The sequence below is a fragment of the Schistocerca gregaria genome, chromosome 3 (genome assembly GCF_023897955.1).
Source record: "Schistocerca gregaria isolate iqSchGreg1 chromosome 3, iqSchGreg1.2, whole genome shotgun sequence".
NCBI lineage: Eukaryota > Metazoa > Arthropoda > Insecta > Orthoptera > Acrididae > Schistocerca > Schistocerca gregaria.
In genome coordinates, this window is record NC_064922.1 from 635,320,674 (window position 1) to 635,392,762 (window position 72,089).

The following is a 72,089-nucleotide window of genomic DNA, read 5'->3' on the forward strand; positions in this document are numbered from 1 at the left end:
GAGTGGTGGTCGACTAAAATTCACCGGAGTATGGCGAGTGAGCACCTGCCCCTGATCGTCGTGGGTTTGATCCTCAACCATGGACTAGCTTGAACACTCTTTCTAAACATTCCAATGGGGTCAGCCTCTGCGTGCTCCACTCCCACTTCTGGCCGATCGTCTCTACAGAGGGAGCCGTTTACCGTGTCCTTTATATCTGAGCGACACGTGATCGATTTACAAATATCTCACCACTTCGACTCTTAAAAACACTTGTGCTCCTTCGAAAACCCGCAGACTTCCGCATATTTTTCGACCGTGGACGGAAAAACAAAGTCTTCTACTATCGGTGACTGGGCGTTTACGAAACTGATACTTTCACGGCGCACCTCACAGAGCTCCTCAGCCACTCTGCCATCGCTGTAGCATCCACACTTCACATGAGCGTCAGTGTTGCTGTGGGACCTTTATCTTTGTCCTTTTTCATTATCTAGACGCGCTTGTCACGGCATTTCACTGTTGTCTCTCTCTCTCTCTCTCTCTCTCTGCATATTGTTATTTTCCTTTTGGAGCCTGTCTTCCGTATTCGCATGGGCGGCTTGAGGTATCTCGGGAGGCGTACACGTTAAAGGGCACTGGCCCTCTAAATTCTCTTACTCACTACCAGTTACATCATGTCCGTTAGATTCTCTTTTGTTAGCTTTGTGGATGGAATTCTCATCGCGACATTGCGACTGAAAACTGACTTCATCTGGAAGCAATGTTTCACCTTGCATCTGCTGTAGGCAATCTATAAAAATATCCTTCTCCTCCTTACTATTTACGAAATTAATTGCGCCCTTCGCACCCCCTGCACCCAATGTGACTGGACCTTCGAAAATATTGACACTGGTTTAGGTGGTCCAGTGTTTGATCCCCGCTCTGCATGAGAGTATCTAACTACCGATTATAAAATCGAGCGACCACCCACAGATTACAGTTTCATGCATCGGAAAGCCACTTCTTCCGTCGTAGGCACACCAAAACCTGCTTCCCTACATTCTTTCTTTTCACCTACAAAAGTGGCAATTAGTGAGATTCCTTTCACGTTTGTCTCAAATAATCTACTACCATTCTCTACCAATTTAGCTTAAAAAGACGTCGAAATCGCTGTCACTTCCGACTCAAAATCCAGTCATGCTCTCGTCTTCCCTTTGAAACACCCCCGATTAAATTCCTTCATTATTGGATTTTGTGTAAATTATCGTAGCCGCCAAACAGTTAATTATTATGATTATATGACAGTGTGGTTAATGGATGAAAGGCTATCGATTTTCCTGCTGTGGTTTCAGGGATATTTCAATCGAGTACGGCTATTCTGACACTGAATAGTGGAATGATTGAATGTTTGTCTATTATTAAGGACCACGAAGACTGCGATGTACAAACTGTATTGTATAGAGACAGTATGTGGAGAAAACAATCATGTAATGCAGGGAATCATTGTCGTTCCTACCAGGAAGATTGCAGTCCACAAATGTAGCGTAATGTGTGGTGGCCGCCAACGAGGGAGGCATACTCAGTAACCTGGAAGCACCGAAAAGTTGTCAGGGAAACGATACAGTCGGAATAAAATCGCGGACCGCGTCGGCATTTTTGATTCCAACTGCGATCGTGCCTAGAAAACATGGATCGACGGCTAGTTCCCTCTATGGGAGGGTGTTAAATGATCACACTGAGGCAGTAACACATCCAGGATCTACTGCGCCAATTCATGGGAAAAAATTGGCCATCAGACTTTGACATTACAGCTGGTTTCAGTCAAGCTGAGCTCAATCGAACCTGCCGAAAGTAGACTACTTCCTTATTCGAATGGTAATAGTGCATGTACAACAGATTATCACTCGGGCTTATGGATTCCGTTCGTCATTTGTAAGAGCCCTGAATGGTTCTCTCACACCAGGTATGAGGGAACTTTGTGTTGCGTACATCTACGACATAAGTATAGCATCTACAACATTGAAAGAACACATGTGACACATAGATCAGCTGCGCCACTGCTGCAGAGATAGGACATGACGCTCAGGGCTGACAAAGCAAACTCATTCGCGAACGGGGTGGTATATCTTTGGTTCAAGATCTCTCTGGAAGGTTTCAGAAAATGGTTCAAACGGCTCTAAGCACTGTAGGACTTAACATCAGAATTCATCACTCCCCTAGACTTAAAACTACTTAAACCTAACTAACCTAAGTACATCGTACACACCCATTCCCGAGGCAGGATTCGAACCTGAGACCGTAGCAGCCGCGAGGTTCCGGACTGAAGCGCCTAGAACCGCTCGACCACAGCGGCTGGCTCCCCGGAAGATTGCTGTCAGTAAAAGTGCACATAGATGGAAAATGAAACGTCCACCCCTCATACAAGATTTGAGTCAGTTCTTCGGGCTGATTTAATTTGACAGCGGTACATTGTCAGCTTCACGCAGATGTTGAGTTTTCTATACGCCCTGTTGAAGAAGGGCGAGGAGTGGACCTGGGAAAACGAAAAAGAAAACATGTTCCAGACGTTTAAGATAACGTTGTATAGAAGTTTTCGACGGTGCATTCCGACTTCTAGGCACCTTTCCAATTCTTTACAGACGCAAGTGAGCAAGACGCTGGGGGATGTCAAAATGGTTCAAATGGCTCTGAGCACTATGGGACTTAACATCTATTGTCATCAGTCCCCTAGAACATAGAACTACCTAAACCTAACTAACCTAAGGACATCACATAACACCCATTCATTACGAGGCAGAGAAAATCTCTGACCCCGCCGGGAATCGAACCCGGGAACCCGGGCGTGGGAAGCGAGAACGTGGCGAACGTCTACAACGGGAAGGGCAGAGTGGGAAGTTGCACATTGTGGCCACGTGTAGCGGGAAGCTACTGGACACAGAGACACGGTAGTTTACTTTCGCATTAGAAATTTTAATAATTGTCTATGCGAGGGGACATATCAGGAGTACCTGCTCAGCCGGAAAACTCTGACATAGGGACCACTACTTGCTAACGTGTGGAAGTTGTTTATTGCCGCGGTCATGTGACTAGGTCCTCCCTTCGGGTAGACTGTTCGCAGAATGCAAGACTTTCGATGTGACGCCACTTCGGCGCCTTGTGCGTCGATGGAGATTAAATGATGATGATTAGGACAACAAAACACCCAGTCCCTGAGAGGAGGAAATCTCCAACCTAGCTGGGAATCGAACGAGGGATCTTGGGATGGACATTCTGAGGCACTGACCACTCAGCTATCGGGATTGCCAGGGTAAACATAACACATTTGCTGACTGGCAATGCTGAAATCCTTCGAGGGAGGACACCGACGAACATGTCGAGCTAGAAAGTAACGAGATTATAATGGGAATGTTACAACAATGGTACCAGGAGTGCATAGGACAAGGAGTGCATCGGACAGTGCAGTGCGACGTAATGGGTGAGTTGTGGCGCCCTGAAAATATGAGTTGGCTTGGCAGCACGGGAGACGACCAGCGCGGGCAGCTCGGCAGGCTGACCACGTTGTGCCGGACATGGGCCGAAGCAAGAGGGGTCCAGCGGACAAGTGCCTGGGAATGCCATGCTGACGCTGTGTCTGTGAAAGAGACTTGTACGCCGAGACTGCTAAAGATGGCGGAGTTTGTGAAATCATCATGGCAGACATTTCACAGTTCGTGTAGAAATCAATAGTAGCCAGATGAATCACGATACCTCAGTGTTACCCCCCAAAAAACATGTACATTACCATTATTTGCACGACGATTCTGATGGTATAATCCGATTTCCAATAACTTTATTAGTTTAAACTTTAGTACCTGACGGTAAATTATACAAGTAACACCCAGCAACGAATTTCCAAAGTCTAAGCGCTTCATCCGATTTCGTCGATCGACGTGTCTTTAGAAATCTATTAGTGTAAACCAAAACTGGAATAAATGCCAGGCATGTAACATGAATAGTACTAGGGCAATCCCAAAAATAAAGTCTCGTATTGCTATAAGTACATAGAACTGTTAATTTTTACAATGGTTTACATCAGTTTACAGCTTGAACATTTAGCTATTTTACACACAATCACCATTTCTGTCTATGCATTTTTGTTGACGCTGTGGCAGTTTTTATATGCCAATGTCATACCAGCTCGCTGCCATGCTGTTCAGGAAGTTATCAACTTCTTCTTGCACCTTGTCATCGGAGCTGAATCACTTTACGGCCAAATGTTCTTTTAACTTTGGAAACACGTGTTAGTCACTGGGCGCCAAGTCAGAACTATGGGGTGGGAGGGTGATTATATTCCACTGAAACTGTCGCAGGAGAGCAACAGTTCACCGAGCGATGTGTGGGCGAGCGTTGTCATTGGGAATGTGTACGCCTTTGCTCAGCATTCCTCTTCTCCGGTTCTGAAATGGCCGTTTGAGTTTTTTCAGAGTCTCACAGTATCTGTCAGCGTTACTTGTAGCCCCAGTGGGCATAAAGTCGACCAGCATTACCCCTTTCCGATTCCAAAAAACGGTTGTCATGACTTTACCGGCAGACTGTGTTTGTTTTAATTTCCGATGCTTTGGTGAAGAAGGATGCCACCACTGGCGTGATTGCTGCTTTGTCTCCGGTGTAAAATGGTATGCCCAGGTTTAGTCACCCATGACAATTGAGTCCAGAAAGTTGTCCTGTTCGGCTCCAAGGCGGTGTAGAAACGCGTGGGAAGGATCAACTCGTGGCCGCATGTAGTCCTCAGTCAGCATGCGTGGCACCCATCTTGCACACACCTTCCGGTAGTTCAGTGTTTCCGTTAAAATTCTGCGAGTGGTGCTTCGGGAAACCTCATGAACCAACGCGCAGAGATCATCCAGGACGATCTGCCGACCTTCACGCATGCTTTGCGCAACCTTCAACACTGTCTCCTCAGAAACTGACGATCTCCCGCTGCTTTGTTCGTCGTGAAGTTCGGTACGAACACGTGCAAACTGTCTACACCACTTACGAACATTTTTGACATCCGTGCGCGACTCACCACTGGCGATGGATTTCCACCGGCACACTGCCCTTTGCATAACTGACTCAATTCGCAGTTGGCAGTAACATCCAACGGGAGCTCCACTGTCAACGGCTGCCAAGCCAAGACTGAGCGCTTCAGCGCAGCTTGCGTGCGTTTACACACAGAGCGTGAAGCACTCTTCATAACAGTGTGACCAACCGCCACACAAACAGAGTTGTGTACTTATAAAAAAATAGAAGGCATTGCTTTTGTGATTACCCTCGTACATGAGTTACTGGAGGTCAAAGTGGCCAATTAGTATCGATGATGTCAGGACATAAGTACTCAACAGTTACACGAAAAAAATGGTAGCAGCATGCTTATTACCTTTGTCTTTGTTTATATCCAATATATGCTATTCATGAAGAAATTGGTCTATTATTTAGTGTGCTTTATAAAGCACATAGACGTTAGGCTACTGGCCTACTTTTGCTTCCTACTCTTTTAATATGTATCTATTTAATTTGTTTATGTATCTAATAATGTGTGTACAGCGTGTTTATGGTCCAGCCGTAAGAATATTTATTTAATTTCAAGTTATTTAAATGTAACTCCAGTATTTCGTATATGTCTAAGTATGTCTGTGAGTGTACTTTGGCTTGGAGACATGGAGGGAGCGCTCTAGCGCGTCAGAGCCCTCGTTAATGGTGAGACTGTAGGGAAATGGCGGAGGAGGATCGTTTCGAGAGTCGGACGGGGGACACAGGGGTATCTGGGACAGTACGGCGACGGACGCGGTCGGTCGTGGGAGAGAGACTTGGAGTGTGGAGCGCTTTGCACGTGTTCGGATGAGACACAAATACTTCGAAGTACGGACTTTTGAACTTGTGTGATTTCTGAGGTTTTTGCAGTGAAGACATAGTATGCGTTTAGAAGAGAATGTATCTTGAGCTATGTTGTCATTCGTAACTAATTATGAGCAGTAGAATCTATTGTTTCCCTGTTATTCAACTTATATTTTATTTAATTGCTGGACCATCGATAGCAATAAGTGTTTTGCTGAAATATACCGCATCCTCAAAAGAACTCATCATTCAAAGTTGTTAAAATAGTACCTGCAGATTTTATTTAATTGCTATCTTTCGCTTAAAAATTCCTAAACTAATTCGCAATTGCAGAGTATTGAAACCTTCGACCATTCGATTCATGTGTGTATTTGCATTGTATACTGTAGACTCAGCAGTATGTGGCTTGTAATGCGGCAGCTACATGTCCCAGCCCCTAGACCACGTAACCAGCCAAAACTTTTAATATTTCAACTCTGAGTCTGAGGGTACGTAGTTGAACGCCACATCATCTCATTTCATCAATCAATGGAGTATGTACAGCATTAGCGGTATCGAAAATTGTGGATGATTGTTAACAATGCGCTGTATTTTGTGTCTATATTTTCTGTCTTAGCAATTAGCACATATTTAGTATTTTAGTATTTTTGTATGTATCTGCACTGTGGGATACTTGGTGTGAATGTGGAGAGGTCATATGACAGTACCCTGTGTGTGTGCATCTGGGTTTCATGCGCCGTTGCAACGCGCAAAGCGAGGCTGAGGTGCGCCGCCCGCATTCGACAGCATGATACTTCCCATAGCGGAGGATTATCATGAAGCTCACGATTGCGGTTTGCCATTTCGATTAACGTTTCTTTTTGCTTCTTTGTTGCATATACATCATTGTAATGCGATGTGAAGGAACTGCCTTTTATCATATTACCATGTGGGTTGTTTAATGTAATAACGCTATCGTGGAGAGTGAAAACACACACGCACCAATATTTGATGGGATTTCTACTGCAGTATTGAGACGCTCACCAAAGGTACATCGCAGTTGGCGGAGGAGACATTTTATCTTTTCAAAATAGTACACGAAAGGTGGATTGAAGCATATTGGGATTATTTTCAAGTTAAAATTTAAGGTCAGGTCAAAGTCACTCGAGTGTACAAAGTTAGGTACTGGCAAGATTTGTCTTTATATTATTGATATTAGAGTTAGGTCTGCACCGCTTACACAACTGGCACTATTAAACCTAGTGGATGAGATTATTTTGCATGTTACAAGTTAAGGGAAACCTATTCAAAGTTACGTATACGAACAATTTTAGTTTTGTTTTGTTTTGTTTAAATTAGAGTCCACTGACGTGGCTCGCAGACGCTATGCAACGTAATAAATAAGTAAAAACGTGAGGCGTACAAATCAGTAGTTTGCATGCTATATGATCGCCGAAAGGAAAATTTATCGATTCACAACATTTTGGCGCCCAACTTCAGGAGATCTCATTGGTGATGTTGATGTCACAAACGATTTCTGGATTTCAGCACATTTAAAAAGAAAAAGAGTCTCCCAGTATGGAGCCCAGAAGTAGCAAACATCATACAATGTAAGAAACAGGTTTACATTATCTATAGTCAAAATAACAAGAAGACTATATCGATTAAAAGCGACGCACATCAGTGGTAAAAAGAGAGACAAGAAAAATAATACAACGAAGCTAGGAAAATTTCCTGAGTGAAATGGAGCACGCTATACACAGGAAACAAACTAAAGCCTTTAAGTGGCCTGTTTATGTGTTAGTATGTTGCCAGCGCTATGTAGCACTTTTTATTATTTACTCTTACCGCGCTGTGCGCACTCTGTAAGAGACTCTGTTGCAGGTCGGACTCAGCAGTTGGAGGTGAACAGTGATGGAAGTTAGATGTGAGCAGTCAGCAATGATTGTGGTAAGACGTCAATAATTAGCAGTGTTGGGGGTTTTCAGTATTAGAGCGAGCAGAAGGTCTGAATGTGTATCCGTCTTGGAGATTTTTACTGGTGATTATATAATTTATTTGAACTGATTGTCATTTGATTAAGGTAAAATCTGGTAATTACATTGTTTTCTCTGCAACAAAATATTTCCTTTGCGAACCACATGCCTATTGGTAGTTATTTAGCTGGCAGTATTGGCGCTGCATTGCTGTAGTTAATGTAATGAAGATTTTCTATGAGGTAAGTGATTTATGATGCGTATGGGTTACTGTTAGGATTTCTTCTATCTCATACATTTGCATTTATTATTTGAAGTCAGGTTGTCATTTTATTGAGCAGTCAGGTTTCATTGAGCTAGAATATGGTGAGTCAGTGTTGAAATGATTACAACAATAGAAAGTTGCCTTAGTACGTACAGTCTAACTCAGCAGCTTCAGAATTAAATTAGGTAAAAACTTCACCGTCGCAGTTATTGCAATTTAAGTAAAATGATTATTTTATTAAGAAGTTTCACCTTAGCCGAGGATAGTTCACGGGAATCTACTGATTTTCTTGTACTTTGAATAATTAGTTCATGATCAGAAATTAGTTATTGTTTACTGATAGTCCTTAATAGCTTAAATAATTTCCTTTGTAGTTGTAGTCTCTTACTGTTGTACTGTATTGTAATGAGTGAAGCAATTGTGGCATGCATGTCTATTTGAATTAAGTATCGCGCTGTAGCCTTTGCCGCTAATTGGATATTTATTATTTTTAGTGTTATTTTAATGTGTCTTCGAGTTTTGGTTTTTCAGATTGTGTTTTTTATGTGTTATTGTACTAAATAATGTGACTGTCATGGAGTCTTAAAAATGTAATATTATACCGAAAGCAAATTGAGAAATTACAGTGAAGATGAGAGTAGCGTGTTAATGTCACCTTGTGACGAAGTGCTAAATATTCAAGACAATAATTTGATAACCGTGCATAGAGACATGGACCAGCCACTAAATAACGATATAGAAATGGAAACAATCAGTGAACAGCCATCGACCGGTCGGTAACTTTTCGCCTCAGTAATGCGAAATTACAGAACGCACTCTTCGAAACTCTATAGATTCAGGTTTTGTGTCATTACCCGTTTCTCAATTTACTCAAGACGCACATCTTTTTTTTCGATAGATAAGTTGCCTGTTTGCATGCATTGCCGAAAAGGCCATTGGGTCAAGTTTCAGTCACTCATGCATTGTTATTGCTATTAATTCAAAAGCGAATCAAATGGGACAACGGCTGAAAAAAATTATCGTAATTGAACAACCAGCTGAACAAACACTTGAAGACTTATCTGCTGAGACATCCGAAATCAAATCAAAACATCGAAAAGTCTCTGAAGATGTAAAAACAGAAATTTTTTACAATTTTGGTCCTATCTTTTCGCGACATGAAGACACATTACAGAATCATGAAGGTGACGTAAAAGAACTGCAGATTATTGTACATGAAAATCACGATACTTTGCAAACTAAAGTTGACTCTGTTGCTAACGGTCGCGCAACTTGTAAAAGATCATGAAAACTTAAAGGACTCAATAGATATGATTGCAACACAAATGAACACACTAAAACATTTTGGTTTACTTCTAAAAACATTTTTTAAATTAAAGTTCTTCCTGAGAGATAGCAGATAAGACGGTATCTGGTTTGTTTGACACCTATATTATTACAGTACGAAGCTACTCTGGAGTGACACACTTCTCATTATTGCTTTTGCGCTGTATCTGTTTTATGTCTGTAGAGATTTTCTACATTTTTCTGGATAGTGAAACATGTTCTGGCAATGACTTTTGTGGCGTAGCTGAAATGAGACATTTATTTTGGTAACAGAGCAATACGTTACAGTATAGTACTTTCAAGGTCACGCCAATGAACGTAATAACTACATCTATATGCATCGCACTTTACTTTTGAATGTGACATACGTTAAGAACATTTAATTATAGATAACTTTGCTTATGAACGACGATAACTTTGACACTTGGCTCGTTTTTACCGTTAGCGAGTGATAGAACCTATCTTACAGCACGAACTACAGTTTAGCGCTACATGTCATGCATTTGAGTGATTGCGTTTAGTACTTGGAACATTGTTAAGAAATATTATTAAACTTCTATGATATAGAGAAGGGTTTCGGCGATACATTTCATTCCGCAGTTTTAATCTATAATATCTGAGGGTATAATTACATTATCCCTCATGAGGGTACGCCTAATTTGTGTACCATGCGTATGGCAAGAGCAAAGAGCCCTAGCTAATATGGTACTTGCTTATACAGGACATCGGTACCATACTTCTTTAACACGAAATTACACAGCTTTGTGGTCACTTAAATAAGAGAAATAAAGATTTTCCTCTACTACGTCTCTGACAGATATGTACGTAATTATACAGTTGAATCACTTCACGTTTAGGAGATTGTACTTTGTATTTTATGAATTGTTCACACATATTCCAGGAACCTTTGTGGTACTGTAAGAGTTTTGAGTAATGTATTTAATATGGTATCATTATTTTTGACGTACGTTTGAGGTAGATAATACTATTGAAACATCCAAGGCATTTTTAATAGAGATTTTGCGGATACTGAAGGAGGCTACGACGGTTATGAGATTTGATTGATCAGTTATGATCATGTCATTATCACAACAATGTGTATTACGATGTTGAGATACGTTTATGATCAATAAGATGATGCTATATGCGGGATATGAGTATGCTACATGTTTATGATGATAACTTATTGAAGAAATATCGACGAATACGTATATGTGTAATGAGGTGATGAATAATGAGTGGGGTTGGGACTCGGGTTTGTGAAAAACAATGTTGGAAACTAAGAATCATACTTTAAGAGTTATGAAAGTTGAGTGCATATGTGAATATGAGTACCACTATATTGACGGAAATTTTAGGACACTATTGTTCATGAGATTTCGTTTCTACACACTTCTAATGTAAATTTTCAACCTGTGGATTTCTTAAATTCTGAATGAAACTGTTACTGTAGCTGAAATTGCTATCATAAATATGTTGGTAAAAAGTGGATGTGACCTTGAAGTTACACTGCGCTGGGCTACTCGCTGACCACTTTTAAATGAACCTATTGTTGAGCTGACTTTCAACTTCAGTTGTGCCACTCTTAAGCTTGCTGCACTTTCGCAAGCGCTCGCATAGCTTTAGAAAAGAGAGGCTGTTGATCTCGCTATTTTCATTGCATGGAAAAAGACACCACAAACACGACATACTATTACTTGGAAACATATGATTACACTTTGGAGCTCGTACTTTATGCTACTTACGAAATAACTTATGAACTTATGAGAAATATTCTTACATCTACACACCTGATTATGGCAAGTGTCAAGAATTTTTACTGGCTTATAAAATTCCATATGGCTGACGAATGATCTTTTTATGCTTTGCTCTGTACGTATTTGCTTATTTTATTTGCTATCTGGTTTCTAGCTGCATTGTAGCATTGGTGTTACAAAATAAAACTCAATACATATGCTAATGTAAACTTTCTGTCTTCATTGCTATTAAATTATAGTTTTATGATCCACATTGTCAAAAAAAAGGAGCACTAGGAAAGGAAAGAAGCCTAAGTAGTAGGGACTAGTAACAGGAATTGTATACATAATTTTCTTTTCATGGACTTGGTAATTCCTTTTGACGAATATGTTGTGCTGCACCTTTACAGTGATAAGATGTGATAAAGACATTAAGATGTGAATAGACATTTCCCTTATCTGCATAGCTGTCTTTACTGTAATATTGTTCTCATGTTTAGGTATAAGGTATTGCATTTCTGCTGTTATTTGTCAGGCAGCGTGCTACTGAAAAAATGGTTCAAATGCCCTGAGCGCTATGGGACCTATCTTCTGAGGTCATCAGTCCCCTAGAAGCTAGAACTACTTAAACCTAACTAACCTAAAGACATCGAGACTCGAACTCGGGACCTTTGCCTTTCGCGGGCAAGTGCTCTACCAACTGAGCTACCCAAGCACGTCTCACGCCCCGTCCTCACAACTTTAATTCCACCAGTACCTCTTCTCCTACCTTTCACACTTCACAGAAGCTCTCTTTGCACGACGCGAGATAATAGCGGATTTAAAGCTTTGAGCACTGGGCGTGGGTCGTGCTTGGGTAGCTCAGTCGGTAGAGCACTTGCCCGCGTAAGGCAAAGGTCCCGAGTTCGAGTTTCGGTCTGGCACACACTTTTTGGTAAATGAATTGTTTCCTCAGCAACAAAATATTTCCTTAGCGAACCACATGCCTATTAGTAGTCAGAGACTTCAGTAGTTTGAATCTTTTATTTAGCTGGCTCTATTGGTGTTTGCTCCTTTGCTGTATTTCGGCTAATGAAGATTTGCTATGAGGTAAGTGGCGTATGGTAAGTTATTGTTAGGATTTCTTCTAATTCAGGGCCATTCTTCTGAGTTAATTTTAAAGCAGTCAGATCGCATTATCGTTGAATATTATGGGTAATTAATGAATGGGGATAGTTTGAGTTCTGTTACGGCAAATTCTATAGGTCAGTGTAGAAATGATAGACTAGCAAAGAAACACTTGCATTCAACTTAACTCACCTGTTAAGTAAAAATATTTATTTAGAATTTCTGTGGATATGGGTTGCTGAAACAACTTAATATGAGAGAGATATGGTTGAAATTAACACCATCTTAGAAAATGAGTAACTGTGTTATTTTAAATATCTATGAACAGGTGACGTTGACAATATCAAAACTGAAGTTAGTGACAAGCATGTTGACCTTATTTAAATATGCTTCGGAAACATATCTCACAAAACTACTGAATTCTGTAAATACTTGTGGGAAATACAGCAGTTTACATGAGGATTGACAAACAATAGCTGTTATTGTATCTTTTATAAAAGATGATCGCAGAAAATATGACAGTTAGCCGAGGCATTAATCTCCTGAACTCTGAATACAAGGTAATTTGAAACAAGAAACAAATAGGTTAAAGATACATTCGGAAACGTTCCTTACCGAACAGCAGAATGCGTTTCGCATGGGAAGATCTCGATTAGATAGTGTTTTTTTTCCAACTGCTAAATTATTGGAAAACAAAGCATACAATCAGCCGACGTATATAGCTTTCATTGACTTTGAATAAGAGTTTGATAAAGCTAACAGAGATAAATTATGGGTAATTTTAGAAAAGGATACTGTACCCCAGAGTGTAATAAGTGTAACGCAGAGTATGAATACACGGAACAAAATCGAAAGTACAAAAAAGGTATCCATTTACGAGGAACATGTGCCAAGGAGTGAGAAAAGTCTCTTCTTCATCACCCACATTATATAATATGTACATATACGAAGTCATAAAGACAGAGTGGAGTAGTGCACAATTGTAATATTAATACTGAAGTTGTAAGTACACTCCTGTTAGCCGATGACCAAATAATCACAGTGGACTCAGAAGATAAATTTACAAAGTGCAGTCTTGATCTTGGCACAAGGGTCAGAACGCGGAACTTTAGATTATCTTTGCATTACTTTACCTTCATACTGAACACTGGCAATATTAGTTATTTGTTCGACTTCACGGTTTCGCTAGGACATCTCGAAAGCAATATCCAATTTCAGTTCAGTCATCCGAGAAGAAACATGATTTCTTTGCTTTCCCACTCGACATTACCGACTGACCAGTAGACGATTAATTTGGCTTTAGGAAAGGTAAAGTTTTTGTATTATATACATCTACATGCGATAGATGATGCGCAAACCACTGCATGGTGCGTGGCTTCGTGGCTGGTGGAATGGTTTTTCATGCTTAAAGATACTGATACATCACTTACATTAATCTTTGCCACTTACCAAAGGAAATTAAATAAAGTAGTAATCAATATTGAGTTAATTATACATTCTTGAACGAAATAGATATGTTTCCGTGTGTGCAATGGACGCAAAGCGATGGGTCACTGGTGGACCAATGATCGGATTTGGACACTTCCGAGGATTGTACCTTGACGTAGATACATCTACAGAGATACTCAACAAGCCAACATACGGTGCTTGCTGAGGATACCCTGTATCATTAGTAGTCACTTCCTTCCCTGTTGCACTCTCAAACAGAGCGAGAGAAAAACGACAATTTATACGCCTCCCCATGAGCCCCAATTTCTCGTATTTTATCTTCCTGCTCCTTACGCACAATGTACGTTGGCAGCAGTGCAATCGTTCGGCAGCTAGCTTCAAATGAGAGTTCTCTTGATTTTTATAAATAGTGTTTCCCGGCAAGAACATTGCCTTCCGTCCAGAAATTCCCATTTGAGTGCCCGAAGCGTCTCCGAAACACTGACGCATTGTCCAAACCTACCGGTAACAAATCTGGCAACCCGTCACTGAATTGCTGTGATGTATTCCTTCAGTTCGACCTGGTACGGATCCCAAATACTCGAGAGTACTCTAGAGCAGGTCGCAACTGCGTTATATTTGGGGTGTCCTTTACAGGTGAACCATTTTTTCCTAAAATTCACCCAATATACCGTAATAAACCATTCGTCTTCCATTCCACAGTTCCCACACCCTCGTTCCATTTCACATTGCAGCGTTTCGCCGAGATATCTAAACGACTTGACTGTCCAGCGAAACATTAGCAATACTGTATAATTGCAGGTTTTTTTATTCCTACTCACCAGCATTAACATACATTTTTCCACTTTTAGAGCTAGCTGCCGACTAGAAATTTTGTCTAAGCAGTCTTGTATCATAATACGGTCACTCAGCTTCGTCACATTACCTTGCGCTATAGCATGATCAGCTGACACTCACAGATTGCTGCCCACCCTCTCCGTCAAATCATTTGTCCTATCACATTTCTATGGGACACTCCGACGATACGATTGTCTCTGATATACACTCGCCTTCGCAGAAAACGTACTGGATCCTACCAGTTAAGCAATCTTCGAGCCACTCACTTATATGACAATTGTTTCCATATCCTTGTACTTTCGCTAACAGCCTGCAATAGGGCAATGTGTCAAATGTTTTCCGGAAGTATGGAATGTGCCTCTCACCTTTCATACATAGTTCGCAGTATAATATGTGATAAAAGGCCGAACGGCGATTCGCGCCAGAGATGCCTTCTAAAACCATGCTGATTCGTGGACGTAAGCTTCACGGCCTGAAGTGAGTTTATTATATTCGAACGGAGAATGTGTTCAAAGAGTCTGCAGCAACCGGAAGTTACGGATATTGGTCTGTAATTTGAGGGTCTGTCCCGTTGCTCTTCGTATATATAGGAGTCACTTGCGGTTTTTTGCAGTCACTTAGGACTTTGTGCTGGGACGGATATTCGCGATAAATGCAGGCTACGTAAGGCGCCAATAACATGCAGTACTCCCTCTAACGCCGAATTGAGCACCTGAGAGGTAGTTCTCATGTTTCCATTGTAATTGAAGAAAGACTGATGTTGACCTGGAAAAAGCAATCGACAATATTAAATGGTGTTCGAAATTCTGAGAAAAACAGCTTTAATTTATAGGGAAAGATGGGCAGTAGAGAAGATTTACAAGAAGCAAGAGGCAACAATAAGAGTGGAAGACCTAGATCGAAGTTCACCGATTAAAAATGTAGTATGAGAAGGATATAATCTTTCACCTCTGTCGTTCAACCAATACATCGTAGAAGCAATGACGGAAATAAAACAAAGGTCCAAGAGGGGGACTAAACTTCAAGGTGAAAGAATATTAATTTTGAGATTCGTTGATACATTGCTACCCTCAGTAAAAGTAAAGAAAAATTACAGGATCTGCTGAACGGAAATGTCTAATGACTACAGGATGTGGATGAAGAGAAAAACGAAGAAATGCGAAAGTAGCAGAAATGAGAAAAGCGAGTTACTTAAAATCAGGATTAGTGATCAGTGTCATGGACTTTGTGGCTGGTCCCGGCAGAGGTTCAAGTCCTCCCTCGGGCATGGGTGTGTGTCTGTTCTTAAAATAATTTAGGTTAAGTAGTGTGTAAGCTTAGGGACCGATGATCTTAGCAGTTAAGTCCCATAAGATTTCACACACATTTGAACATTAGTGATCAGTAATTAGTTGAAGTTAACGCATTCTTCTACCTAGGCAGCAATATAACCGATGACGGACGGACCGAGGAGGAAAATAAAACGCTTTGGAGAAAAGGGCATTCCCAGAAGAGAGCGGTCTACCGGTATCAAACATAGGTTGTAACATGAGGAAGAAATTTGTGAGAATGCACATTTGGAGCACAGTATTGTATGGTAGTGCAACATGGGTCATTCTAAAACCGAAACAGAAGACAATGGAAACACTTCAGATGTGGTGCTACAGAAGAATGTTGAAAATTAGCTGCCTTGATACGGTAAGGGACGAAGAGATTCTCCACAGAAGCGGCAAGGAAAGGAATATATAGAAAACACTGCCGAGAAGAGGGACAAGATATTACGAGAGCTGTTAACAAATCAGAGAACATACATCTTGCGCAAGACAGATATTGGGATATATCCAGCAAATAATTTAGGGTGTAGTTGCAACTTCTACTCTGAGATGAAAATGATGGCAAAGGAGAGAAATTTGTCGTGGGCATCATCAAACCAGTGTGATGACTGAGAAAAGAAAAAGAAATAGATTTTTCTGTCCCTTTCCGATCATGATCATGGATGTGGTAGCATTTTTATTCCCCAACGCTACAGCTTTGCAACAATTTAACACAGAAAAAAAGCGAAAACTCGCGTGTTATAACTATGTAACTACTGTGTTGTATCATGTAAAATACATATTTTTGTAGTACTCAATGATAACCCCTTAATGCTTCAAATAAAATTTTCCATTAAAAGCAATCTGATAGCGATGTGGGTGGAATTTTACCGAAAATTTTTGGCTTGCGTTGGAAGGGGGGTTGCAAGCTGTGATTGACGGACCTTCAATGTTGCACCTGTTAATAGCCCAATAACAGTGCGATGGGTATATCAGTGATACAGAACTGTCGGTGTGGGTCTGTTGGTTACCCTACCACACTTACGGCAATGCTAGTACGTTTCACTGTTGGAACAACAGATCGCTGATTTCGACACAAAATTGACTTGTTTCGATACAAATTTCACTGATTTCGACAGAAAATCCAGTAATGTCGAGATAATATTAGATGATGTAGTCACCAAGATCAAGCCCAACTTTTCATTCAGCCTAAAAAGCATATGCATATGTATATTACAGAACCGTTATCCTGGAACACGGGACAAGCTAACCAGACATATTCGCAGGTTGCCTATCTAACATCTTTCAGCGGCAATAATATTTGATTTTCACTACTTCGCGCAGTTACGGACCGAATTTAAAAATTTGAAATGATGTCATAATCAACTCTATAATGTGTGTAACTTTATGTTAAATGTTTCACACAATATAACTGACAGTGCGCAAATGCCGGGACTCCATTCATCCAGTATTAGAATGAGAGTACTTAGCAACTTCCAATAAGCTTTACACGTAAATTCCAACATTAGGAAACTTTCTCTCCTTGACACCCCTACTGCAGAGATGAAACGTAATAAGTTTATCTTTTACTTCATTTTCACGGTTAATGCAGTTAATCTACAGCATCACGAAAGACGTTTTAATTTATTACTTCCTTACTACGGTCTCTGTTCGAAACACATTTTGCAGACGGCATCCTCATGTGCCGCTGGATCTACTTGCCAATTTAAGTCACTGTACGACACGTTTAGGAGATATGACGTCGTTAACATTTCGCTGCTTGAAAAGCTAGCTTTTACTTGAAATGCGGTGCAGCAATATTTCAACATTAGATATATCCATTTAATTAATTGTATTGTATTGTATGTTAACCGGGGACCTAGATAAGACGCAGAGGCTCCGTCCCCGCCACAGCCACAGTGGTCCACAACTCCACGACGACTTCCGCAGTCCACCCCTCCGCCGCCCCCCGCCGAATCCATGGCTATTGTGCGTTTCGGCCTCAGGTGGACCCCCCCAGGGAACGTCTCACACCAGACGAGTGTAACCCCTTGTTTGCCTGGTAGAGTAATTGTAGTGTACGCGTATGTGGAGAACTTGTTGGTCCATCATTCGCCGACATATAGTAACTGAGGAGGAATAAGGGGAAGATGGGAAAGGGAGATGGAAAACCACCTAAAAACCATAAACAGACTGGCCGGTTCACCGGATCCAAATCTGCCAAGCGGATTCGTGCCGGGGACCAGGCTCTCCTTCCCGCCCGGAAAGCCGTGCGTTAGACCGCACGGCCAAATGGGCGTACATTTCATTCATTGCTTATTTAGTGCTAATTGCACACGTAACACATATTCCAGAGAGTATCTGTTATACCACCGAACCTACCTGGAATATTATATCATTTTGTGACTTGTAGTTCTGGAGATAAGACATTATAAACATTTAGATTCCTGTAAAACTAGCTACCGGTAATGATAAAAATAGCGAGCATTACGACTTTAACATATAATTACTTTACTAACAATTCTACTTTCGCAAGATACTTTGCGGATGGTGCCCGTAAGATTAAACCATTTTACCATACATAGTCGGGGGATATGACGTCATACACAGTGAGATGCATGAGAAACTAAGATTTTCTTTGGATGGTGCGCAAATTACCCACTTCATATTCATCTAGCGTTTCATAATGAGAGCACTTACTGCCCTCCAACGAAATTTAAGCATAATTTCTTTCATTAAATTTTCCCTTCTTGTCTAATAAAATACAAATATCTGTCACATTCACTCATTAGTAAATTAATCTTGCATATGGAGCAGTCTTATACATCGGTGTTTGATTCCATAAGGAATGGGATTTCACTGGGTTTTCTTATAATTCCAAATATTTTTTTCCCTATCTTATCGGAAATGTAGGAGGTATTGAATAGAATTGGGGTGAAGAGGCGTTTGTGGCACAAGTTGACTAGAAGAGGAGATCGGTTTGTAGGCCATTTTCTGAGGCATCAAGGGATCACCAATTTAGTACTGGAGGGCAGCGTGGAGGGTAAATATCGTAGAGGGAGACCAAGAGATGAATACACTAAGCACATTCAGAAGGATGTAGGCTGCAGTACTTTACAGGTGGTGAAGCAGCTTGCACAGGATAGAGTAGTATGGAGAGCTGCATCAAACCAGTCTCATGACTGAAGACCACAACAACAACAACAACATCAGAAATGTTACCCCCTTGACAGCCAAATATGTCTTAGTCATTCCCTGTACTGCAGGAATATGATAGAAAGACAAGCAGTAGAAACTCCTGCCGCCTATAGATGGGTACTAACTTGCTGAAATGCTAGCCCAGGATGGCTTATCATGAATGCCAACAAAACAGCGCGTATAATATCGTTGACTTACCGCTATCGAGTAACGGTGCCGTAGATGACAACCAAAGGATTCCTGCTAAGAAATCAAATGGCAGCCCAGTCCATCACTGCCAGTTGTGGGGCCGTATGGCGGCCGACAGTCTGGTTAGAGTCCCACTGCTGTCTAGGGAGTCTCCAGACAAGTCCTCGCTGGTCATCGGGATCAGATCAAAGCATGTTGCATTACTGCAGACATTTATACTGCAGTCATTGAGATTACAGACCAAGGACATGTCTGCAGACGTTCCGAACAGCGATGTTATACCAATCTAACTGTCCACCTGTCATACGGCATAGCACCGAGGAGTGATGCCTGGGATGTCATTTTATTTTGTAGCAGTCCCTTTGTCTGTCATGCGCAGTGTTTCGTCGACGATATTCTACGCCTTGTTGCTCTTTATGGCAAGTCATCCTGTACTTAAATTTCAGCAAGACAAAGCCCGCCAACACATGGCGAGTGTTTCTACCACTTGTTTTCATGCTTGCAGAGCCGTGCCTTGGCCTGCAAGGTTTCCGGATCCTTAACTTGACAGTTTGGAGCATTATCGGCACTTTTCTCCATCCAATTTGATGACCTAAGGCTCGAATGGGACAGAATTTGGCATGATATCCCTCTGCAGGACAGCCAACAACTCCATCAACCGATGCCAAGCCGAGTAACTGATTGCACAAGGGCCACACTTAGATCCAGGTTATACTGACTTGCTCCATTTGTGAACCCCTTTCTCTTGATAAATGCAGTTCTTCAGAAAATATCACTATTTCTTTGTCCCTACGCGTACATCACATCCCATTCGGACAATTTTTTGTCTTTCAGTGTACATTGTCCTGACCAAGAAATATGGCAATGCCAGACAGCAAGCTACGATATGTAACTATAGAATGTATGCTGTTTTTTGTATTACACAACATTAGTATTTTAGAGGACTTCACAAGTGACAATTTTCCATGCCTGTCTGCGTGGCCGGCGTCACAATACGCACTCTCACCTCCTGTAGGTGTTACAGATACTTCCGACACCACTTCTACAATCCGAGAGTGGTGAACCTGGATTGTGTGACCGCACAAGCTGTGAGGTTCGATTAGAGCGGCAGTTTACCGCCGCAGAGCACGTGGCTGGCGGTTGCTAAGGGACAATCGCGAGCGGCAAGCGTCTACGCGTCTATCGAGCGCTTGGCGGGGGTGCATATGGACACGCTTGCGCACTTGCACAAATTTATACGCCAGAGAAAAATGGATAAAAAAATTAGGAGTTAGACGGAGGTGCCAGTTGACACTCGTGGACAGAAAAATATGGAAAGCTAAATTATCTAGATGCGCCACAAAAATACATAATAGTTGAAAAATTATTGTTGTCTAAAAATTGAAAATTTACGCATGCGGCTAGTAGAGCTGCATCGAGCAATCACCGCCGATTTAGCAATGCATGTAACATGTTTGAATGAGAAGTCGGAGTATGGGATTCGACTGAGAGAGACTGTTGTTTTTGATAATAAACAAATTTAAAGAGACGAAGCTGGCGCAGCACTCGAAAGTTTAAGGAGGTAGATGAGTTATTAAGTATGTATCGTTATTTGTGTATTTATGTCTAGCATCAAAAACCCCGGAAAAGCAATATCACATCACAAGAACATTATTTGTGAAAAAACGGTGTCAGATATAGAAAATTGGACCTTAAATTGTTATTGACAGGAGATTTTCCATAATTTTTCAATGTTTCATAGGTGTTTTTGTGTTTAGTTTTAGAATATTCGTACTTATTTTTGTCAAACATTGTTTTGAGTTAGACAGTCGTTTCGAGGAGGCATAGGGCGGCCATTTCTGATGACAGAGCAGTTTGCATTGAGCGACGCAAAGAGTCGGACGTGTCGCGCATCTGGGGGTAGTAGTGGGTTGGTAGCCACGTTCGAGGACAAGTATGTATGTAGCGGCGTTCGAAAGCGATGAAGTGGAGCTCAATATAATGGTTTAGGACAGTAGACAAGAGTGTATTTCCTGAATTGTGAACAGACCTTCGAGTGCCATGACCGCAAGGTATCACTTTCATGGTGAAGTGTAGTAGCATCAGTTATTAGCTGCCACACTTATGTAATAGCCCTTCAGACTACATTTCAAGTTTTTAGTGAATGTACTGTAGAAAAATAAACTAATTTTTCGAATTATAAATCAACATGAGTGACTCAACCTTTTAAATTTCACCGCAATACCTGCCTGCATTGTTTTGTTGTATTTTATTTCAGCTTAAAAACTGAGTATTCAGCAGATGTGAGTGGCACCCTATGACGCAAAACGTAGCCAAACATTGAGACCAGCCACGTCTCTGAGCCACTCAATTAAGCTGAGTGTAACCAATATAAATATATTCGTGCCATACCACGTGGGCGCTCGAGTCAAACTAATGAAACCTCAATGTGTAGTGCCCAGTTCCGTCGTAACTGTCGGTGGTCAGGAGGTCGGTTGATCACTATTCTGGGCAGATTAGCAGTGGAGCAGCGGGGTAGATGCCTGGTTGTTGGCTGACAGTGACATGAACACAGGAGTGCCTTTGAACAGTGGACATCAACCTCTTAATTAGGTCTGTGGTAACACCATATGTGATTTGTAATGTTAGTGAACCAATTTTACGTTGTTTGGCATATAATAACCGAAAATATCACGGTATCCATAAGGTAATCATACGAAACGTCTAAAAGACAACTATCTGTTACTGCTTTTCTCAGTTTCATTCAACAGTTGACAACTGACGAGTATTTACCCATCACATACATATGCTGTGGGCAAAGTGTGGGATATGATAGCCTGTCAAGAGGGTAGGATGTCCAATGGGACAGCGAATAAATATTTGAAATACTAACAATAACGTATGCTGTAGTGAAATACGGGCTTGAATTTCTGTAGCAATGACTGAATTTTGTTTCGAAATTGGTCAATTTTGCGTCGAAGTCGCTCATTTCTCTTTCGAAGTCATTGAAGCTGAATGCCTCGAGAGAAGATGAATTCCTAGAGAGTAGATTCGATATTTTAGGACTAGTGCAGAAGCATTGACTGTCTTTCTTCCTTCGTTCAACTGGCGAGTGGAGCTGTGAAGGAATGAGTCGTAGTGGTACGGGTACTCTCAGCCAATCGCCATACCATGGATGTGGAGTAGCGATGTAGATGTAGATGTACATACTGTTTGTTGACTTTTAATAAACTCTGACAATATTCCAAAGAGCCGAAAACACTGAAGTGCATAATCGCATTCTTGTTTACTTGATAATCTGAACTCACACAGAAGTATTGGTTTGATGAGAGGTAGTCACACATCTCCACTTTGTTAAAACAATACAACCAAAGTCTTGCGTTATAGCCAGGTGGAGAATTTAATAGTCGACTACTAGGAGCTGAACTCGTGTTAAAGACAGTATCTCCATCAGAATGTCCATTTAAACGTCAGCCAATTCAACTTTTAAGGCATAGCCTCTGGATTTCTTACGTGCCTCCTTGCTAACTTCTCACAGTATTCCCCTTGCTGTCAGATCGTCGTTTTTGTACTGACATTACTTGAAATTGAGATGAACTTAGCAAATTTACCATGCATATAATTGTGAAGTGAGTCAAACTTTTCTAACTCGACATTAGGGACCGTCCCTTCGCTAATTTTTCATGATAGTCCTTCTGACCATAGATTTTAACCACCACAATGTCAGAAAAATGATCATGTAGGAACGTAAACACGATCAAATTCGTATTGATAAGTGGTTTGCCATTTTATGACACTAATGCCATTAGCAAGATTGTGCAAGTCTCTAATAATAACAGCTAACTAATACGTTCAGCAGTTCTGTTCGACCTCCTCCCAAGACGTTGAAGGCTGTTTAGCACTTTACCGCAAGAATTGAAATATTGACCCTTTGATGAACCACAGAGATAAAGTAGTCTCTAAGGTGTACAACTAGAAATTACCTGTACTTTTTGAAAGAATGTGGTTACATAAAAATTAAAGTATGTACATCGACATCTGCATCGCTACTTTGCAAATCACACTTTAGCACCTAGCAGAGGGTTCATCGAACCACCTTCACAATAACTGTCTGTTATTTCACTGTCGAACAGCGCCCGGAAAAGACGAACACACATCTTCCCGTACGAGCTCTACTTTTCCGTGTTGTATTGTCATGGTCGTTTCTCCCTGTGTAAGTCGGTGTCAACAAATTATTTTCGCATTCGTAGGAGAATGTTGGTGACTGAAATTTAGTGAGAAGATGCCGTCGTAACGAGTTACGCCTTTGTTCTACTGATATGCATTGCAAGTCCTGTGGCATATCCGTGACACTCTCCCCCTCGTTCTCCATTATACAAAACTTGCTACTTTTCTTTGAACATTCTTGTGTACTCTGTCAATCCTATGTGCTGACAATCCAATACGGAGCACCAGTAAGCTGTACTCCAAAAGAAGATGGACAACCATAGTGTAGGCAGTCTTTTTAGTAGGTGGCGTCTTCGAAGTGTTCTCCCAATAAAAGGCAGTCCTCGGTTCGCCTTCCCCAAAATATTTCTATAACTTCTTTCCAATTCAAATTAATCGTAACTGTAATTCATAAGTACTTAGTTGAATGTACGGCCCTTAGATTTTATTGATTTATCGTGTAACCGAGATTTAACGGATTTCTTTTAGTTCTCATGTGGATGACTTCAAACTTTTCGTTATTTCGTCAGTCGCAAATTTTTACTCCATACAGATGTCTTATGTAAATCGTTTTGCAGTTCATTTTGATCTTCTGATCCCTTTTATAGATGATAAAAGGCAGCGTCATCTGCAGACAAAATAAGACGGCACTTCAGATTCTTCCCTAAATAGTTTATCTAGATAAGGAACAACGAAGGACCTATAACATTATCTTGAGGACCGCCAGATACCGCTTCTGTTTTACTCGCGACTTTTCGTCAGTTACTTCGAACCTCTGACAGGAAATCACGAATCCAGTCACATAACTCAGACGATATTCCACAAGCAGCAATTTGATTATAAGCCACTTGTGTGATACCGTGTTAGAAGTCTTCTTCAAATCTACAAACAGGAATCAATTTGAAATATTTAGGCGAGACAGTAAAGAGCTTGTGTTTCACAAGAACATTATTTATAATTCTGTGTCAATAGACCTTTAACTTCGAGATAATTGATAAATTTCAAACGCAATATGTGTTCCAAAATCATTCTGCATATTGGCGTTAATGATATGGACTTGCAATTTAGTGGATTAATCCTATTTCATTTCTTGAATGATGGTGTGACCTTTGCAACTCTCCAGTCTTAGGGTATGCATATTTTGTCCAAAGAGCTGTTTTATATGATCGTTAAGTATAGAGCTGCTGCATCAGCATGATCTAAAAGTAGCCTGATTCGTACACAGTGTGGAACGGAAGACTTGGCTTTGTTAAGTGATTTAACTTGATTCGGCACTCCAACGATGCGTGCCTCTAAGTTACTCTTGATGGCAACAAATCCTGATTAGAATTTTGGACTAGTTACTTGGTTTTTTTTTTTTTTTTTTGTTGAAGGAGTTTCGGTAGACTGTGTTTAGTAACTCAGATATAGGAGCACTGTCATCGATAGTATTTCCATTTCTATCGCGCTGAGAAGGTACTGGTTGTGTTTCACCGCTAGTACACTTCACATACGACCCGAATATCTTAAGATTTTCTGCTTCGTTGCGAGACAAAATTTTGTTGTGGAAACTATTACAAGCATCTTGTATTGAAGTCCACCCTTAATTTAGAGCTTTTGTAGAAGATCGTCAATCTTCGAGGTTTGACGTTCGTTTAAATTTGGCATACTTTCTTCGTTGTTTCTGAAACAGTGTTCTGACCTGTTTCGCAAAGTTTCTTGAGTGTAACCTACAGAAAAGTAAGTTTAAAGTGGATGTTTTCAAAGAAAAACATTACGTCGTCAAATTATGTGACTGACACAAGTGTTTTCATTTTATTCTATTGCAAAATGCCGTAATAACGGTTACAGACATCGAAAGCCATTGACTATCATCCAAACCGTAAAATGAAATATGGAAGCGTCATTACAGCTATAGCATGAGGTTTCACAACTATACTCCTGTACAGGGGTTCCTTCTCACTAATTAATCAATCTCAAGGAGACAAATAATTACGTAGTTAAATATTCGGAATTTCCTGATATGTTCACGTGGAGCCGTTATACTTCTCGTAAAATTAGATCCTCGTAAATTTGTTAATGTTGAAATATTTATAGTTTCCACTTATTGTTCTATTAATTTGTTCTCAATAAATACAAGACAACCCACCACGTACGGGTTCGATGTGCGTTGTTGAAATACTCGTCCAAATTACTTTTCACTTGCATCTATTCACACGTCTAAACAAATATTGAATTCCATCCAACGTTTTGAACCAAATTCTAATTATGTCAGTGGGTCCTTCACATAGTAACGTGTTCATTCAATTTTTTAATCAGAATTTCTGTGCACTCAACTGCTAACAACCAGTGAGAATCATATGTACGCTGCTGTGCCAAACTCATAGTTTTCGGATAGCCCTATAAAAAATGGACCATACACAGAGAACAATGCTAAAGTATAATACAGAGGATAACAAAGAGAAATACGTAATGGCCGAATATAATGACACTATTATTCAGAGAGACTGAGTACACTGAAGGCACTAGGATTCATGACGATAACCTGGACAGTACAAAAGCAGGGTTGTAGTTCTTAATATGTGTGAGACCACCACAGTCATAAATGCGTGCAATGCAACGTGCTCCCATGCTAACCACAGCGGTGGTACGGAGTTCTCTCGGTCTAGCGTCCCATTCCTCCACCAGTGCTGTTTATCACTACTGCTAGATCTTTGGTGTACGTGGACGTGCGGCAATATGCCTCCCCAACGCACCCCACACGTGTTCGATGGGATTTGTGTCAAGAGAATGGTCAAGTCAGTCCTTCGCTGAATACCATCTCGTTCCAATAGCTCCTGTTCATGCACTGTTAGCTGCGATCGGCCATCACCATTCATAAAAATGAAGTCATGGCAGAATGCATCCCTGAAAAGACGCACAGGCGGAAGGAGTAACGTGTAACACCTTCGAATTACCGTGAGTTCGGTAAAAGAGGTCTGGGACTGCCGAAGGCTGAAATCTACAGCATACCTAAGCATTGTGGCAAACCCTACAGTGGTCATACAACGCCCACAATGCATTAAAGGTGCGTTTGCAGACCAGTCAGTCAGCCATAGCAGAGCACTGTTTGTCCATACGACATTCCATGGATTATACTGTCACAGAAATCATGTTCAAATGTGTGTGAAATTCTAAGGGATCAAACTGTTGAGGTCATCGGTCTTTAGACTTACACACTACTTAAACTGACTTATGCTAAAAACAACACACACACATATGCCCGCGGGAGGACTCGAACTTCCAGCGGGAGGGGCAATCCGTGACGTGGCGCCTCTAACTACGCTGGCACTCCACGTGGCGTTGAAATCCTTCTGTGCTTCAACTATTGGGAAATCGATAGAAACACGTTAGGACGAAAATCATTTTAATCGTGACCGCGGCTTTCAAGGGAATAAGGCGTGGGAGCTGAACATTTTTAATACCATCAGAACGAAAACATTTAATAACCAATGATAAGTCTAGCGACATTTAATTGTATTCAGTGGACATCTGAAATTTAGCTCATCGATCACCATTCCGACAGAGATCGCACATGTAGTATTATCATCACTTGCACCCCTGCGCCCCATAGATTGAGCAATATTTGAAGAGGACGTGAAACTCGACGATGGTTGCTCAGGGAGCTACTGCCTTTGCGCATGTGTCTCTTCGCCAATACTTTTGTATAACGTTAGCGATGAGAACTAGCCCAATATTCAACGCAAAACACTCACCTGACGAGGGCTGAATGGGTATCAGCCAATATTTCGAGGAAAGATGTTCACGTCAATCGGGCTTCAATCACGAAACGTTATGGAATACTCTTAAATCAGAGAAAATTTGAGGAATCACAAAATAGTTAACTGTGAGAAAGTCTGTATTACCTCAGATGCCGACACTTTTGTCACAAATATCTACATGTTTGTGTAAATTTGAAGCTAACAGAACATAAACATCATTCGTTTCATATGAATTAGAAAGTAGCAACTGTCGACGCTGCGTTGGTGAAGTACTGGAACTTCAAGCGCTGATAGAAAGCGCCGAAGTTGAAATCGTTATAAGTACGGATAGCTGGCTGAAGCCAGAGATAAATTCTGCCGAAATTTTTACAAAGGTAAAGACGGTGTTTAGAAAGGACAGATTGCATGCAACCGGTGGTGGCGTGTTTGTCGCTGTTAGTAGTAGTTTATCCTGTAGTGAAATAGAAGTGGATAGTTCCTGTGAATTACTATGGGTGGAGGTTATACTCAACAACCGAGCTAGGTTAATAATTGGCTCTTTTTACCGACCTCCCGACTCAGCAGCATTAGTGGCAGTACAACTGAGAGAAAATCAGGAATACTTTTCACATAAATTTCCTCAGCAGGTTATAGTCTTAGGTGGAGATTTCAATTTACCAGATACAGACTGGGACACTCAGATGTTTAGGGGGTGGTAGGGATAGAGCATCGAGTGACATACGGAGCGCACTATACGAAAATTAACTCCAGCAATTAAACAGAGAACCGACTAGTGGAGACAAGAGCTTGGACCTACTGATAACAAACAGACGCGAACTTTTATCGAGTGACATTATACTGAGAGCACTATCCGTATATTACCTCGATCAATTAAACAGAGAACCGACTCGTGGAGATAACATCTTGGACGTACTGATAACAAACTTTTCGACTTCGTAATCGCAGAACAGGGAATCAGTGATCATACGGCCGTTGCAGCATCCCTGAATATGGAAGTAAATAGGAAAATAAAAAAAAGGAGGAAGGTTTATCAGTTTACTAAGAGTAATAGGATTCATAATTCAGACTACCTAACAGATCAAAACGAAAATTTCTGTTCCGACGCTGACAATGTTGAGTGTTTATGGAAAAAGTTCAAGGCAATCGTAAAATAAATTTTAAACAGGCACTTTCCGCGTAAAACTGTGAGGGACAAGAAAAACCCATCGTGGTTCAACAACAAAGATAGGAAACTACTGCAAAAGCAAAGAGGGATTCACTCCAAATTTAAACGCAGCCAAAACCTCTCAGACAAACAGAATCTATACGATGTCAAAGTTAGAGTAAGGAGGGCTATGGGTTAAGCGTTCAGTGAATTCGAAAATAAAATTCTATGTACCTACTTGACAGAAAATCTTAGCAAGTTCTGGTCTGACGTTAACTCAGGAAGTAGATCGAAACAGCATATCCAGACACTCTGGGATGATACTGGCATTGAAACAGAGGATGACACGCGTAAATCTGTAATACTAAACACCTTTTTCCAAACTGGTTCACCGAGGAAGACCGCATTGCAGTTACTTCTCGAAATTCTCGCACGAACGGAAAAGTGGCTGACATCGAAATAAGTGGCCAAGGAATGGAAAAGCAACTAAAGTCACTAAACACAGGAAACACCACTGGACCTGGCGGGATTCCAATTCGATTCTACACAGAGTACGCGAAAGAACATGCCCCTTTCCAACAGCCGTGTACCGCAAGTCTCTAGAGGAACGGAAGGTTCCAAATGATTGGAAAAGAGCACAGGTAGTTTCAGGTTTCAAGAAGGATGGTCGAGCAGATGCGCGAAACTATGGGCCTTTATCTCTGACATTTATCTGTTGTAGAAATTTACAACATGTTTTTTCATCGCGTGTCATGTCTGGAAACCCAGAATCTACTCTGTAGATATCAACATGGATTCCGGAAACAGCGATCGTGTGAGAACCAACTCGCTTTATTTGTTCATGAGACTCAGAAAATGTTAGATACAGGCTCCCAGGTAGGTGCCATTTTCCTTGACTTCCGGAAGGCGCTCAATACAGTTTCGCACTAATGCCTGATAAAGTTAGAGCCTACGGAATATCAGACAAGCTGTGTGGCTGGACTGAAGAGTTTTTCCTAAACAGAACACAGCATTCGGTTCTCAATGGAGAGACGTCTATAGACGTTAAAGTAACCTCTGGCGTGCCACAGGGGAGTGTTATGGGAGAATTGCTCCCCCGAAGATATATATACATGACATAGTAGATGGTGTCGGAAGTTCCATGCAGCTTTTCGCGGATGATGTTGTAGTATACAAAGAAGTAGCAGCATTAGAAAATTGCAGTGAAATGCAGGAAGATCTGCATCGGGTAGGCACGTGGTGCAGGTAGCAGCTGACCTTTAACATAGACAAATGTAATGTACTGCGAATACATAGAAAGAAGGATGCTTTATTGTATGATTGTATGATAGCGGAACCAACACTGGTAGCAGTTACTTCTGTAATATATCTGGGAGTATGCGTACGGAACGATTTGAAGTGGAATGTCCATATAAAATTAATTGTTGGTAAGGCGGGTACCACGTTGAGATTCATTGGGAGAGTCCTTAGAAAAGGAGGTGCCTTACAAAACACTCGTTCGACCTATACTTGAGTACTGCTCATCAGTGTGGGATCCGTTCCAGGTCGAGTTGACGGAGGAGATAGAGAAGACCAAAGAAGAGCGGCGCGTTTCGTCACAGGGTTATTTGGTAAGCGTGATAGCGTTACGGCGATGTTTGGCAAACTCAAGTGGCACACTCTGCAAAGGAGGAGCTCTACGTAGCGGTGTAGCTTGCTCTTTAGGTTTCGAGAGGGTGCGTTTCTGGATGAGGTATCGGATATATTGCTTCCCCCTACTTATACCTCCCGAGGAGATCACGAATGTTAAATTAGACGGATTCGAGCGCGCACGGAGGTTTTCCGACACTCGTTCTTTCCGCGAACCATACGCGACTGGAACAGGAAAGGGACGTAATGACAGTGGCACGTAAAGTGCCCTCCGCCACATACCGTTGGGTGGCTTGCGGAGTATAAATGTAGATGTAGATGTTATCAAAGAGCAGGCATGCCCGACACCCCGACTATGACTGAGCAGAAACAGTAAAAACAGTGAAAGATTTTTCCTCACCCCGAATAAATTTAAGTTTTAACAGTTAAGTCTGTTTCGTGGTTTTCTCGTTCCAAGTGAATGTCGGTTCTACTTTCTGAAGGGATATAGAGAAAATGTTGAGTGACTGACAGTTTGCAGGTTTACACACATATACCAATGTAGTGGCGTCATATTGCTTTCAGATGCTGTCACCAAGTACCTCGAAATTTTTTAATTGTGCATACAAAGGACTATCAAGATAAAACTATCCATCACTTATTCAGACCATCACTTTAACATTTTCTATAGCAACGAGGCATAACATCAGGAGAAATCACCATCTAGGAAAGACCGTGACAGAAACATCGTAAAAGGCTGTGTAACGTGCTTGTTTCCGAACACAGTGCTACTGAAAAGCCGCTACTTGTTCTGAGCTTCATGTTTGTCGTGTACTAATAAAACGCTTTTTCATTTCTGAGTTTACTGTAAATACTGTATATTTCAAAATTAAGTTCTCAGAAAAAATTATGTGACTGTATTATGCTCGTCCTTTTTTCAGTCAAAATATGACATTCCTATTCTGCTTACTCATTGCGTTCAATAAATATGAATTACTCGCTCAATTTCTTTTTTTTTGCGTGAGAAAGGGATTATTTAAATGTCTATCACTCTGCTGTCATTCTGAACTCATCCCGTTAAATACAGTTGAGCAACAGTTACAGCTGGAATTTAGAACACGTTTCTCGAAGGACAATTCACAGCTTTTAGAACAAAGCAGTGAATTACACAGAAATTATATTGAAAATTATTTACACGAGAAAAGATCTTTAAACTGAAATTTACTTACATCTCTTAGGTGAAGAAAATAGTTGAAAACTTAACATGCGATGAGAACAAGTCCGTTTTTTGTTTATGCTTATTTGGGAACCGTGAATTCTCTCTAAGTTTAAACATTTCTGATAAACATTTTCTACGACCAAGGATCTGCTCATGGCCGATTTTAATCCAAGTGCCCCACATCTATGCCTAATGGGTAGTTTCTCACAGTTAGTAATACTGATAAATTCACGACGAGTATGTTGCTGACTTTATTATTAAGGAAATTACAAATAAGCTGAACATCGAATGTGCTTCAGCAGTTTACATAGTTAATTGAGAAGCAACTGCTGTAAAAGTAAATTTATACACAACTTGAACAATAATATATCAATAGCAGTTGTGTTTAAATGAGCAACATTACACTTGCCAGAGTTGGCAGGAAATCCATTGAGAAATATTGGAAAATAAATTAGAAGTTAGAGAGTCTCTTGAACTTCTAGCGATGTTTTACCAACAGTCACATGATTGTATGTTCCAAGCACTCCAAGTACGGTAAATAGATATTGTACTGTGCCTGGCTCGTTAGTATCTGTGGTCGAAGGATGGAAGGGCAGGTGACGCATGCCATTTTTATTTGTTTCTGGCCCCGAGGAAGGCGTGAGGATTTTGATGCGACATTTGTCAGCATCGTGTAACTCGACATGACTTGAAGAAGGTAAAATAAATACGAGAGCTGGTGCCGGGCTCGTGCGCACTATTTATCATGTGCAGTGCGAAGGCAGAAAAGCGCGTTTTTACGTGGCGTCAGGGCCTTTAAGTTATGTGTTGCCATAAACAAGTTCCGCGCGGACTGATGTCAGAGTCATCTGCGGGCCGCGGTCTGACTTACAGTGCTGTCACGCCAGCCACGACGAGAAATGGCGGCACGTGGCCAGACTGGGGAAGGGAGAGTAAACACAGGCAGGGCAACAGCAGATCCAGCATCACTGCACAGGTACAGGGCAGAGAAGACATAGTAACACCTCTGAACTGGTGAGTGCCCTGCACAGCAATATGTACTCGGCTGAAGTAAAAGTAATAGTAACAGTAAATTCAGCAATCATAAAACGCGGTTCTACTCCTAGTGAAGGTCACCACAGAACTACAGCCCTACACGTATCTGATACAAATCATTAACACTTACGGCTTCTACATATTATGGGCAGAATAATTATATTAGTATGTAGTGATAAAAACTAGTCATACTGTCAACTTTGCTATTTGTCATTGAATATCATTTCTAGTTATGACAGAAAATGGAAACACGTAGAATAAACATCTGCTGATAATTTCCTACTTGTATCACATAAAAGGACTTCAGTCAAGACAGAATAACTAGCACGACAGTGTACTGAAATATATTATTCTTGAAGAATCAAGTTTGATAAGATAGCTAGTAATTTTGCTGAAAAATACGACTTCATATAACCAGTGTGTACGCTTCTGTAACATTAGAACGTACCTTTCAAAACTATTAAACGTAAATGCATTTAACGACACGGGAAGAAGCACTGTGACGATGCGTCAAATTGTAATAGAAAGTGGCAGATAATACCAACGCGTTACAAAAAAAAAAAAGTACCACACAGTTAAAACATACGACATGATGTGCTGATGTCTCAGCGTATGTGGATTTTTCTGGCAGGACTTCTGATAAGGCTCTGTGTTGATGACTAATGTGAACTTCGTGTATTGTCAATTTATTTTTTAAAGAAAGATATTGAGCAGTAGTTATAATAAATTTAGGTATAAAGGATGGCAATGTAGATTTTACTGTCAATATTATATATATATTATAAAATGACACTGTATAGTTTCTACACATGATGATATTTCAAATACGCGATTCAAAATGTTAAATAAATTTCCTTAAAAATAATTTCAGTGACATTAGAGAAACAACATAATGGCAGTGATGCCCATGCATCGAAATTTATCGATTATCACTCACCCACTATGTAAACAATTGTTTACTTATATGTGAAATCATTGTTCAAGCTAAGTCCCCATTATGGTGTAATGCGATTATTGGATACTGGGACATCAGTTCAACATTTTGTATGTTTTAATTGTGTAGTATCTTATTTGTGACATGCTGGTACTCTCTGCCACTTTTTATTACCAATTGACGCAAAGTCACTTTGAGACTTTCAATGTTGTAAAAACCATGTGCATCTAATAATATTGCAAAATACGTTGTAATGCTGCAGTAATGTTCACAGTGGTTATATGAAATGTTATGTGTTAGAGCCATTTCACTTGGGATGTTTGTTATTGTAACTTTCAGATCCAATTATTACAGCGTAGATATGTCAAAACCGGTAATAGTAACAAAAAGAGTTACTACAGATCTTGACAAACGTCTTTCTTGATGAATAATATAACCTGATCGCTCCAAACAACTGACGGGATGTCAAACATAGATAAATTACAATGATATGAATACACTTAGCTGCATACAGGCGTTGACATAAGTCAACGGGGACAGCTGAAAATGTGTGCCCCGACTGGGACTCGATTCCGGAATCTCCTGCTTGCATGGCAAACATTCCATCCATCCTTTCTTTTAATTTTTATATGAAATCGCATTTTGTTCTTTATAGTTCACTGCAATTCATCTTGGTGAAAGTCCCCTGACGCTCGTTGAAGTTGCTTATTGATCCATTCTCTCAGTTGTTTTATTACACAGGGCAGCTAACCCTCTGACAGAACACTATGAACTACCGTGCCAGCGATCCAGCTGAGCCACCGAGGACATAGCATAGTGCGACTGCAGGAACTTACCTCTGGCACTCGTCCCGTGAGAACCACATTCGCAGCTTATTGTCCCGCACTATATTCATAGTGTCCCTGCCCATCACACTCATTACTCGCGGCTTTACCGCCGATTCTCGCAGAGTTTAGTCAATGTGTGTGCATCCGCACAGAAGAAGATGGTCGAATGGTCATTGAGCCGTAACTTATATATATAAAGGCTTGTTGTTGTTAAGGCTGATTTACTGCTGCTCACATATTCGTCTTTCTTGTGGCACGAGCGTGTTAATCATGCCTCGTTTCTGGATCTGGTGGTGATCTGATAGTCTGTGTAGTTACCGGTCCGTCTACATCGGTTTTCGATATACGCTGTGTGCCACGTTTTCACCATCTGCGTGACCAGCACATCTAGAATGTGTAGCTGTTGGTTCTTATGTACCTCCATGATAAATCTTGTGTTGGCATTGAGCCTGTTCAGTGCCTTAAGAAGTCATCGAGCTCTTTGCAACCATGGCTCCACACAACGAAGATATCGTCGACTTATCTGTACTTAGAGTTACAAAGTGCCGAAGCCAGCGCATTTGCTCCGAAATGTTTCATGATGAATTTAGAAATAATTGGGCTTAGGGGACTACCTACTTTGACGCCTTCTAGCGGTTCCTAGAAGTTGCCATTCCACAACAAATATCTCATTATGAGACATGCAAGAAAAAGGATGGTGATGTCTTGCGGGTAAATGAAACCTATATTCACCATAGAATCATTGCGTGTCACTTTGGTAATCAAAGAAACAACATGAAAGGCGTCCAGGATGTCCTAGTTTTAGTTTCTTCAGTATCTCAATGAAATGTCCTGAATCCTTTATGTATGTGTCGCTGTTTCCTAAGTTCCCAGTGTTTCACCAGTTTATCCATCTGTGTGCCATGGGCTTAATCGAAAGTTATTCTCATGGATCATTAGTAACTCCCACAGCTGATGTGACAGGAGTTCTATGTTGTGCAGATTCCTCTGTAGGTCAGCCGAGAGAGCCCACGTCTTCATTAACCGATTCGTATTCCGTGTGATCCACCGCATTGCATCTGCTTAGTTTCCGGTACGTTGTCGGATCTAAAAGGACCCTAATCTAATGCTTATACTCTTGAGTCTTCATGGAACCGCCTTTGGGGCAGGTGGAGAAATCAGGCGAGGCGAACTGGCGCTGTTCAAGGCCGACCAAGTAGTGAAATTCACCGACACGAGAGTTCTACGAAGTTTTTAACTGCGTAGTACTTGATGAAAGTTAATTGCGTCACATCCCATGTCAAATTCGGATTAAATTCCAAGGTTTCGATGATAGTCACTATTATCTTTTCAGGAACTAAAACTGACTGTCGTGAGCTGGCATGGTCCCTTTTTTCCGGGGTTTATAATAGACGGAATCTTTCCAGCTCACGACGGTCAGTTTTAGTCCCTGAAGATGATGATAGTGGATATAATCGAAAACTTGGAATTTTATCCGAGTTTGACGCAGGAAGTGAACCGAGAAATCTGAATGCATGGAAGTTCTTGCTCCTTTATAGAGAAGCTATAACACCCGCTTGTTCAGGAAAGGTAAAGAAGTACGCCGACACGAAAATAACTGCAATAATCATCCTCTGAAGCACAGGAATCGAGAATCCTTAATTCCCGTTGAAGCTAACAGGGGGAGAACCGCAGCGGAGATGAACCCCTAGGACGTTGGCCCGTCGGGCAGAAATCTGCAGCCGCGACTGGACTTCATTTTATCACAGCTTGTACTAACGAAACCTTAGAGAAATTTTTAAATAGGCTTCAGCCGTAGAATCCGAGACAGAGGACAATAGGCAATTTCTCAATACTGACAATACATCGATTACAAAATGTTTACAGTGTCTGATGTTTCACAAACATGTACGTTTAAATGGACCACGTGACTTCAGACAACCATACATATACCAGTAAAAAAGAAAATAACCCAATTTTCTCATCAAAGACTGACATTGTTTAGTGTGTGAGATACTCAACTTGCATGTCGAGATGACTGATTAGAAAATTGACATACCAAAGTACTTTTATCGAGGCTGAATGTTCGATATAATTCCAAAATAAATATATTTTTGCATAAGGAACACTATGAAAATACAATCCCAGCAAGGAATCATCTCACCCTATCCCGGATAGATGTCGGTAAAACGTGACCATTTTTATCAGAATACATAGTGTGTGTACTAAACAGATTGACAGTTCCATATTAAACAGATTAGCAGTTGTCACAGCACCAACCGAACTAAAGGTAAGTAATTCGGTCCGTTGCACATGGCCGGCCGGAGTGGCCGAGCGGTTCTAGGCGCTACAGTCGGGAACCGTGCGACCGCTACGGTCCCAAGTTCGAATCCTGCCTCGGGCATGCATGTGTGTGATGTCCTTAGGTTAGTTAGGTTTAAGTAGTTCTAAGTTCTGAAGGACTGATGATCTCAGAAGTTAAGTCCCATAGTGCTCAGAGCCATTTCAACCATTGCACATGCTGCCCTCAGTTCTGACTAAAAGAATATGAATGTTTTGTGACTAGGGCCTACCGTTCGCCGGGTGTAAGTCTTTCGATTTCACGCCACTTCGGCGAATTACTCGTCGGTGGGGATGAAATGATGATGTTTAGGACAACACAACACCCACTCCCTGAGCGGAGAAAATCTCCGACCAAGCCGGAAATCGAACCCAGGCCCTTAGTATTAAGATTCTGTCGCGCTTACATCAGTTCTGTGAAGCACTTACTTCTTGGTTCCCCTCAGAATTTACACGACTTGTTTAAGACAGGCCCCGCAATTCCTATCCAAGAATAAACTACTGAGGCACATGGATAAGAGGACTAAAGCACTTCGAGACCGTTAAGTGCTAACCTACTGTCTTCATGAATATAGGGTAATAAAGGTGTCTGACAGACGATATTTCATTGATCTCCCACTTGTACGAATTCATGATCAGCATTCTTTTCTGCTGATCTCACATCGGGAAACAATCCAGCGATTATGTGAAATTTTCAACATAACAATAAACAAATCTTAACAAAGGTGAATCTGTGAAGAAGACGAGGGAGATCACTGTGAGTATCAAATCGGAAGAATAGACAACCACTGACTAGAATTTCTTTTAAATTGATTTACATTTAAGCATGCATTGGATACTGTTGCCTGTCGTTTTTGACGAGCGTGTTCAACCTTTTACCACTTCGTACTGGTAGAGCTCCTCCATTATATCTCTGGCCGTTGTTACCTAGCAATGAGAGTTACCACAAGCTTCATTGTCTACGATAATAATTGCAGCGCCTCTGCTAAAGCGTTAAAATGTATAAAACGCTAGCATTGTGTCTTAACGTAGTTACGTGAAAATAAGTGAAAGGAAAAGGAAAATCAAACAAACAAAACAACATTTCGTGAATATAAACCACTAACACTCACACTAGTAAGTACGCACAAGTAATATCCTAGACACGCGCTATGACAGACAGTTCTGAGGGAAGGAGAACTTTTCATGACAGAATGCCCATCCGGTGTTCGGGTGAAACATTCACAGTGAGACACCTGGCGGACACAATGGGACGCCAGAGTCACAGCGTAGGCTGCTAGCACAATCAGCCCTAGTCCCTGCTTTTAATGATGACCCTTCAAAAAGCCTCTCTACAGAAACACGACCGGAGACGGGAGACAAACGTCCGGAGAAACCCGACTCAAAGAAATGGTTACTAACTGTAGCTACCTGTGTTAGAAACTTGCATGAAAGAAAGAGCTGATTATCTTAGTATTACGTACTGTAAAGACGAAAGTCGAAAATTTTTTTTCTTTTGTGCATTGCATTGTCATAGTATGTATGTATAATTTATTTCACCTATTCATTATTTGTTAATACGTCACATTGTTTCTTCTTTCACTTTGGTACTGTTTTATATTCTATATTATACGAATATGAATGTTCTAGTTTTATATGCTTTGTAAATTTTTGGTTAGGCTAGGAGAAATACGGTGTCAGAGACAGAGCGAACAACTATCGATAGAGAGCATGCGAGTTGTTGTGGTATCGTGGCCGGTTCGCGGGTGGAGAAACGTTGCAAAGTTCGGCGTAAAAGACGGTAATACGCGGAGGAAGAATTAATTACAGTGCGTTCGCTGTGTTAATAGGAGATCTTGGATTATTAAGTGAACAGTAAAACCTGAGAAGTATATCGAGTGTTTGCGGTGACGATTTTACGTACTGTGTGAACTTGTGACAATTAGCTGTGAACCAGACACCATTGTCGTGTGCAGACACTAACTTTTAGAATTGTGTGAAAGTGGAACAAATCTAAATGTTAAATAAAAGAAAAGTCTGTGATTTCATCAAGAAATATTTGTTATATCATCCAAATTGTCTTAAAGACGACGACGTAAATTGAACTGATGTTTAACGGACTGTTTTCCTGTGGTAAACTGGTGAAAGAATTGTGCGAAGTATTGGCATTAACAGGCTATATATCGTTAATACTAAAGACATTGCATAATTCCGACGTACCCGCACCGCGTGATTAATACACTTTTAATAATAAAACGTCGCACACACTGGAACTACACTCCTGGAAATTGAAATAAGAACACCGTGAATTCATTGTCCCAGGAAGGGGAAACTTTATTGACACATTCCAGGAGTCAGATACATCACATGATCACACTGACAGAACCACAGGCACATAGACACAGGCAACAGAGAATGCACAATGTTGGCACTAGTACGGTGTATATCCACCTTTCGCTGCAATGCATGCTGCTATTCTCCCATGGAAACGATCGTAGAGATGCTGGATGTAGTCCTGTGGAACGGCTTGCCATGTCATTTCCACCTGGCGCCTCAGTTGCACAAGCGTTAGTACTGGACGTGCAGACCGCGTGGGACGACGCTTCATCCAGTCCCAAACATGCTCAATGGGTGACAGATCCGGAGGTCTTGCTGGCCAGGGTAGTTGACTTACACCTTCTAGAGCACGTAGGGTGGCACGGGATACATGCGGACGTGCATTGTCCTGTTGGAACAGCAAGTTCCCTTGCCGGTCTAGGAATGGTAGAACGATGCGTTCGATGACGGTTTGGATGTACCGTGCACTATTCAGTGTCCCCTCGACGATCACCAGAGTTGTACGGCCAGTGTAGGAGATCGCTCCCCACACCATGATGCCGGGTGTTGGCCCTGTGTGCCTCGGTCGTATGCAGTCCTGATTGTGGCGCTCACCTGCACGGCGCCAAACACACATACGACCATCAATGGCACCAAGGCAGAAGCGACTCTCATCGCTGAAGATGACACGTCTCCATACGTCCGTCCATTCACGCCTGTCGCGACACCACTGGAGGCGGGCTGCACGATGTTGGGGCGTGAGCGAAAGACGGCCTAACGGTGTGCGGGACCGTAGCCCAGCTTCATGGAGACGGTTGCGAATGGTCCTCGCCGATACCCCAGGAGCAACAGTGTCCCTAATTTGCTGGGAAGTGGCGGTGCGGTCCCCTACGGCACTGCGTAGGATCCTACGGTCTTGGCGTGCATCCGTGCGTGGCTGCGGTCCGGTCCCAGGTCGACGGGCACGTGCACCTTCCGCCGACCACTGGCGACAACATCGATGTACTGTGGAGACCTCACGCCCCACGTGTTGAGCAATTCGGCGGTACGTCCACCCGGCCTCCCGCATGCCCACTATACGCCCTCGCTCAAAGTCCGTCTACTGCACATACGGTTCACGTCCACGCTGTCGCGGCATGCTACCAGTGTTAAAGACTGCGATGGAGCTCCGTATGCCACGGCAAACTGGCTGACACTGACGGCGGCGGTGCACAAATGCTGCGCAGCTAGCGCCATTCGACGGCCAACACCGCGGTTCCTGGTGTGTCCGCTGTGCCGTGCATGTGATCATTGGTTGTACAGCCCTCTCGCAGTGTCCGGAGCAAGTATGGTGGTCTGACACACCGGTGTCAATGTGTTCTTTTTTCCATTTCCAGGAGTGTATTATTACCGCGACGTGGACCACCGCCGTAACTGGAATATTAATGAAACAGGAGGATCCATAATTATCTTCACGCCACGAACCAGGTTTAACTTCACACATCTTCCGCGCGGACCACCGCTGACGTCATCGCACTGCCTGTTGCAACAGTTAAGACATCAAAGGTAAATTACTACGCTCTCTCTCATTTAAAAAGTTATAGACAATTGCACTTAAATTATATATTTTAAAAATACTGTTACAATATCAAGGTTCAATTTTGGTGAGTTCTAATAAATATTCTTTCCATTATTTCGTTTTGTTGACAGTGTTGAAAACCCGCCAAATTCAATTTCAATTAATAATTTTCTTTAAAGATTCTTCGTAGACATTTTGCTGTTCATCATAGTTTTATTTTAATGTTTCTGTGTAACTTTTTTTGGAGAGAGTACATATTTTTTTTTGCGCAGTAAAATTAGCTACCATAAAGTTACATATATTACCAGCTGATGCTGTGTCCTCCATAGCTGCTTGAAAACTGATCAAATGTATTTTTTCACCTATTTTCTCATTAGCTGCCAGCTTCAAAACACAATTACGCATTTCGTGGGCATCTAGCAGATGCGCGATGTCTATGTAGGCCCCAACAGTATTTTTTTTCTTTTTTTTTTGCTTTTGCGTGTTTAGTGGGATTATATTGACTTTAATTATTCATTTGGCCGCCGTTAAAGTGATTTATCGCATCTATATAATAATTGTATTGAATTACCTAATTTATTTTTTTATTATGTAAACATTGGCATACCATATTTAGATTACAATTGACGTCTCATTGGCCCCATATACGATTCTGGACGTTCTGAAAAAGACTATGACCAGTTTTTCTTTCGTCCATGACTACCAGCGTTAGTATAGGTCATGTTTTATTATTTAAAAGGCCTTATTTGTTCAGAAGTAGAGAACCAATTTCTTTACAGATGGTGACCGTTTAGCGTCAGGACAGTATTGTTTCAATGATGCCTTTTCGAATTTTTGCAGTCTTCAGGTACGAGTTCAGAGTTTGACAGAGTAAATCTGTGTTTTGCTTGGGTTCACTGTGTTTAATTTTGTGGGAAATATGACGATTAAAGAGGAAGAAAGAGTAGCTAGCTTTCAGATGTGGGAAGATAAAGAAAATGAGGAAAAAGACACGGACATTTTTATGGAAAAAGAGAAGTAGATGAGAAGGGAGAAATAGAAAGTATGTTAGCAATGCTCTTAACGAATATGAAGGAAATGGAAAAGGGACTAGGTGGCAAAATAGAATCTGTTAGCAAAGTAATGGGTGAAGAAATGAAAAGGCTAGATGAAAAGTTTTAACAAAGTCTGAAGGGATTTGAACAGGAATTGGAAGAGGGATGGGAAAAGAAAATTTTGGATTTTAAGTCAGATGTTAATCAAGATTTTGCGAAGTTTAAAGATGATGTTAAAGAGACTTAAAGTGACAGAGTTTGAGTTAAATAATAAGCAGGAGAAATTTGAAAACAGTGTAAAGGAAAGTGTAGAAGGCATGGATAAAAAGTTTAAGCCCAAGCTACCGAATGTATGAAAGGGAAAGAGGAAATTAAAGACTATTGCAAAGGAATTTTCCGTGAAAATAGGCAAAAGACTAAGACAGAAGTGGAAGATATTAAACAGACCACTCCTAAGATTGAGAATAGAGTAGGGAGTTCAGAAAAGTTTATTGCATCACCGATAGTAGTGCTGATAAAGGATGGGAGTAGTTTCAATAATATAAATTGTGATCTTCTGTGAATAGTTTGAGGGGTCAGTTTACTGCAGATTGGACAGAAAAAGATAAGCTAAGGAGGGCAAGTACTTGTTTAAAGGGAGAAGGTTTAGATTTGGGAGCTGATGCACCAGAAAAATATGAAACATTTGAGGATTTTGTGTTAGTGTTTTTGAAAGAGTACTGGACGATAGATAAGGAAAGTGATGACATAGAAACTTTTAAGAAGGCCCCATGGTATGATAGGAGGAGAAGGGAGAATATGAGAGAATATTGTGATAAGTGGATCAGTAAACTGAAACGTTTGGACAGCCCATGGAGTGACAAAGACACTATAGAAGTATTGATACGGAAGTTGCCTCCTAATAGAACATGTGGGTTGATAGGAAGTTTTAATACTATTAATGGTTTTCTGAACAGAGTAAGGGATTTCGATAGATGACAAGTGGGCTGTTCATGTAATAAAACAGGCATGTAGATGGTCATCATCAGAATCAGGATAGAATAAGAAGAGGGAATCAAGTAAATGTTAGAGGTAGAGGAAGATGCCGAGGCCAAGGAAATATCAGAAGAAATAGCCGAGGTTATCAGGTGGTAGGGGATCACGAGAGGGAAACGGAATCCTGCTGCAGTGATGGACCATGCCGAGGCAGGTCATAGGTGAGGGCCTATTGAATTTTCAAATCACCATGGTAATGTAAGAGGTACAGTGATGTGTAATAGTATTACTAATGATTATGGTGATAGGGTGTGTAGTCATCATGGTCTGGTGATTGAAGAAATTGGACCTGAAGTTAATGGTGAAGATGGTAAGGATTAGGGGACCCATGTATGGAAAGATTTTCCCAGATGTATGAGGGCGTTAAAGAATATGAAGGGCATCCATAAGAGGGTGATAAAAGAACAAAATATATTGCAAAATGCTAGTGATAATAGGAGTGGGAAGAATATGAGTAAGGCCCGCATGTCGTGGTCGTGCGGTAGCGTTCTCGCTTCCCACACCCGGGTTCTCGGGTTCGATTCCAGGCGGGGTCATGGATTTTCTCTGCCTCGTGATGGCTGGGTGTTGTGTGATGTCCTTAGGTTGGTTAGGTTTAAGTAGTTCTAAGTTCTAGTGGACTGATGACCGTAGATGTTAAGTCCCATAGAGCTCAGAGCCAAGAATATGAGTAATGTGGCAGTAGGGGAGGAGAGAAAGAAAGTAGTGAAAACGGTGCTTTCCATGAATGTGACGATTTAAGAAAAGATGTTAAGCTAGAAGAAGGGTCAATTTTTGGGGTCAATTGAGAAGTGATGAATACACATGCTTTTAACCACAAAGAGAGAGTAATTAATTAGGAAGAAGTTATTGTTTTCATTATTCATGGAGATGTAGCAACAGCAGCTGATGATAAGGAGGAAATAGGTGTTTGTGTTCTTCAGAAATGTTTAGAAGGGAATGAAAACTGAAAAGAAAAAAAAAAAACACTTCTGCTGATGCTGCTTAGTATCGCATAAAGCCTCCTTCGGCTTCCACAACAGCTTGAAGTCTGTTGGGCATTGAGCCCATAACTTGAGCCACATAACTAGGATATTCAAGTAACTCATTCCAAGCGTCATGAATCACATTAGAAAGCTGCCGGCCAGTCGACGGTGCCTGCCCCTTTTCTCGGATTACTGTAACCATTTCTGCCCTAATATTCTCAATGGGATTCATGTCAGCTCCATTAGGTGGTCATTCCATTAAGGTAATATTACTATGGTCGTTGAACCACCTGTTAACCACACGTGCCATATGAATAGTCGAGCGACCTTGTTGGAACATGAAATAACTAACAAATAACGACAACATTGTTTCAACATAAATTGGAATAAAAATTCGTAGATAATTCAGAGAGTGAGGGGGGGGGGGGGGTGAATGGGAAAAACCAGGTTTCGTACTCGTAGCGCAAAGTTCCGAAGTCATGATGGTAGCCACAGAGCCACCGCTTCAGTGGAATCCTTACCGGCTAAGAGGTATCTACACTATAGCAGGAGCGCATTGAAAACATTGACCGTCATTTTCTCAGAAGCGGTAGAGTGAAAGCAGATAAGCCGAGTCACGTGTTCGCTTAATTTGTCCGCTCTTTCACTGAGCGAAGTTTCAGCAAGAACGGGGTATGACACTTGGCGTGTTCCCTCGTAAGTGGCGTGCTTTGCGATTCAGTAGACAGAATGTGTCCACTTTCCTCGACAACTCACTGACATGTTTGGAAACTTTCGTTCTTAGAGTAGCAGTTTCCATTATGGGGGCTGGTTTTCCTGAGAACGATCTACTAATGGACTTTGTCCCTTATTTTTCTTACTGTGTAGTAGACCTACTGCAACTACTTGAACCGGTAATGTTTGTTTATTTGGATAATCCGCTTCTTAGTTGCTATATTTCGCTATAATATTTTCCTTTGTTTAAAAACGGAAAGTTTAGATGATCACTGAAACTTGGTAACATCAGTAACAGTTTAAAACTTTGAAACAGTTGTGTGTGGTGTACGAGGAGAGTACTATGTTGAATGAGGAATACATTAAACACGAATGCTGCGTCTTATAACAATAATTAACTTTCAGTTACATGACAAAACACAAGTCGAAGCACTGTCAGTTCATCTCAGTACCCCATAAAACTTAAACTGGAACAATCGAAAACATACAATTGTGGGGAAGGCAAACGAAAGATTGCGTTTATTGGCCGCACACTAAGAATACGCAACTGGCCAACTGAAAACACTGCCTACACTACGTTTGTCCGTCCACTGCTATAATATCCTTGACAGACGTGATTGACTGTGCACGCGAAAACGTCCAAGGAACCGTATCACGATTTGTAATGTCACAAAATAGGGGAGAGAGAGTCCCAGATTTGATAATCGAGTTGGGGTACGATTCATGAAACCAAAGGGTTTTTCGTTTCCGCGAGATCTTTTCCAGAAATTTTTGTCACCAACATCTGTTCTGAATGCCAAAACATTATTTCCTCGGGAACTTACACAGGAAGAAATCATAGTAGTAATGCAATTCAAAGCTCGTAAGAACAGATTTAAGTGATCCTTTTTCCCGGACACTGTTAATGAGTGGGACGGTAGAAAAATAGTCCGAACCTTCTGCCAGGCACGTAAGTCTGCATTGCAAAGAAATCCTGTAGATGCAGTCATGTAGATGTTACAACGAAATTATGTTGCAATTGTGACATGTGAGTTACATTTGATTTGAACCTCGAGGTTGTTTGCTGTTTATTTACTTTTTGTTCATTATTTTCAGCTAAACACAAACACCTAGGCGCGTTAAGTTGTTAACTGAAATAAAATGTCATGCATGGACCAATAACAATAAATTCTTACCTACTTGTTATGGTACTGCAGTATCTGCCAGCGTCTTCAGAAGTGGATATCGAATACGACGTTCCTAGAGTGTTTATATATGGGTATCGCAGACGACTTCGAACAAAGTTAGAATGTAGCTTCGTAAAAGTTCCGTGATCAAACGATATGGGTTTCTGGCGAATAAAGTTTATCCTCACTAGACAGTATATATTATCATTATACACGACGTAAATAGTGTTTCTCAAGGTGCGGTGGACGAGCGGTTCTAGGCGCTTCAGTCACGAATCGCACGGCTGCTTCAGTCGCAGGTTGCAATCCTACCTCGGGCATAGATGTTTGTGATGTCCTTAGGCTAGCTCGGTTTAAGTAGTTCTATGTCTAGGGGACTGATGACCTAAGCAGTTTGGTCGCATAGTTCTTGAAGCCATTTTTTGACTTTTCGCGTAAATTTTCTTTACATAAACGGCCGTATCTTTAGATTGCGGTGACATAGAAGCTCACTTTTTTACACCACCAAGGGACCGGTTACCGCAAGACGTGCGATCCATTTCCGCTTATTATGTCTACCCGTTCTCGAGGTAAACTGGTTTTAAGGGTTGAGTAGACCGATAGACGGTCAAGAAAGTGAGACTAGTAAGATTCCATTTTTACCGGTTTAGGTGACGAAATCCTAACAACGAAAACCGCTACGACAGTTACTGAAGATGAGGGCCGCATAAATAACACCCCCTGCTCTTTATTCGAAATGTTGTAGTTGCAGTCAATATGTTGTTGTTGTGGTCTTCAGTCCTGACATTGGTTTGATGCAGCTCTCCACGCCACTCTATCCTGTGCAAGCCTCTTCATCTCCCAGTACCTCCTGCAACCTACATCATTCTGAATCTGCTTAGTGTATGCATCTCTTGGTCTCCCTCTACGATATATATCAGCATATTAATCGTAGCTATGCTTTAGATCCAAATCACGTTTACAGGAATGCAAATAAAATCAATCTGCCTATGCACGTCGTTATCAGGAGTAAGAAAACTGGCGTTCTGCGGATCGGAGCGTGGAATGTCAGATCCCTTAATCGGGCAGGTAGGTTAGAAAATTTAAAAAGGGAAATGGATAGGTTGATGTTAGATATAGTGGGAATTAATGAAGTTCGGTGGCAGGAGGAACAAGACTTTTGCTCAGGTGAATACAGGGCTATAAATACAAAATCATATAGGGGTAATGCAGGAGTAGGTTTAATAATGAATAAAAAAATAGGACTGCGGGTAAGCTACTACCAACAGCATAGTGAAAGCTTTATTGTGGCCAAGATAGACACGAAGCCCATGCCTACTACAGTAGTACAAGTTTATATGACAACTAGCTCTGCAGATGATGAAGAAATTGATGAAATGTGTGATGAGATAAAAGAAATTATTCAGGTAGTGAAGGAGGATGAAAATTTAATAGTCATAGGTGACTGGAATTCGAGTCTAGGGAAAGGGAGAGAAGGAAACATAGTGGGTGAATATGGATCGGGGGACAGAAATGAAAGAGGAAGCCGTCAGGTAAAATTTTGCACAGAGCATAACTTAATCATAGCTAACACTTGGTTCAAGAATCATGAAAGAAGGCTGAATACATGGAAGAATCCTGGAGATATTAGAAGGTATCAGATAGATTGTATAATAGTAAGACAGAGATTTAGGAACAAGGATTTAAATTGTAAGACATTTCCATGGGCAGATGTGGTCTTTGACCACAATCTATTGGTTATGAACTGTAGATTAAAACTGAAGAAACTGCAAAAAGGTGGGAATTTAAGGAAATGGGACCTGGATAAACTGAAAGAACCAGAGGTTATACAGACTTTCAGATAGGGCATAAAGGAACAATTGACAGGAAGGGGGGAAAGAAATACAGTAAAAGAAGAATGGGTAGCTCTGAGGGATGAAATAGTGAAGGCAGCAGAAGATCAAGTAGGTAAAAAGACGAGGGCTAGTAGAAATCGTTGAGTAACAGAAGAATTGTAGAATTTAATTGATGAAAGATGAAAATATAAAAAAGCAGTAAATGAAGCAGGCAAAAAGGAATACAAACGTCTGAAAAATGAGATCGACAGGAAGTGCAAAATGGCTAAACAGGGATGGCTGGCGGACAAATGTAAGGATGTAGAAGCTTATCTCACTAGGGGTAAGATAGATACTGCCGACAGGAAAATTAAAGAGACCTTTGGAGAGAAGAGAACCACGTGTATGAATATCAAGAGCTCAGATGGCAACCCAGTTCTAAGCAAAGAAGGGAAGGCAGAAAGGTGGAAGGAGTATATAGAAGGTTTATACAAGGGTGATGTACTTGAGGACAATATTATGGAAATGGAAGAGGATGTAGATGAAGATGAAATGGGAGATACGATACTGCATGAAGAGTTTCACAGAGCACTGAAAGACCTGAGTCGAAACAAGTCCCAGGAGTAGACAACATGCCATTGGAACTACTGACAGCCTTGGGAGAGCCAATCGTGGCAAAACTCTACCAACTGGTGAGCAAGATGCATGAGACAGGCGAAATACTCTCAGACTTCAAGAAGAATATAATAATTCCAATCGAAAAGAAATCGCGTCTTGACAGATGTGAAAATTAACAAATTATGAGTTTTATAAGCCACGGCTGCAAATTATTAACGCGAATTCTTTACAGAGAAGTGGAAAAACTGGTAGAAGATGACCTAGGGGAAGATCAGTTTGGATTCCAAAGAAATGTTGGAACACGCGAGGCAATATTTTCCCTATGGCTTATCTTAGGAGCTGGATTAAGAAAAAGTAAACCTACGTTTCTTGCATTTGTAGACTTAGAGAAAGCTTTTAAAAATTTTGACTGGAATACTCGTTTTCTAATTCTGAATGTGGCAGGGGTAAAATAATGGGAGCGAAAGGCTATTTAAATTTTTGTACAGAAACCAGATGACAGTTATAAGAGTCGAGGGACATGAAAGGGAAGCAGTGGTTGGGAAGGGAGTGAGACAGGGATGTAGTCTCTCCCCGATGTTATTCAATCTGTATATTGAGCAAGCAGTGAAGGAAACAAAAGAAAAGTTCGGAGTAGGTATTAAAGTCTATGGAGAAGAAATAAGAACTTTGAGGTTCGCCGATGACATCGTAATTCTCTCAGACACAGCAGAGGGCTTGGAAGAGCAGTTGAACGGAATGGATAGTGTCTTGAAAGGAGGATATAAGATGATCATCAACAAAAGCAAAACGAGGATAATGGAATGGAGTCGAATTAACTCGGTTGATGCTGAGGGAATTAGATTAGGAAATGAGACAATTAAAGTAGTAAAGGAGTTTTGCTATTTGGGTAGCAAAATAATGGATGATGGTCGAGGTAGAGAGGATAGAAAATGTAGACTGGGAATGGCAATGAAAGCGTTTCTGAAGAAGAGGAATTTGTTAACGTCGAGTATAGATATAAGTGTCAGGAAGTCATATCTGAAAGTATTTGTATGGAGTGTAGCCGTGTATGGAAGTGAAACATGGACGATAAATTAATTGGACAAGAAAATAATAGAAGCCTATGAATTGTGGTGCTACAGAAGAATGCTGAAGATTAGATTGGTAGATCACATAACTAATGAGGAGGTACTGAATAGAATTGGGGAGGAGTTTGTGGCACAAGTTGACTAGAAGGGATTGGTTGGTAGGACATGTTCTGAGGCATCAAGGGATCACCAATTTAGTATTGGAGGGTAGCGTGAAGGGTAAAATCATAGTGGGAGACCAAGAGATGAATACACTAAGCAGGTTTAGAAGGATGTAGGCTGCAGTAGGTACTGGGAGATGAAGAATCTTTCACAGGATAGAGTAGCATGGAGAGCTTGGAGAGCTGCATCAAACCAGTCTCAGGACTGAGGACCACAACAACAACAACATATAGAAAATACATGCAAATGACATTTGACAGGCAATATATACCATATTTATTTTGTATCTGCGCAAGTAAGGGTAAATAAAAAATATGAGGCTGTGGTTAAAACGTAAAAAGAGAGAGAGAGAGCTTTAACCTCCCCCTCACTTATCGACCTAAATGACAGTGAAAAATTAAACCGCGGGTACCCAATGGAAATTTGGGAAAAGCAATCGTCACCGAAGTTAATCTGTCGGTAAAGAGGGAGGAAAGGGTTACATCTAAACGGAAGCAAAAATGCAAATGAAACTGGTGGAAATTAATTTTGAAAATGGGTAAAGTTAATAAAGAAAGTAAATGTGCGGCCGTTACGTTTACAATTACTAAGCGGTAATTAGATTTTTGAGATTTGAAGGAACTTACGGTTTCCAGTCCTATGGACATTTACTACAATAACTGAAAAAGAAAGGTTATTACACATATAATTAGCACTAAAAGCGTGGCAACTGAAAGTTGAAACGTGTAGTGTGAAAACTGAAAGTTTGTCAGAAGTAATAAAATTCGCTACTCTCTGACTTAATTTAGGAAAGGAATTAATAAAAGCGGAAAATTGAAAGTTAATTTAGTGACTGAAATTAATAGTGAGATTTGTTTCTGAAGCACATCGAAATTCAGTCAAATACGGTTAGTCTTGGGCTACCTCAACAATCATTTCGAAAGCTGCTTGAATCTACGCAATTTAGAAATAAGAGATTTAACTTTGAACTTGAATTAAATGATTCTGAACAATTGACAATAGTAAAATTTAGTACGTACCAAACTGAGCTGTAGTCACAGGTAAGCTCAAATATGGTAACAAAACTCGCACTCATAATTTGTGCTTGCTTAATCTAAATATTGTAGCCAGCTATGAATACCTTAACTGAACTTTGAAATTAAAGCAGTGAAATCGAATGATATTACTTTAATGCTGGCGTTTGAATTTCAACGACACTCGGGTTCATTCCGGAAAAGGAAAGGGACCCTGCTTGGTAATGCAATTGAGACAATGAGTAACAACTGTTCATGCTAAGTTGCTGTAATTATAGTTACGAAAATGGAACAGTTTGAAAAACTGAGGTCTGCCATACAGTTATAAAACTTTACGTGCTTCCAGTCTTCCATGTTGGTTGAGTGAAGGTTTGAAGTCGTCGATCGAGGAGGTGGCGACAGTCACTCATTGTCGGCCGTCGCTGTTGCAGAAGCTGGATGCCCGCATCTCGTGGTCGTGCGGTAGCGTTCTCGCTTCCCACGCCCGGGTTCCCGGGTTCGATTCCCGGCGGGGTAAGGGATTTTTCTCTGCCTCGTGATGGCTGGGTGTTGTGTGATGTCCTTAGGTAAGTTAGGTTTAAGTAGTTCTAAGTTCTAGAGGACAGATGACCATAGATGTTAAGTCCCATAGTGCTCAGAGCCCTTTTTTAGAAGCTGGATGTTGCCGCGCCTTCTTCTCGACAAGGTCACCAGGCGAAACGGGATCTTGATGTGCGCCAGCTAATGCTTCCCGTCCGCGACACCGTGTCAGAAACTATCATAGCAAGTCGAGAGCAATTACATGCTGCCAAACCCCGAAACCGCGGGAACTCGCGGGAGCGACACACAACACACCTGCTCCAGTGCACTACTCCAGCCAGACTCCCTCTGCATGACTAGTGTGTGGGAAATACGAACGCTAATGTGTATATAATCAGGATAATAGTGTATAATTGTAACTATATATATTTCCTTGGACTGAACATATGTTTGCTCTTCTTATCCATTATGGTCAAATACCCGGAATGTAATGAATTGGTTATTCGCTTCAGTGAGAGATATGTTTTGCTTAATATGTGAAAGTTATGTAAATATTTTTGCTGTCAGATAAGTTCATCTCTTTTGGTTTTCATTGAAAATTCATAATGCAAATTGAGTGTGCCAATTTTATTTTCTTCGTACATGACTAACAGGGGTACTCAGATTCCTTGTATCGGTCTTGTTTTATTATTTTAAGGGGTATTTTTTTCAGAAGTAGACAACCAGTTTCCTTACTGTACCAGAAGTTAAACTTTGCCCTACGGAAGAATCAACGCCTATCATAGGTTGCAATAAACTTTAGTGGGTGGAGTCAGAACAAGTACGAACGCTCTGTTTGACCAGAAAGAGAAACGAGTTGCCACCAGCTTAGATACCGGCAAATTTCAGGCAGAATAATTCGCTTCTCCTCTTGCAGCAAATCGTCGTGTGTTTGGGCAAGGTCACTCGTGCTGCGCTGAGATAATTTGGAGAGTCATTATGTGAACACTTGTTTGCAGGATATTCTCAACTGATAAGGAGTTAAACTGCAAAGTCCCCTAGTATGGAGAATCGCACCGGGCTCTGACGGTTCACACTTGCAAGTGATTTGAGGGCAATGAAATATGTCCAATTCCAGCCAAATAGTGTGTACCATGCCAATTAGGTAGGGAATAACTACGAGTCTCAGCTTCACCGAAGACATAGAATATGTATCTGACTGCGGTTTAACATTCAAGAGAGATTTAGAATAGGTTCTCACATTCACAGCACGCGCCGACAGCAGCCACTGCTGCCGTCGATGGATGGTAAACACGTATGCTGGCGTTATACCAGCAAGTGATATTCAGTTGATACTCAGAACACGATTGTCGGGCTTAATTGCGAGATATCCGATTTAACGAAAAGCATTGATCAGTCACTGTACAGTGCTTTATGCTCTCAAGTCATGGGATTGCTTTGGCTGTGTACTTCTTTTTGATTGCTCTTTATCGACCCCCATTTAATTTTGGGAATTTTAGCGTAAATGACATTTATGGTCCCAATTGTATTTAATTTGTTTATATTTTTATCGACCTCCAGACATGATAATGAATTATCTTACCATTAAAGAACTTTATAATAACTAGGTATTTCGTTTCCCAGTTGTGAACACCCAATATCAGTATTTTACCATCCTGACCATAGTTTTGTTAACACTGTTACGTCATCAAGTCATACTTAGGTAAAAATAAATCTTTAACCAATATATAAGGTTTTCATTTTTCCTGACACATCGTTTCGCTTGAATCCGTAAACTAATTTCTGTTAGCAATAACGTTTCCTTTATAGAGAGTGTAGTGGAACCGACATTAAGATCATTGTCCGATTACAACACTGCCTGAAGTGCTGCACTCTTCTGAACTCTGAATGTGTGCGATGGCATCTTCCTACCGTGCCTGCCATAGTTTCAACGACAATTTCCTAAAACGCTAACAGAGCTTCTTTGCACAATTGTGGTAGAAAGACACAGCAGAAACAGTCTCATAAATGTTACAAAATGACGACCCTTCCAGGAAGATAAATTACCATAGTAAGGCGGGCAGCCATACATAATAACTAGGTCAAGAATAATCCTCTTAAAGAATATTCGTCATAATTTTGTTGTTGTATCAAACAATACTAAATATCAGTGGCCAATGACAAGTCAATAAGGAGAAAGAGACGTGCAATAAACTGTGAGACGTTTGCAACACACCCATATTATAGTTGTAACGCCATTGTTTGAGGTAAGTTTTCTTACAAGCGCACAGGTGGCTGACACAGCATTGATGAATTAGTTCTGTTCCAACAGGTGAGTGACTGTCTTTCACTCTTGTTGTTTTTTCAAGGAAACTAGGAATAACAGAGAAAGGGTGAATGTAATAATTTTAGGAAGCGAGTAAGGTCGTATGATCACATGATTATGCGAAATTGAGTGCGTCATTTAAAGTTGCAAACATAGGAATCAGAGAGATTAGCAAAGGAAGATCGAGATCTTGACCGAAGTGAGATTGACACTCAGCAAGATAACGTAGGGGAACATCAGAACAGAATAACAGATGACACAATGCCGCGAGAAATTGCAGCAGGACGTAAATACCGAGCAACAAGACGCCGAAAGCAGAGTTGCAGAAACATGGGGAACATCTTGAATACTTAGAATCCATATTCCTTGTTGTAAAACCTCCCTCACGACTGAGTACAGGCAATACAAGTCGATTTGTGTCACCGCATGGTTCACTGCAGCCACATCTAGACAGACTCGACAATGATAACGCAGAACGAAGCGAGTGGAAAGAAGAGGTAGTAGGACCCTGTAATTAGTCGGAAGTTCTCCAGCAATTAACGCGCACCATAATGATACAAAACAGAGACGAAACAACAGAATGAACAACTACAACGTGAGCAGAATGCAGAAACATCGAAACAACTGCATGAGATCAAACAACTGTTAGGACACGTAGAGGAAGAGGCAAAAGACTCCCGAAATTTGATCGAAACTTTAATGATAGTCGCAGGCAATTAAGAACAGATATTGACAAGTTCCAAGTAATTGTGCAAACATTGTGGATGACACCCAGACCGAAATAAAAAAGTTATTTGAAGACTTCAAAACATGACAAAGCATTACATGACGATTCTCATTGTTAAATAGAAAAGAAAACCAAACAGGTTAATGCAATTACACGCCAAGTAACGTGCTCATCACGACAAATACACTCCTGGAAATTGAAATCAGAACACCATGAATTCATTGTCCCAGGAAGGGGGAACTTTGTTGACACATTCCTGGGGTCAGATACATCACATGATCACACTGACAGAACCACAGGCACATACACACTGGCAACACATCATGCACAATGTCGGCACTAGTACAGTGTATATCCACCTTTTGCAGCAACGCAGGCTGCTATTCTCCCTTGGAGACAATCGTAGAGATGCTGGATGTAGTCCTGTGGAACAGCTTGCCATGCCATTTCCACATGGCGCCTCAGTTGGACCAGCGTTCGTGCTGGACGTGCAGACCACGTCAGACGACGCTTCATCCAGTCCCAAACATGCTCAATGGGGGACAGATCCGGAGATCTTGCTGGCCAGGGTAGTTGACTTACACCTTCTAGAGCACGTTGGGTGGCACGGGATACATGCGGACGTGCATTGTCCTGTTGGAACACCAAGTTCCCTTGCCGGTCTAGGAATGGTAGAACGATGGGTTCGATCACGGTTTGCATGTACCGTGCACTATTCAGTGTCCCCTCGACGATCACCAGAGGTGTACGGCCAGTTTAGCAGATCGCTCCCCACACCATGATGCCGGGTGGTGTCCCTGTGTGCCTCGGTCGTATGCAGTCCTGATTGTGGCGCTCACCTTCACGGCGCCAAACACGCATACGACCATCATTGGCACCAAGGCAGAAGCGACTCTCATTGCTGAAGACGACACGTCTCCATTCGTCCCTCCATTCACGCCTGTCGCGACACCACTGGAGGCGGGCTGCACGATGCTGGGGCGTGAGCGGAAGACGGCCTAACGGTGTGCGGGACTGTAGCCCAGCTTCATGGAGACGGTTGCGAATGTTCGTCGCCGATACCCCAGGAGCAACAGTGTCCCTAATTTGCTGGGAAGTGGCGGTGCGGTCCCCTACGGCACTGCGTAGGATCCTACGGACTTGGCGTGCATCCGTGCGTTGCTGCGGTCCGGTCCTAGGTCGATGGGCACGTGCACCTTCCGCCGACCACTGGCGACAACATCGATGTACTGTGGAGACCTCACGCCCAACGTGTTGAGCAATTCGGCGGTACGTCCACCCGGCCTCCCGCATGCCCACTATACGCCCTCGCTCAAAGTCCGTCAACTGCACATACGGTTCACGTCTACGCTGTCGCGGCATGCTACCAATGTCAAAGACTGCGATGGAGCACCTTATGCCACGGCAAACTGGCTGACACTGACGGCGGCGGTGCACAAATGCTGCGCAGCTAGCGCCATTCGACGGCCAACACCGCGGTTCCTGGTGTGTCCGCTGTGCCGTGCGTATGATCATTGCTTGTACAGCCCTCTCGCAGTGTCCGGAGCAAGTATGGTGGGTCTGACACACCGGTGTCAATGTGTTCTTTTTTCCATTTCCAGGAGTGTAGTTGAAGATAGTGTGTTTGGAAATATGAAATTTTTGGTATGGTTTTGTGGGACCTAACTGCTGAGGTCATCGGTCCCTAAGCCTACACATTACTTAATCAAACTAAAACCAACTTACGCTATGGACAACATCAATGCCCTAGGGAGGACTCGAACCTCTGACAGCGGGTGCCGCACGGACCGTGACGAGACGCCTTACACCACGCGACTAACCCGCGTGGCGATAGTGTGTTGCAAAAAATCATTACGAAAGCGGTTCTTAAGAGGTACGATACTGGCATTGTGATAATAGAAGCGAAGACGAGGAATCAGTTCGAAAAACTCAGAGAAGATCTGTTGCGAACTATACACGAGCGAAGAGATCAAAATCATACATGCTCTGAATCCATAACAACTTTCAAGTCAATAACGCCATCAGAAAGGCAAGACATTTCACAAGGAATGAAAAAAGATTTCACACAAAAACTAGTCTCAGGTGGAGAAGAAGTTACACGATAGGCGACCACCTGCAATGCCACAGGCAAATTTGGGAACTTTCTAAACATTCATGGTGGTTTCTGTTTGTTCTATATCGTGTTTCCCTACCACTTTCGCGCAACGACGCTCTGAGCGTGTTTTTTAGGGTATTGATTAGTTTGAACCTGGGACCTGTTGCTGGTAAGGAGACGCCAGACCACACATGACATGTAGAATTCAGAATATTTCAGTGAGACTAGCGATGATATAACCAAATACTAAATGATCTCAGCGTCAGCTCCACTGCACTCCCTATAAAAGAATCTTAATACTAACTAAATTTAGTGGAAGGGGTTCAAGGCTTTCCTATTTTTAGTTAGCTGGTAAAATAACGTCGAAAGAGCAGTTACGTTTACCATTGGAAATTTTATTCTACTCACAAAACATCGTTTATAAATTTCACTATTGATAAAAGGAAATGTTTTAATACAGGATGGTAAAAACCAAATGCGTTCAACAAAAATGTGAACGAATATTGCCTGAGTGGGTTTCCAAGTTCTACAATGGATCGAAGGATGACCTATGCCAGATCACATGTGTCACAAAAGAGCAAACTATCAAAATGGTCTACAGTGACCCTCAATTATCTTTAATTACTTATTTAACATGTCGTAAATTACAGTTGCTGATGTGGTTTCTCAATAATTATATAACATAGAAATCATCGTGTTTCAGATTTTTACTTCAAGTGGCAAATGTAAACACCATGAGCTTTAATTTACGATCGACACTAGTATTACGCTAAAAGGAGGTGTAACAGAAGAGACTTCTGCAGTTCTGAGTGAAGCTTTATGCGCTGTTATGCGGCATCGCGTGCCTTCATTACCTTGTCGGTGTTCGTCAGGGGGGCGGCGGCCGGCGCAGCTCCGTCCAGCTCGCCCTCTCGGAAGCAACTCTCTCCTAACTTCTCCTTACTACAATTTACCGAAGTTGGTTTAAAAAAAAACTATCTGGCTGTGTTTTCATCTTACCAATCAGGGTCTCAGTGTTAACCTTAAGCCCCGCCTACAAAAATTCTGTTTATCCAATGAGAAACGTTATACTTTTCGTGGTGGGGCAATGTTTTTAAAGTTTCCAACGTAACAGAGACGCGAAAAGTCTCACGCTAAAACGTGCGGGTGGTAGTCTTAGAGGTATGCTGGCGAGGTGGCTTTCCAGTTCGTCCCTTATCGTAGGGCGTTCTAGCTTAACACGGTTCTGCTCTCGGCTTCTGTTCTCGTTTCTCCCCGAGGAACTGCGCCAGTCTCACGGTGGGAAGGTACGACATGCATTTAGGCACTCTTGTGTTAGTCTGTGGTATTCCATTTGCTCACTCGTTACTCGTATTACTTTGGTTAATTTATTGTCACGATTTATTCGGAGCTATGTTACATACTACTAGATTTGCTTATTATGTCAGGGTTTTCATGGAAGGTGTTGGATTTGACTGACACCTTACAACTTATGAAGAGCAGACAGCACTGCAAAGACATCAATTACGTCAGGCATACTTTTCGGAACAATGCAGACCACGTGGTAAAGCGGCGAGATTAACCAGGCAAGAAACTGAGCCAATACGTGACAGGGAATTGCAAGGGTGTGAAGGTTATAGCGTAAGGCACACCGACACTCGCGCACTGCCGATGAAAGATAGCCATTACGTTCCATTACAACGATATTATTCAAGACTAGGCGAAAGTTACAGTGGGCAATATCCAATGGATTTACCACAATTTTAAAGACTGACAAGTGGAATGATCGGAAACAGAAGCGGCGAGGACGCTCTGATTTCGTACAGTACCGTGATGAGTTACAACGATCCTCACTGCAAGTAAGTTTCAGCATTTCCGCGAAGGAAACTCACAGCATCCATGAACCTTCACTGATAAATTCAGAGAAGTACTACCAGAAAATAGGACATTAGCACAGAAACTAGACTTTGTATATGCCCATATGCCTGTAACAGTAGCAGAAACGATGCAAAACGTAGCAGCTACATGTCGATCTTATGTAGATTTCAGAGATAAGTTTGTTGCACAGTAATGGTTGAGTGAAGAGCAAAATAGAGTGAAGTGTGAACTACTACAAAATACATACTTCGGGAGTTTCGGAGCGAAGACGAGGCAGGAAAAATGCGCAACTCGCGTGAAAACGTGAATGAAAGACTGCCAAATGCGCCGGAGAACGCACGAAAGAATGTCAGCTATTACGAACCGCGTGATAACTTCGCGCCGAGAAATTACCATCCATTCCAACAGAGAACCGGTGAAAAATGTTGTTGCAAAAGTCTGTTTTTAATCTTATGAATTTATCACATAGACAGCAGCACTGTTTGTTGCATCATTGAGCTGTTGTTATAAGAGGTGTAAAAGTGAAAGTGCCGCGATTTTCCAAACTGAATTAATTGAAGAAATATAGCCTGGATGTTTTCAAACTGTCTGTCGCACAAATTGTAAATGGAGCAATAAACATTAATAAGGCTGGCCGAGGGTATAAGATTCACGGAGAAACTCTTATTCACGGGATTCATGGTCATCAGTGGAAAACACAAGGTGGTCAGTCAGCTTTTAGTCCTACAGAAGAGAACTGCTGGTTTCTTCTAAAGTTCATAAAGCAAATTTTTTATCACTTTTGTTTGTCCTTAAACTTTCTTTCTGTGTTTCGTGGAAAATATTAAACTTTAATTATCACTCCAGATTCAGTTTCCAACGTCATCATATGTTAATTAAAATTCTCAGTTGTCACGTAACATTTAATCGGTCTTATTTATCAGTAGGTACGATGAACTTAACCGATAATTTTTTTATTTCAGATCTGTTTAGGTGAAAGGTAATATAGGCCGTAAATTGTATCATGCAGTTCCATATCATTGCTCAAAAGGAAAAATCAATATTTGAACTTCACTGGATTGAGAGATATTTAAGTTTAAAGTCCAGACTTGGTCATCTTCACCCCTTCTGACAGTAGTGGACGAATTTTGTAGCTAGCAGTCCCTGAAAAATGCGTGCGCCATATTAGCTTGATTACTGCATATCTGATTACACACTAGTTCCATCTTGGGTCCTTTCATCCCTACACCCGTACAGAACACAGTTTATTGTTACTATTATTATTATTATTATTTCCGTTTGGCTGTCGACATATTGCCATACACGTAAGTAACATTTAATTACATAGAACTGGTATAGACTGATAAAACAAAATACAAATTACGTTAATACAAAAATCTGAAATAACATACTGAGTTACTTAGTTTACGTGACGTAGTTCATGTCTGCTCCAATTTTCATTATAAGGGACTAAATTTCATTATGCGCTACAACGTTGTTGGCTGCCAACGCTGTTCGCACAAATGCTGGTAAGCGATACTTCTTACTCACAACATGCCTTGCTTTCATCTTCAGCCTTCATCCAATTGTCGTTGAGGCAGGCAGAGAAATCAGGCGGGTCGAAGCACGCCTGTGCGAGACCGACCACATAGTTAAATTCACCAGCACGGAAGTTATTGACTACGAAGGTTTTCGCTGCGGAGTCCTTGCATAAAAATTTCTCTGTTCATCTGCCTCGCCCAATTCTGACAAAATTCCAAGCTTTCGAAGATGTTCACTGTCATCTTCGGCTGGGACTAAAATTAACAGTCGTGAGGTGCCAAAGGTCCTTTTCTTTCGAGGGGTATGAAAGACGTATGCTTGCCAGCTCGTGACAGTCAGTTTTAGTCCCTGGGGAAGATGAAGGTGGATATAATCTAAAGCATGGAATTTTATCTGAATATGACGTGGGAAGTGAACAGACAAATTTCTATGCCCGGAAATTCTTACAGTAGGGACAAACTATCACATCTCCTTGTTCAGCGAACCTATAGAAATATGACAACACGACAATAGCTTCAACAGAAAAGAAGAAAGGATCAAGTAGAACGAATTCTGAATTCCTATGGATAGAGAATGACCGTTGCAGTTAGCAAAGGAAGTACCGCAGCGGAAATGACCATGGAAATCCCTTAGTCGTTGGTATCTCATGTACATACTATCTGCAGCCTCGAGTTCGACTCTAGCACAGGAGAACTACGCTTTGACAATACCTGCCACTCGTGCTGACAAATGTTTTAAAAATTTTTAATAAGACGTCTGCCGAAGAATCCAAGACAGGGGTGAACAGGCAATTTATCAGTACTGAATACATTTTGATCAGAAAATGTATAGTGTCTCATATTTCACAAACAAGTACGCTTAGATGGACCACTTTACTTTAGACTAGCATACGTGCACAAAAGACACGGAAAATCACGCAATTTTCATATCGGAGATTCTGACATCGTTTAATAAGTGGAAATATGTTGACACAATCAGCTTAAAAATCGTGATGACTGAATATAAAACGGAGATTCCAGTGTTTATTTTCGAGATTGTGAACGTTGGATACAATTGGAAAATAAGGAAATATGATGATGTATAAGGAAAAACTATGCAAATACAGTCTCAGGAAGGAATCATTTCAGCAAAACCCACACAGATTTCGGTTCAACACGACCATTTCTTTTCACAATACAAATGTCTATACTTAACAAAACAAAAAAAGGCTCTGAGCACTATGGGACTTAACATCTGTGGTCATCAGTCCCCTAGAACTACTTAAACCTAACTAACCTAAGGACATCACACCCATCCATGCCCGAGGCAGGATTCGAACCTGCGACCGTAGCAGTCGCGCGGTTTCCTACTGAGCGCCTAGAACCGCTAGACCACCACGGCCGGCCTACACTTAACAACTCTATATTAAACCGATTTGCGTCGGCAGCGGCGGCCGTGCGGTTCTAGGCACTACATTCTGGAACCGCGGGACCGCTACTGTCGCAGGTTCGAATTCTGCCTCGGGCATGGTTGTGTTTCATGTCCTTAGGTTGGTTAGGTTTAAGTAGTTCTAAGTTCTAGGGGACTGATGACGTCAGAAGTTAAGTCCCATAGTGCTCATAGCCAAACAGATTAGCAGTCGTCACAACACCATCTAATAATGTATCTTAAAAGTATTTCATTTGTGTCTTCCATTTCATCACAGTCACATAGAGGCTATGTCACTGTGCGTATGTGATGTAGGCGTTGTGCAAACCGGCTGTGGTTGAACTTCAACCACGCTTTTCCTTCCTACAGCATACGAAAGATCACCCAATGCTTTGATCTTTCCAATGTGCCATAGCTTTCAAAATTATTTGACTTCATTCATTTCTTGGTGACTGATGCTGCCTTTGTACGGACGTAGTACCTTAGTGGTGGTAAGCTAGAAACGAGATCCAGGAGAGAAAGCCACTGGGCTTTTAAACCAAGAGCTCATTAAGAAACAAAGCTACAAACTATTTATCAGTGAGCAACAGTTATTTAAAAAAAATTTCCAAAGTGAAATTTACGGGGACTACCCAACTGCCGCAACTACTTAGTTGAAATTAACATATACTGAGTAACAAATAAACATAACGGCCAGTAGCCCACCAACTATTGCTATTATTTATTATTATTAATATTCTATTATTGATATTTTAAATAATACCGTCTAAGAACTACGGGGTCTACCCCACGGCAGCAGTTACTCTGTGGTAAATAGGATATGCTGAACATTAAACATTTAAAAATATTAAAACTGCAAGGCTTTCCTCAAGATGATACTTACGGGTACTGGCCCACAGCAGCAATTACTCTTGCTTTAAAAGAATGTATTGAACTTACAATGATCTTAAAGGCAACTGTTCACTGGGCAGTTACTATCAAAGCAGCAACAGTTTAAATGAATTAACCAGAGCTAACCGATAGCAGCACGTATTCTCTAACTAGGGACACACATTCATATCATTTACGAGGAGTAACACCGAGTTACATCTACTGCCTGCTAGGGACCTAAAAGTAAGTGCAATTGTATTTTTATGATGGTAATAATATCTTGCATTATTCAGTTTTATCATACAATTATCGTATTTGCAATAATAAACAATCTTTCAGAGTAGTTATTAATTATTTACAAGCAAGGCATTTCGTAGATGTGGCATCAAGGTTTCCCAATATGAGACTGTAATAATATTTTGCTTTAATTATTTTATTACAGAATAATGACATATGAATATACAATTTTTATATGTTTATTCATTTGTTACCCCTCACTCATTTCACACTACTTAGGTTTATATTCACGACATCCGGGGCAAACAAGATTTTCTTCTGTGACACCGCACTCTCCGTGAGCCCAGCAACAACATTCCGTGCATTGTGCTCATTTCTCCCTGTGTTTGTCTTCAGAAAAGCGCCCACTACGGAACAGACACTCTGCGTCATTGTCATCACTGCTGTCTGAATCCCCACTGTCATCGGGATGGACTTCGTATGCCGAGTCACTATACGATTCTTTTGCTTTAGTCTACGATTTGATGGTTTTACACTCTTCTCCCCAAATAACTTTCTGGCTGCTTTCTTAGCTTGAGCTTCTGATTTCTTCTGTTTAGATTCTTGCAATTGCTTCACATAACGAGTTGAAGTTAGTAACGCAGCAGAGCACGAACGCGTTGTTTGACTTATTTGACGGTATCCAGGTGGTTTTGCGATGTGTGGAAGAGATCTGATGTCTGCCGGGCTCACAGTTTGACCATCACCGTCAATAGTTTCATTTTCGTTTTTGGCATCTCTTTCTTGAAGAGTGTCAGCATGGCGATGAATTGAGAATTCGTGTTCCCTAAAGATGTTTCTGTTGCTTGTGACGATACCTGTTCCTCTGAAGGCATTCACAGATGCTTCCATTGCTGCTGCTCGGTTGTAAGCTGCCCCAAATAACCTGGCTATTAATAACGGGGTGATAACGCGACCTGGGTTACTTCCCAACCACGTTTCTATCTCCTGGGCATGGTAGGTTTTCAAAGTCCCCATATATCCGACGTCAAGTGGTTGCATTTTATGAGTTGAGTGAGGTGGCAAACATACGATATGAAAATTGTTTTCACGTGCTTTATCTAACACATCGACATTGTTTGTGTGGGAATAATCTTCCCTCAATATGCGATAGGTATCGTAATATGCGATACTGTCGCATATTTGAATCCCCATACTATCGCATAATAGTAATTTCGCCATCTTAAACAAAGAATCACGCACTTGTTAACAACTTTTGTTGAAGAATTAACCTAATTGGCAATAATAATAGGTAATATCGTCACAAATAACAACAATAAAAGAGTGCAGTAATATCCACTCACATTTAAGCCGAAATATCGTCTTAACACCGATGCCGCAAAAACTCCAAACACAAAATTTTTGTATCAGCCTCTACGTACTATTTCCGGCTCAACTATGGCGTCCTACTCGCTGTGTCGTCGTCTGGCACGCAATATACGTGTTTTAGAAACTCTCCACCAGAGTGCAACCTCTAACACGAGCACAGTTGGGATGTATCATATTAGGGAACTATCTCGTAATAGGCACCTTTCCTCTAAGTATTTGAGGTAACTACCATTATTGTTCTAACCATTTGCTTCGGTACTCAAACTCCTTCACTAGATAACTACCTTTAATACTCAAGTCATGCATATTTTAACTCACAGAAATATTAAGAGTTCAACACCGGCCGTATTCCGACAATTTATTGTAAGTCTTTCTTGCTCTAACTCGTGGAGATATTACAAGTCTCTCACTGGAGAACTTCCGTAAATTATTGGTAGAGGTAACAAAGAAGTGAACTTCGTGATGCTTAACTAGCCATCCTGTTTCTCGGTAGAAATAGACCTGTTTAGAAGAAGAATTGGGAACAGAACCTCTTAAAATGTGACATGCACAATTATTTCAAACAGGAACTGCCAAAAATATATTTATAAATCTCGTCGTTAATGAACGTACTGATAGAAAAGGAGGATACTTTTTTCTGAGTCATCGGTCTTCTAACTTATTTGACGCTGCCCGCCACGAATTCATCTTCAGTGCCAAATTTAACCTCAAAGTAACAAAACGTCAGAGCTCAATTATTTGCCGGATGTGTACCAATCTTTGTCTTCCTGTACAGTTTTCACACTTTGCAGATCCCTATTCCCCGACCTCTTTAACAGATACCCTGCCATCCTGTCCCTCCTTCTTGTCAGTATTTTTCTCTCCTATTATGCGCAGAAAATCCACATTCTTTACCACATCAGCCCGCCGAATTTTCAACATTCTTCTGTAGCAGCACATCTAAAATGCTTAGATTGTTTTCTGTTCCGGTTTTCCAGAGTTCATGTCTCACTGTCGTACAAAGCTGTGACCAAAACGTACATTATCAGAAATCCTCCAATGAAGGACAATGTTTGTTACTCGTAGGCTTCCTAGGTGAGGAATAACCTCTTGCCAGTGCTAGTGTCCTTTTTATGTCCTCTTTGCTCCATCCGTCATGTGTTATTTTGATACTTAAATAGCAGAATTCTTTAATTTCATCTAGTTCATGATCACCAATTCTGATGTTAAGTTTGTAGCTGCTCGCATTTCTGCTATCTCTCATTACTTTCGTGTTTCTTCGATTTACTCCCAATCTACTTTCTATACTTATTAGACTCTTCATTCAATGGAACAGGTCCTATAATACCTCTTCACTGTCAGTGAGGACAGCACGCTCGTAAGCGAATCTTAACACTGATATCATTTCCCCTTGCATTTTGGCTCTGAGCACTATGGGACTTAACATCTTAGGTCATCAGTCCCGTAGAACTTAGAACTACTTAACATCTTAGGTCATCAGTCCCCTAGAACTTAGAACTACTTAAACCTAACTAACCTAAGGACATCACACACATCCATTCTCGAGGCAGGATTAGAACCTGCGACCGTAGCAGTCCCACGGTTCCGAACTGCATCGCCTAGAAACGCACGGCCACCGCGGCCGGCCCCCTTGCATTTTATCCAATTCTTCAAACTTTCTTTTATTTCCGTCATTGCGTTTCCACGTATAGATAGCTCACATTACCATATCCTAGTCGTTATACAGTGCATCACTAGGATATAATAAAGGAACAAGATTCTTGGATACATTAACATTGTAAAATTTACGACAGTTTTACCAGAAACGGGAAGTTTCTTCTTAAAACACTAGGAATCATTTACGGAAATTAGCTAACTTTAAGAAGAAATATTCTTCATTTTACTGATCAATCGGAGAAGAGAAACTCAGGTACATTAGTAAACGCCCGAAATGGGAAGTTGATTTATCAGTATTAAAACAACTTTTTCTGGTTTCATTTTATAATCATTGATGGGGACCAATGAAATTCGTTGACAGTAAACATTTTAAAGGTATTTTAGATTGTCTCAGACGACAAATAAACATAATAATTTACTGAATCACAGGCTCCGGCTTCAGAACACCGTTAAAATTTATGTTTCTTATCAAAATGATTTGTTTATTATAATGGCTGGACAAACTTTGGCTATACCTAGTTTCAACGTAAACGGCACGTATTCGTTACTCTCTCACACTTTGCTTGTACGATTGGGTGTGGTCGTACATAGAGTAGCTCTTGCTGCTTCAATTGCTGGACGCATATGAACCTCTTAATCATTCCTGATTACCGAACGTAGTCTGATACCACCTCTTCAAAATGCTAATCAAACAATTCCTTCGTGATTTCCTATGGATCCATTAACTACCGATTCCAGGTCATCTGTGCTTCTGTTTCATGTGTCCTCAACAGTGTAAGAAGTTTAATGCTGCTTGCACGGTTTTCCTGGGTTCACGATTTTAGGGTGCGGTAGTAGTATGCATGGCAATTATTCTTACATTTTTAACTTCTTCACACTGAAGCTCAGGTTGGTTTAAATTTTATTTCCACCTTTTGTCTTTACTTACGTGTACCAACTTTACAAGTTTAAAAGAAAATTTTAGCATTTGCATGCTCTGCATTTAATATTTGGAGAAATCCAAATGCTGGCACCGTCAGCTGTTGTAAGGCCGATTTTCGTTTTAAAATACGGGTGCTAACTACACTGAAGAGCGAAAGAAATAGGTGCACGTGCCTAATGTCGTGTGCTGCCCCAGCGAGCACCCAGAAGTACCACAAAAAGACGTGTCATTGACTCGACTAATGTCTGGAGTAGCGCTGAAGGTAACAGACACCATGAGTCCTGAGGGCTGCCCATAAATCCGAAAAAGTACGAGGGTTGGAGATCTCTTGCGAACAGCGCGTTGAAGACATCCCAGATATCTTCAATAATGTTCTTGTATAGGAAATTTGGGGTGCGAGCGCAAGTGTTTAAACCCAGAGAAGTGTTCATGGAACCACTATGTAGCAATTTTGGATGTGTGGGTTGTCGCATTGTCCTGCTGGAATCGCTCAAGTCCATCGCAGTGCACTATGGACAAGAATGGATGCAGGTGATCAGACAGGATGCTGACGTACGTGTCACCAGTCAGGATCGTACCTAGACTACCGGGGGTCCCATATGACTGCAAGTCTTAATGTCCCACACCATTATGGTACACAGCCTCAAACAACTTGAACAGTCGCTGCTGTCATGCAGGGTCCATGGGTTCATAAGGTTGTCTCCGCACCCTTACACGCCCATCAATTAGCTACAATTCGAAAACACACTTGTCAGACCAGACAACATGTTTCTAGTCATCAACAGTCAATTTTTGTGGTTGACGGGCCCAGGTGAGGCGTAAAGCTTTGTGTCGTGCGATTATCAAGGGTACACGAGTGGGCCTTCCGCTCCGAAAGCCCATATCGATGATGTTTCGTTGAATGGCTCGCACATTGGCACTTGCTGATGGCCCAACATTGAAATCTGCAGAAATTTGCGGAAAGGCTGCACTTGTGTAACATTGAAAGGTTTTCTTCAGTCATGGCGTCCTTGCAGGATCTTTTTCCGGCCGCAGATGTCGAAGATTTGATGTTTTACCGATTCCTGATATTCACGGTACACTCGTGAAATGGTCATACGGGTAAAATCCCAATTCATCGCTGCCTTGGAGATGCTGTGTGTGCCGGCCGTGGTGGATGAGCGGTTCTATACGCTTCAGTCTGGAACCGCGCGAACGCTACGGTCGCAGTTTCGAATCCTGCCTCAGGTATGGATGTGTGTGATGTCTTTAGGTTAGATAGGTTTAAGTAGTTCTAGGGGACTGATGACCTCAGATGTTAAGTCCCATAGTGCTCAGAGCCATTTGAACCAAGATGCTGTGTGCCATCGCTGGTGCCCCTGCTATTGCACCACATTAAAATTCACTTTAATTTTGATAACCTGCAATTGTAGCGGCAGTAACCGATCTAAAAACTGCGCCAGACACTTGTTGTCGTATATAGGCGGTATTCTGTCTGTATTTGAATACGCATCCCAATACCAGTCCCTCTGGCGCTTTTGTGTAATAAACATGTATAAATGACACAAATAACTTGTGTCTGCCGTTCTGCCTTGTGAAGGGAATACCAAGGGTGCAAATGTACATTTATTTTAAGTGTCAGCCAGCTTGGTACCCACATAGTTTCCTTTTCCATAGATCATTTCAGCATACAACACTCTGTGGTCATTGGTGCTAGGATCTGCCGGTGAGAGAAGAGATGGTTTTCTTGTGTGTTATATGGATAGGTCCCCACCACCACTTCCCCTTCCCCTCACCTGCAAGAGGAGTTAGTGGCTTTGATTCTCCACAAACGACAGTGCATTCCCTGTTTGTCAAGAGCGCTTGGCGGACGCAGATGGCCACCCAACCAAGTACTAGTCAAGCCCGGAAGTCCTTAATTTCGGTGATTTGACAGGAACTAATCTTACCACTGCTGCAAGGCCTTTGGTGTGTAAGGCAAAACACTACAATATTTACCGTAACTCAACCATGACTTTTCATATTATTTCATATGTGAGTGAATAATCTGTACACCACTTTATAATGTGATTCATCTTATACCAAAACCATGAGGACTGTGCTCAACTTCCCAGCTGACCTGCCATTTTTTAGGAGACAATGAATCGAAAGCGCCCAGCGTTCGAAGATACAGCGTGATATTTGGCCTCATAAGTAGTATCTTAGAGGATCTTAAGGTGTTTCGAGGGCGGTTGCTTTATCTTTCATTTTCAAGTTGCTCAACCTGTCACACTTCCCTGTTACACTACTTTAGATGTCGTGTAACAATAGTCTATATTTTAATCGCAAATTGCCTTGAGTCATACGTCATGTGCCGTTCTGTGTGAAACTGTGTGGCTGTGAGAGAGGCTGTGTCCCAAGGAGGCTGTCGACGGCATTTTACATTTCACCATGTTGCATAACTTTGGCAATACTAAACCTCATTCGTCTCTCATCAGCTGATAACGGGAGCTGATAACCGAGATGTTGCGCGCCCTATTCACACCATCTCCACCACCAACACCACGACGACCACTACATTATCGATGACGACGACGGCGATCACTATTAAAGCCAGGACACTGCAAGTGGTGTACATAGCTTAGAACAACGTCTTCTGTTACGCACGAATTATTTTTATGCTCTAAATGAAATGATTATATTGTTGTTGTGGTCTTCAGTCCTGAGACTGGTTTGATGCAGCTCTCCATGCTACTTTATCCTGTGCAAGCTTCTTCATCTCCCAATACTTACTGCAGCCTACATCCTTCTGAATCTGTTTAGTGTATTCATCTCTAGGTCTCCCTCAACGATTTTTACGCTCCACGCTGCCCTCCAATACTAGATTGGTGATCCCTTGATGCCTCAGACCATGCACTACCAACCGGTCCCTTCTTCTTGTCACGTTGTGACAATAACTCCTCTTCTCCCCTATTCTATTCAATACTTCCTCATTAGTTACGTGATCTACCAATATAATCTTCAACATTCCTCTGTAGCACCACATTTGCAAAGAATCTATTCTCTTCTTGTCCAAACAATTTATCGCCCATGTTTCACTTCCATGCATGGCTACACTCCGTACAAATACTTTCAGAAACAGCTTCCTGACACTTAAATCTATACTCGAAGTTAACAAATTTCTCTTCTTCAGAAACGCTTTTCTTGCCATCGCCAGTCTACATTTTATATCCTCTCTACTTCTACCATCATCAGTTACTTTGCTCCCCAAATTGCAAAATTCGACTACATTCCATTATCCTCGTTTTGCTTTTGTTGATGTTCATCTTATATCCTCCATTCAAGACACTGTCCATTCCGTTCAACTGCTCTTCCAAGTCGGCGAACCTTAACGTTTTTATTTCTTCTCCGTGGATTTTAATACCTACTCCGAATTTTTATTTTGTTTCCTTTATTGCTTGCTCAATATACAAATTGAATAGCATCGGGAAGAGGCTGCAACCCTGTCTCACTCCCTTTCCAACCACTGCGTTCCTTTCGTGTCCCTCCACTCTTATTACTGCCATCTGGTTACTGTACAAATTATAAATAGCCTGTGACCCCCTGTATTTTACCCCCGCCACCTTCAGAATTTGAAAGAGAGTATTCTAGTCAACATTGCCAAAAGCTTTCTCCAAGTCTACAAATGCTATAAACTCAGGTTAAATTTTCTAACCTACCTTCCCGATTAGGGGATCTGACATCCCACGCTCCGATCCGTCCATCAATATGTGCGTACAGCTAGCTGCTAATTTAATTTGCCAGAGTTATGTTGTGAAACCGCTTCGAGTGCTCTCTGCCGTTATCAATCCACTTACCTGCTTCAATAGTTATCAAACATGTTCTTGAAATACTTCTGGGTGATTTGTTTATATTTCATATCAAGAAGTGGAGGGTGTCAGCACCAAGCAAATATCTCTTCAGCCAGCTTAAATATCAAGAAGAAGTACGTGATAAAAGATGTTACAGTACTGCAGTGGCTATCTCAAGAGATAACTGCGAATGGTTTTATGAATTTACCAGTTCGACCCTTTCATAATTCAGTGTTGCAATACGGTAATGGCTTTAAATTTTCAACAGCAGTTCCCGTTCTACAAAACATGAAATATTTGATGCCGTAATATTCGTGTATCCCGATCACTGAAGAATATTTTAGTGGCCTAATTAAACCGTAATTAGAAGTTAAGGTGTAAAATAACTTGCCAGAATAATGTTCTACATACAAATCATATATATTAGAATAAGAAGCTATAGTTTGCATTTACATTTCAAGAGAATCAGCACAGTGAGACAGCTACTCTGAATTAGAAACTGTAATTCCCTCAGAACATTGGGTTCAAAAATGATTATTTCGATGTAAAGCTCGATGTGCTGCGTGGTGAGTGCGGAGGATCCATGTCCGATTTAGTGCGGCACCCCTGCGAGAGATGGCAGCTCAGTCCGCTGAACGCTGCAGCGCATACTCTGTGCTGGAATTCATTGAATGCACTCCTCACGTAAAAAAATAAAAAGTTCACTTAGTCTGCTGTAGAATGTTGCAAGCACAACTCTCCGTACTCTATTTATTTTTCACGACGGGAGGAAACTTATACCACATTGAAAAGCTTTCTCGGTAGGCATTCTTGGAGTTAATTTTCTACAGAAGAACCACACCGGACACAGTGTGTTATGCCGAAAGACGTAAGGAATTTAGAAATAAAATTAAACGAGCTTTCCAATTAGATTAAATGTTATTCTGTCTAAAATAAAAGTCACAATACGGTGCTTAAGCTGAAAGAATTTGTGGTACGAGAACAACGAACAACAATTGAATGAAGGTACACATGCACACCAATTTTTATTCATTCGTTCCTAAAACTATCGCCGGGATGGGACGGGACGGGAAAGGGGGTGCGAGGGTGGCAGTGAGAGTTTAATTACCTAAAATACCTGGAATATTATCGCTATAATAGTCTGAAAATATCGTTAAAGTGACGCAAAAGTTAAATAAGAAAACACATAAAGTGATTTGTAGAACGAACTAGAGCATTGTAAACTTAAAATCTTGTGGGAGTTTGAAACTGAGGATACAAAAAGAATAAATAAAAATTGCTGTGTTTTTCTTTGATAAATCACATTCATCGAAGAGGTGCTAAAAGGCGAATAACCATCATAGAACAATTGCCATGAATGACAGCATGCAGAGATCTCGGAAGTGAGGGAATCTCTGATGTCAGGCAATATGAGCCTGTAGTTCGAAGATATGTCAATGTTTGCTGAAACAACTGAAGGACGGGCTTCGATATTTTCCTTTAGTTCCGAAAACGGATTTAAAAACTCGATACACAAATATCGCTATTTGAAAAGTCGACTTTACATTTGCTCCAAAACCGCTGTTTTTCTTTTAGTATCCGTACCCGTTAGGAAACGATAGAAATTCTCCGTAACCAATCAATCGTATTGGCATGCCTTTGCAACTACGACGGTAATGCGGCTAACATAAGACATTCCTGGTACAAGTAAACAAAAGCAAGCGTCGCAGTAATAATAACAAGCAGATGAACTCGTGGCTGACTTTCAATATGTACAAATACACTCCTAGAAATTGAAATAAGAACACCGTGAATTCATTGTCCCAGGAAGGGGAAACTCTATTGACACATTCCTGGGGTCAGATACATCACATGATCACACTGACAGAACCACAGGCACATAGACACAGGCAACAGAGCATGCACAATGTTGGCGCTAGTACAGTGTATATCCACCTTCCGCAGCAATGCAGGCTGCTATTCTTCCATGGAGACGAACGTAGAGATGCTGGATGAAGTCCTGTGGAACGGCTTGCCATGCCATTTCCACCTGCCGCCTCAGTTGGACCAGCGTTCGTGCTGGACGTGCAGACCGCGTGAGACGACGCTTCATCCAGTCCCAAACATGCTCAATGGGGGACAGATCCGGAGATCTTGCTGGCCAGGGTAGTTGACTTACACCTTCTAGAGCACGTTGGGTGGCACGGGATACATGCGGAATGCATTGTCCTGTTGGAACAGCAAATTCCCTTGCCGGTCTAGGAATGGTAGAACGATGAGTTCGATGACGGTTTGGATGTAACGTGCACTATTCAGTGTCCCCTCGACGATCACCAGAGGTGTACGACCAGTGTAGGATATCGCTCCCCACACCATGATGCCGGGTGTTGTCCCTGTGTGCCTCGGTCGTATGCAGTCCTGATTGTGGCGCTCACCTGCACGGCGCCAAACACGCATACGACCATCATTGGCACCAAGGCAGAAGCGACTCTCATCGCTGAAGACGACACATCTCCATTCGTCCCTCCATTCACGCCTGTCGCGACACCACTGGAGGCGGGCTGCACGATGTTGGGGCGTGAGCGGAAGACGGCCTAACGGTGTGCGGGACCGTAGCCCAGCTGCATGGAGACGGTTGGGAATGGTCCTCGCCGATACCCCAGGAGCTACAGTGTCCCTAATTTGCTGGGAAGTGGCGGTGCGGTCCCCTACGGCACTGCGTAGGATCCTACGGTCTTGGCGTGCATCTGTGCGTCGCTGCGGTCCGGTCCCAGGTCGACGGGGACGTGCACCTTCCGCCGACCACTGGCGACTACATCGATGTACTGTGGAGACCTCACGCACCACGTGTTGAGCAATTCGGCGGTACGTCCACCCGGCCTCCCGAATGCCCACTATACGCCCTCCCTCAAAGTCCGTCTACTGCACATACGGCTCACGTCCACGCTGTTGCGGCATGCTACCAGTGTTAAAGACTGCGATGGAGCTCCGTATGCCACGGCAAACTGGCTGACACTGACGGCGGCGGTGCACAAATGCTGCGCAGCTAGCGCCATTCGACGGCCAACACCGCGGTTCCTGGTGTGCCCGCTGTGCCGTGCGTGTGATCATTGCTTGTACAGCCCTCTCGCAGTGTCCGGAGCAAGTATGGTGGGTCTGACACACCGGTGTCAATGTGTTCTTTTTTCCATTTC